The sequence below is a fragment of the Haemaphysalis longicornis genome, unplaced genomic scaffold (genome assembly GCF_048455015.1).
Source record: "Haemaphysalis longicornis isolate Haplotype H1 unplaced genomic scaffold, Haemaphysalis longicornis Haplotype H1 scaffold_197, whole genome shotgun sequence".
In the NCBI taxonomy this organism is placed as follows: Eukaryota; Metazoa; Arthropoda; class Arachnida; order Ixodida; family Ixodidae; genus Haemaphysalis; species Haemaphysalis longicornis.
The window spans coordinates 1-70,729 of NW_027526292.1; the positions used below are offsets into that span (position 1 = coordinate 1).

Genomic DNA, 70,729 nt, shown 5'->3' on the forward strand with positions numbered 1-70,729 from the left:
GGGACCTATCAGGATGTTGCATGAATGAAAGGCTTGAGGGGCACAGCAATCTAATGGCCTCCTCGATTTGCCAGTCCTGGACGGTGTTCGGACCAGAAGTCCCATAGGAATACATGGGGAAATCGAGCGCCAGATTGCGTCCCAGGCAGTTCGCAAACGATCAGGGACCGACAATCAAGGAGGCCCTATGCTAGCATGTATTGGCACCTGGCCACTTGGCTGCTCACAGCGCTACGTGTGGTTGCTGGGAAGAATTTCAAAATTTTCAAACTCCGCGGGTTTAAAGTGGTGAAACTACACCGCAGTGGACGGCTCCGGATTACTCTCGACCACCCGGGGTCCTTCAACATGTGCTGAAATCTTGACAAAGCATTTTCGACTTTCACTTCTCTCTCAAAAGCAGCCATCGCAGCCGGGATCGAACCCACGTCCTTGGGCTCAGCCGGACACCTTAGCCACTGAGCTGGGCAGAATTTCAGCACACTACGCTTCTGTTTAGGTCTCCTGGTACGTTCAGTCGTGAAATGTGGGAACAAAAAAGACTGTATTAGTGTGCCATCAATTACACAGTCGACAGCTGAGATGATGCAACTAGATAGCTCATAGGTCATTGTACACGCAATATTGTTGAGCTGGAATGTTTTTTTACCCTTTCCTGTCACGCGCACCTGAATGTTTTCATACGAGCTCTGTCATTGTTATTGAAGTTTTAGGACACCTAGGCACTCGTTATAATGTGGTGAATGTGGAAGCGTTGGTTTTGCATTGTGGGACAGACACGTCGGTATTGCGTGCGTCACCGTGTTTTCATACCGGCTGTTGATGTAAACAGTGAGAACCCAACTGCACTGATAAAAATTGCACAACCCTTGTTGCGCGGAAGGCAGTGCATTCACTCTATTCACAGTAATGACGACGAGGTGCCTATATTCCGGTGGCAAGTGTCTCGTAACACGCATGCGTTCTGTCACTATCATCGTCATCACATTTTTCCTTTTGTTCTCTTTCCTTTCAGTTGCTATGAATGAGAGGCTCGGCCCATCCCTGTTGTGCGTCCTACGTATTCGTTGTGTTAGCAAAAACATGCCGCAGACCTTTCTCAAGGTTCGCCTCTACTCAGCTAGAATCATCAAGCTCTGGTGGTTCAGGGGCTCCCTGTTTCTCTCGCATTCGAAAGGACCTTGCTTCGAATCCCACTCAGCATAAAATTAACACAATTTTCCTTTCTACTCAGTCGCTTACTCCATTCATAACGAGCTTCCCTGCAAAATGTGGGGTCATTTTGAGCATTCTTGGAACCGTTTTTTCGTCCTTTGAGCGGTCGGCCGTTACGTGCGCAACGAACGCCGGATTTTCAACCGACACGTTTCGACCAACACACGCACAACCAGCATTAAAAACCAGTTCGCAGCATGCACTACAGTCGTCCTGTGGCTAACATTCCTGTCCGTGTTAGCATAGCGCCATCGATGCTTCAAGTTTGGAGCCAACTAGCCCACTTCCAAGACCTGGTTGCCTAATGGGGCACTGTCTGGTTATCGTGTGGCTGCAATGAAGAACCAAGCAATCCTTCAAGTCCTCATTTCACAAATTAGATGTCCTTTCCAGTAAATACCAAAGCCATCCGGTTATTAATGCAGGCAAGATGGAGCTTACAGACTAACTGGAATTCCTTGAAGTGCGAGTGCACTGCGTACGCACACTCTGTGGCTGCTTATACTTGGGAACAAGTTAAGAACGGCAATCGCTCATGTATCGTATCGCTCTGCCTAAGCGACGGACTCCGATGTCAATGGGTGTGCGCATTTTGAAAAGACATTGCTATGAATGAGTGATAATGTTTGCCTTTTCTTAGGTAGCTTGTTTGTCGATGCTGCAGTAGTTTGTAAGCATACAGTCTCAAAAAAAAAAAAAACTGCCCTGTATTTTTTTAACACGCGTACCATGCGCTGACCCCCATGTTATCACACTGGATGCACAGGTCACAGGAACATTTTGTAAACACATTGAACGCACACCCCACGACAAGACTTTACTCCTCAGCATGATGCAAGGGGTGAAATGCCTCATCAGTAGACACAGCAATTAGTGCCAGCAATGCTGTTCTGTGTTTCTTCTCACGAGTTTGGAAGTGATAACGGCCAGCTCATCTCTGGAGGTTTTGCATAACGACACATGCAGTCAGCAGCTAGAAAAAAACAACAAAACAAAAACCCACGGAAATAATACCATAGCTCACATAACTCCAGCTAACATCTACTGCTAAAACCAATGCAACCGTCACTGCTTCATTAGGCTTAGGCACAAAGTGTTTAGCATAATGCCCTCATGTGAGATCTTTCCCAATATGTGTGCTACTTCTGGTAATACTAATAAAAAAGCATATGCACTATGTGGTTCCGATTGTTCGCATGTTATGAATCGCACGCACACCTCACATAGACACAAGTAGCATTCTTTCTGCTTAAAGGAGCCATGAAGACAAAATACAAGTTGGGTTTATTAAAAAGACGGCTTAGTCCCGATAACAATGATACCAGTATCATCGCAATATTCGAACAAATAACGGAGATATTAAATAAAACGTGTGAAGCAGTCGCGACCCCCTAGCCAATTTCCCGCAACTTTTCTATGACGTCACGGAACCTTGTTTGTGCGATTGGCAGCCGCCTAACTGATCTGTCGCAATGACACATGACTGGGCGTCTGTAATGGGGCCTCTAGTTCCATTTGACTGCATCACTTGAGTGCTAACGTGCAGTTAACGCACTGAAAATTGTGTTTTATTGTTGGCCTGTATGACGTCATTCTTGCTCATAACACGTCACTGTGGCGCGAAATTTGAAAGTTCTTAAGTATTTCTTGCGTTTTTATCGGTTAAAAAACGTCTTTCGTGGCCGGAATGGAGCTGAGTGAGGTACTGAAGCCTAACTCTTTCAAGTTAAACAAAGTTGTATTTTCTCTTCATGGACCCTTTAAGTAGGACATTGGGGAAAGCACCCTATGGGAACATCCCTGATTATGTGGCACACTTGTCTTGTGGGCACAGCCAAGCTCAGTACCCAGCTCTCGTAGAGAAACAAATTTGCAGCATGCCCCTTGTATAGCCACGCCGCATCTAGGGGTCAGCCAAACCTGTTCTGCCCACCTGGAAGTGCCCTGTTCCCAGTTTCCTCCTTCAGACCCTTCTGCCCCCGTCCCTCAATGTGCACTTTGTGAGATGTGTAGCGCACCTGGTGCCCATTCCGAGCATCACGAAAGCTGTGGAACCTCCCGGGCCCCATTCACCACCCTCACCCACGTCTCCGCCTTCCCATTTGGTCGGGTTGACCTGAGCTTCCTCAGGGTTCGTACAGGCTTGAAAAGCAAAAATTCAAGGGTTTTCAAGGACCAGAAAACACATTTTCAAGGTCCCCATCTAACGTTTTATATGGGATTATTTATTACTTTTCCAACACAATGCAAAAGTTTTTTATTGCACAATACCTAAGCACATTAGTGCACAATTAGTGCAGCATTAGTGCACCTGCTAACGGGTTCGTAAACGCTTCCCCAGCTTTATTTTTTAAGTGCGAATGCACTTTATAAGCGACCCTGAATTCCGTTGACTGCCGTCCGTCCACATAGCAACAGCTGCGGGTGCGCGCGCTCCTCGTCTTCCTTGGCAACGGGGGGGAGATGGCACATACCCACGTGGGGGATTGGCCAGGAATCTCCTCGTCTTCCTTGGCAACGGGGGGAGATGGGCGCGCGCTGCCTGGCCGCTGATATGGCACATACCCACGTGGGGGATTGGCCAGGAATCGGGCGTGAGAAGGGCTAATGCACCCGCTTAAAGGAGTACTGACACGAAATTTCAAAGCTGAGATCCGCTCTAGCAATCAAGTACGACGACAACACAAATAGGTGTCTGTGCATGGCACATACCCACGTGGGGGATTGGCCAGGAATCGGGCGTGAGAAGGGCTAATGCACCCGCTTAAAGGAGTACTGACACGAAATTTCAAAGCTGAGATCCGCTCTAGCAATCAAGTACAACGACAACACAAATAGGTGTCTGTGAATAAATGCATCTTTCTTTCTTTGTAGTTGTGTGTGTGTGTGTGATCTCTCTTTCGCGAACATTACCGAACCTCGCAAATTCAACTCGTGCATTCGCACTTTCACATTCTTCCCCTCGGGGAAATGCGGGGAAATTTTTTATTTCATGGCTGGTATTTAGAGGTTTTTCTTTTTCCTTTGTGTTTGCTGAGGCTGTTTGATTTTAAAACTTAGTTAATGTTGCCTGCATCTCCTCCTTTGTGAGCAAGAGTATCAGCTAAAATTAAATCCGCAAGTGTTGCTGCAAGGCAGGATGAACAATGTACACGTCCACCATTTGCAAGAAAAAGCAAACGCAGATGGAGCGTATGAGGCACAGGAAACATTTCAGGAGTATGCGTAGACAGACTATATGGAAGATGCAAGATAGAGAACAGAAGCTGGCTTTCACTGGATTGTATCGTGACATGGATTGGATTGACAAGTGTCTGCTCCCACCAAACTTGTAATTTCACGCAATACACTGAAACTTGATTGTTACGATGTTTCTTTACATTTGTTAGCACCTAAAATCCACGACAAACACTTTGAATTCTTGTGAAAAGACAGGTCCATTGATTCTCTCCGAAAAAATCAAGGGTTTTCAAGGACCATTTAAAAATTCCAGGACTTTCCAGGCCTTAAAATTGACACTTCTAAATTCAAGGGTTTTCAAGGTTTTCAAGGACCTGTGCGAACCCTGTTCCTTCGCAGTAAGAGCCGCAGGTAGACGCCCCCCCAGGACTCACCGCTCCCAGGGGCGTCCACGGCCGGATCGTCCTTGTGTGCCTCGCCATTGGCGGCCACCACGGGCATCACGGGGAGCAGGTGCGCCGGGCTGGGGTGCTGCTGCTGCTGGGGGGGTGTCTGCAGCACCACGGCCACCTGGCCATTGATGCCGGGCAGCTCCTTGGGAGGGGCCACCTGGATGGCGCTGTAGGCGGGCATCGAGTCTCCCAGCGACCCGCGCCCTTGCTGCAAGGCCTGCTGGAGCAGCACCATCTGCGCGGACGCTGCCGGCGACTCCCCGAGGAGCAGCTGCTTGTCCGGCGGCAGCGAGTGCTGGATCACCGAGACGGGCTCCGAGGTCTTGACCACGCGCGGCCGGTGCACGACGACGGTGGTCGGCCGGAAAGCGCCTTCCGGAGAGTGGCCGTCCGGGGCCCCCCAGGCGGTGGCGTGCCGGATGGGCGCAAACAGCTCGGGGCGCTCCGACGGGCTCAACGAGGACGGCGTGGCCGACCGAGAGTTGCCCAGCGAGACCAGCATGTTGGCCGCCTCCGTCTCTTCCAGGTCGAAACGCCCCTGCACGCGGCTCGCGCGGTCCCCGGGGCTGCCACTGATGCTCTCGCGCGACGACTCCTCCCACTCCCGCCCGCCGCCCACCACCCGCAGTGCCCCGGCCGAGAACGGCGGTTGCTGGCCAGACGACGTTGCGGCGGGCGCACTGCCCTTGCGCACGGCCGCCCCTCCGCCCCCGGACTTGCCCTTGAGGGAGAGGTGGCGCGAGCAGTAGCCCCTCCGCTGAGACTCCTTGGTGCAGCCTTCCTTGGAGCACAGGCGCCGCCACTGCTTGCCATTGAACTTCTTGCGGATGCCGTTGGGCGTGGACACGATGTCGCCTTTCTTGTACTTCTGCTGCGTAGGGGGGGTGCGTGGTGTCAGACCGCGCAGCTCGGCTGAGGAGGCCAGCCGCGAGCGCGGGGTCAGGTTGTCGCGGCAGAAGCCGAGGTGGGACGGGCTCGGGGTCGGGTCAAACTCGATGCGGCCGGTCTTGAGGTCGTCGTCCGAGGAGTCCTCGTCGCCCACGGCGCTCGGGGAGCTGCCCACAGTCAGCTTGCGGGCCCTGCCATCGGCGGACCGGTCCACTTCGCCCGCCAGGTTGACGGGCAGGAGGCGGTGGATGCCATCGGTGATGACAGAGACGCCGTGCGGCTGCAGCAGGTGCTGCTGGGGAGGCAGCGGCGGCAGGCCCTGCTCGACGAGGGGCGGCGCCAGCAGCGGCATGGGGTCGCGCTGGAACATGGGGGACACGGCCAGTTCCATGTCCTCCCACCAGGGGGGCTGCCGCAGCCGCAGCCCTGCCCGCGTCACCCACACCCCGTCGGCCACCACACCTGCGGGCCTGCGGAGGAAGCGCACGTAGTACTGCACGGGCGGGCGCGACCGAACCTCCGCGACCAGCCCCTCCGCATACACGTTGTCCTCGAGCCGCGCACACAGCTGCATGCCCACCGTCACCTGGCCCTGCGAGGGGCTGTGGTCCCCGATGACGTCGAGCCGCGCCGCGTCAAAGACGTCCCGCACACGGAACAGCTCGTTCTGGTTGCTGTCGAGCTGGACAATCACGTCGCGGTCACTGGCCACGTCCCTGATCACAGCGGGCACGTACAGGTCGTTGAGCCGCACCAGGACACGGTGGCCCTTCCAGTCGCGCAGGTCCACGCCCGGCATGGGCTCGGCCGTGGTGCTGCTGTTGCGGCTGCCAAAGGAGGCAACCACGTCGCCAAAGTCAAAGTCAAACTTGCGCTTCTTTGGCAACTTGCTGGCCGCCTTCTTCAGCTCATCGTCGAGTCGCGACTCTTCTTCGTCGAAGCCGGACTCGGCCGACTTCTTGCGGTAGTAGGAAGGGTCAATGTTCTGCACGACCGTGGGGCCTTCCAGGAGCAGCTTTTCCTCAGCCTTCCGCTTCAGGTCCAGCGTTCCCTGGTACGCGCTCAGGTCTCTCTCCATGGCTGCGCTCTTCGTCCTAAAACGAGGTGGCACTGCTGCTGATTCTTTGCTGGAGATTCATGGCACGGGCCATCACCTTTCTCCTAAAAGACTTGAAGGAGCACAGTCGAGTGGCCTTGAGGGATCCGGGGCTACAAACTTTGCACCCAAGCAGGTGGCCTTTCATGGTGGCTGCTCAGTTCCTGACGCTGCCATCAACTGCTAGGCGCCGAGCAGCTTTCATCTGCGTAGAAATGGAGCAGGCAATGGCTTTAAAAGTACGCCGCCTGGGGCACCTCTATGCGTTCTTGAATTAGAGTTACAGACACTGCAGCATTCCACCCATACTGAAATTACCACTGTGTACATTACCTGCTTCGGCGAGTTCGTCAGACGCACACAACCAGGGCACAAGTGAAGAAGGCACATGCAAGGCCCCACGTATGTGCCTTGTTGCACTTGTACCCTGATCGTTTGCAGCCCGCACACTACTGACAGTCTGGGCATACAATTTGCACAGAAATAAATGGTAAACGAATTCACTGGGTCCCGGAAATTTAGAAGCCCGAGAATGCGACTGCACTCATGCTCATTACGTCAATACACACTTGAAATCAAAACTACCGAAGAAGTGGGCTCACAAGAAATCCGAGGGAGATTCCTAAAGTAAGAGCGGCCAAAATGAGATGTGGCAAACCCACCAATCCCAAGAAAAGATGCATAAACGCTGCAATAACGGCGCAGGCAAATGGCAAGTTTGCAAACAGCTGCAAGCATTGTAGGCACTGCGCAGAACTTGCATGAGCCGTACCTGATGGGTGGCTGCAACAAAGCTTTGCAAAACTAAACCCAGTGCATGCACTCATTCCGAGATTAATCCGCACAGCACCGTGCACGCAACGGGCATTCCGCGGTGCACTTGTGCGAGTGTGCAAATTGCGCACACAGTGCATGCATAACGTGCAGCACGCCTGAAACTCCGTTACGTAACCGGCGTTCGATCTCTGACGCATACGCATCGCGGAAGGGTTTTCAAAAGCAATGCAACGGCGTAAGATACCTGCCTACGGGATGAATGCTAGCTGACCTCCACGAGAGCGCCCGCGAGTCGAAAAAGACACCCGGCGACGGCGACGCACCAGCAGCCGCACGACGTCTGCAAGTGCACAAGACCGATGCGCTAACGCAGTGCACAATCGAATGCGTTGCACCGAGTTGGCCCCTGCGGCACGCAGCGAACTAGCGGATGCAACACTTCTCGCCTTTCGCGGGCCGCACGCAAGAGCCCATCCGAGTTTCGTGGTCCGGAGGGGGGAACCAGCTCCACAGGTTAACCGTATCTCCGAGGTGTGCGCGAGGCGTTCAAAAACTACTGCTGCGCCGCTGTTTTGCCGCAACCAGCTTTTTTCACGCGCACAAAAGCGGCAAAAAATCCTCGCCGGCCGTCCACGGGGCTGGTACGGAGAAAAAACGGCCGCCGCCGCGACATTCCCCGAAGCGGCATTGTGTCTACGCTACAAGGTGTTATACAACGGGCCCATATCCGCACACAGGCAACAAATAAAACAAGAGGCTCCAGCAGCGATAGGCAGTGCCAGCTGAGCCGACAAAACGGGCCAGCACGTCGTGCGATGACATTCGGACATTGTTTACGCTCTCCGCGTACGCATTAATGCGGCACTCGACGAGTGCAAGCGGCGAGAAAAGGCCGCAGCGACACAAAAGTTGTCGCGATGCGATATGGGCTTGTACGCTACGGGAGCGCAGGACGGGGGCACGCTCTAACAAGTCGCGAATGCACGCTTTGCGCGATGCAGCTGCAAATGCCGCCAATGCACGGTCGAGATGGATGAAGCAGTTATCGATATGCGAGCTGAAAGGGGCGCAATACGAATGCAATTAGCGCGAAATATTATGCCGTAAACAGAGCCCAAATGTCATCACGAGCAGCAACCACGCACAATGACACACGGACCGCCGCTGCATGACAATACTCGGCGCTTGCAAAACTTGCGGGGGCTTACCTTAAAGAGCGCGATTGCAGGTCAGTATCCGAGGGGGTAAGGTGCGTGTAAAACGGGGCGAAACATAATTTCTTCATTTGTGCCCAACATAACCAAGCCCTGTAAAAATGGTGAATGAGTGGTTACCTAGTACTGTGCTCGCACGCCATTGGCCCGTCCGAGTCACGTGCCACCCATAGAGCGAATTTCTGTCATCCGATTGGCGAGCCGTGCACCCACGGGTCTTTCACATTGTTTATTCTCGGAGGTCGAAAAATAACCTTAATAGGTGCAGTCGCCGCCAATGCCCCGACGGTTCATGCCAGTGCAACAAATTTCGGTGCCGACTCGCGCCGCATTGCAACGACGCGCGACCACGAACGGGGCGAGAAAAGCCCGCACGGGACTCACCTTGCAGCCTGCGGAGCGCTCGTGCCCAGGGCCTGTGCGTTTACAGCATGTGCACGCAGGAAGCGCTGACGTCACCTACTACGGCCAATGGGCGAGGAGCAATGCCATATGGGCGATATTTGGCTGCGGCAGCGGAGTAGTCTGCGTTGATGATATCATGAACTTCCTTCCAAGGGTAAAAGCAATTGCCCCTTTTCTGCTGCTGCTGTTTACTTTACTACGACGCTACGGTCGCGGTGACGTAGACGACGCCCCGCTCGCCTTCCTGTGCCGCCGTCGGCCTCCCTTGCGTCCACATGCGAAAGCTAAATTTAAACTTCACCGGACAGCACGGCAACAAAGTGGTAGGCTTGTCTAGTCGAGTGGCCCGATGCGAAAAACACCGGCCGTCGTCACAAGGTGATCCCCACTCGAAGGCGGCGGCGACATTGTTTCGCCAGCGGATTTAATTTCACCCAGTGGTTCGTCTCTTTTAGAAGCGGCCGAAACTTGAGAAATGGAACGGGATCGGACGTGTGTTTTTTTCAGCCTGGTGTAAAAGAAATTTGGGACCGAAGTTATGTGGGCGACAGCATCGGCTTTCGTAGTTGGTTTTAAAAGCGTGCATTTTGTCAGGCCTGCCGACCGCACTCGAACAATGCCGAGAAGCCTGTACACGCGTCCCCTTCGCAACAACCTTCGTCTCGGCGAGAGAACTAGCGTCGCCGTATTTTTTTTTTTTTTTTTTTAAGGCCAAAGTCTTTCTTGGGCTACTGAACGCACAAATTTTGCTCTGGCTGCCTGTCCCGCGATTCAGCTGCTCGGCCTAAGTGAAAGAGATACTGCACAACAGGTTTATATACCCACAGCCAAATCTGAACGTCTAGGTCCGGTGGTAATGTTCATGCTTGTCAATATTGTTGAGCTTAAAGCAAATTATTACTGTTATCTGGGGCAAGACATCAATACATAAGCGATATTCGCAGTTATTTCTTTATTAAAAAATACGCGGATGGTGAATTTAATGAAAAATATGTCCAGAAAAATACAAAAGTGGTCGCCTGTAGCGCTCAATTTCTTTTTTCGGCGGGGTATTTTAGGCGCAGTAGGGCATTTTTGTGTGATCGAGTGTAGCATCTGTTTCTCAGCCCGTGTTTGGTGGGGTTCTAAATTGATAAGCAGCAACGTCTTCCCAGCAGCTGAGTTTGTAAGCACATACATCTGTCCAACACCACAGCAGCCTGTTTTGCAGGAACCCTGGGTCATTCCGTAAAGGTGTCAGGTTAGCTCGTAAATGAACATAGCATTGTCGACGAGACCATTGGACCAAAAGCTGTGAGCTTGCCGACTGCCATGCAAATAGGGAAAGCCTCGGTTGACTTCGCATTCGCTTTTTCTCTGCAGACTAGTGCACACGTGCCAATGGCATTAAAATTAAGCGAGTGCAAGGCATGCTAGCAACTAACTGCGCAGCAAGCTGAAAATCTTCCTCAGAATGACATCTCCTGAAGGGAGTGTTGAGACACCAGTTTTGTCTAGTTTAGGTACAGTGTCACAGACAAGGCTGTGTATCATGGCCGCTTAGGTCAATTGGGTACCGAATGTCAGTGCTGGAAGTGACAAAATTTGACCTAAATGTGCACAGATGTAACGAGATCACATTGTTGGAACCCTTGTGAAGATTACACCAAATGCACGAGGGTGAACAACCGAGTTACATGGCTGCCTCTTATTTGAAAAGCATGTGAGATTCGTGATAGCGGCCGCTTTTCTGATGGAGGCGAAAAGCAAAAACGCCCATGTGTACGAGACTTCGGCGCACGTTAAAGGTCCCCAGGTGGTCAAAATTAATCCGGAGCCCTCCACTACGCCGCGCCTCATCGCCAACGTTGTGTCAGCGCGTTAAACCCTTCAATCAATCAGATTTGTGATGAGTTGTGGTTCCCAAAATTTGTGTGGCTAAATTGCACAGCTAGTAATATTTCGCTTCCCTGTGCAGTGAGAGTCCAGACATTTCCAAAGATTGAGCAAGGAAGATGCACGAGATATTTTTTTCGATGCTGCCTCACAAGCTGTCATAGTTAGATAATTTAGTCTTGCAGCGTGGTTTGGTGCTATTGCAGTCACAGCTACCACAGTGGCTGAGGCGTTGTTCTGCTGAGCCCAACAACGTGGGTTTGTTGATCCTGGCCACGACAGCTGTTTTGCAAATGCAGGCGAAGAGCAAAAACGCCGTGTGTCAGAATTTTGGGGCACATTAAAGGAGCCACGAAGACAAAATATAAGTTTGTGTTATTCGAAAGATTTTGTGTTTTATAGTGCCCCCAGCGCTTGTCCGAATGCAAGCGATGCTTTATTCAGTGAGAAATTAATTAAAGTTAAAATTTAAATTTTCCGGCTAAATCGTGCATTTTTGTGGTCTGCAATGATATCACAGGAACCGATCGCTCTGCAGCCGATTGGGAAGCCTTGTTTACCGTTAGTGAACCTAGATGGCGCCGCGACACCCAGGGCAAGCTGTTTTCTGCCTTTGGTTTGTTTTTGACCGTATTTAAACCTGACTTGTTTTTGTTCAGGGAGAAAATAATCGTTTTGTGAAGCATAGTGCTCGCTCGACAAATATGGTCATGTAAGACACCGTTGCTTGCGTAAAAAGCTTCGCAGTCCTGTGCAGCTAAACCAAGCATAGTGCGCGCAGTACCAACAGCAGTATACGCATCGGTACTTCTATGTTTACGTGTGCTTTGGTAACTTCCACTGTTTGTCCCACCATTCCTACGTCTTTAAAAAGAATGTACCCTAAATATAAACACAAAAGCTCGTTCAGCAAGCCTACAAGCTCTGCCTAATTTGTGTTTGCTTTTGCCGCCCTCCGCCAATCGCAGAGCTGGCTGGTATGACATCATAGATTCTGTTGTGGGAAATGAGCTAGTGGGTCGCATGGCCATTCCCGTTTTTCCTAATTATGTAGCTTATTTGAGCGAAGTTTACGTTAAAAGTGGTGTCGGTATGATCCTAACGAGGCAATCTTTTGAATGGACCAAACTTGTGTTTTCTCTTCATGGCTCCTTAGTTAGTATGTTGGACAGATATGGCCTGCACAAAGCTAGCAAATTCTGCCTAACGAGGATGTCACCTTGCCCAATGTCACAAATTGTGCGAACAGAATGTTGAAAGAACAGTGCCAATTTCAAATGCTTACTTTCAGGTGAAAACGTGCATGTATAATTTGGCTGAGAAAACGCATGGGTGTGAAGTGTGGTCAAAACTTCAGGAGACTGCTAAATGTTTGCAATTATCCTGAGTGTTCTTTTTACATTTGCAGTGGTGAGCACAAATCCCTGCAACTCTAGAACCACCTCTCCTGCTTATGGTTATGAGTGAACCTCATTTTTATCACATTACACACTTAGCCTGAAGCATATGTGATAGCAGGAACAAAATTAAGCAAGTGATTTATTGATTCGTGTACAAATCTGCATTGTTTTGTTTATATATTCCGACTGCTCATTTTTTATTTTATCTTGTGCACTTTTCAACAAGCGGTCCCTCCACAGCGACAGACTATGGGACCTCTTTCTGTATTTCCTAGAAATTGATGCACTGTAATATTTGAAAAACTACTAAATAAACTGAAACTAAATGACAAATCATCGAATGCGGTAATTTGGAATGACGAGCCTGATTCAGTTGGTGAACTTCACCGTGGCAGTGTTCCTCCGTAAATTTTGCGGTTCTGATTTTCGACGTCGACATTACGATGGTGCAGTGTTCAAAACTTGTTGCATTTCGGCCTACAGAAACACTTAATTGTTGCATTCAGCAATTTTACAATGTCCCAAATAGTATAGGACTTCTTCGTGTCAAAGTGAACTAAACAACGAAACAATTTAAAGATGGAAAGTGGTTATGAAATGAACCACTATACGGCGTGAAGCTCAGAATTGTGGGAAAGATAATTCTTAAAAAAATCTCTGTATTCGTGCATAGGCTAAGCCGTCGGCTGCTCAGCATGTAATGAGGTATTGGTTCAATACCTTGTTTTCTTCATGTTTGTTTAGCACCTTTATATTTGATTTCATGGCACTAGCTGGAACCACGTAGCTATTGAGGGTTAAGACTCCCATTTCTATACATGTAGGAAAAAGTTCAGATATGCGAGTAGCCTTAGTTTTACCTGTGAATTTTTTCTCCTGCCTTGGAATTTGAATAATTCATTGCTTGCTTCTGTAATGAAATGCGCGTTACTTTTAGCTTCAGTGAAAACCTGCTTGTACGTCACAATAGTTCCAGTGTGCACAAGTCAATTATCATCAGCGTGACTCTGGCTCCACTGCCTAAAGGTCCATGAGGACAAAATAGAATTTCGTTTTATTTGAAAGAGCTCGACCTTGGTAACTTGCTCTGCTGTGTTCCAGCCAGAGAAGATGTTTAACCAAAAAAATGCCAGAAATGTAGAAAAACAAATGTTGCGCTAGTAATGTAATATAGGCGAGCATTTAAAGCATAGTTCTCAATATGTTAACAGCACATTACCATCCAAGTGACGTGATCTAAGAGAACTAAAGGATCTGCTGCAATCATCCGGTCGTGCGTCTTAGCGAGGGTTAGTTACTGCGAGCACCTTTGTGTCATAAAAGAAGTTGCCAGCAAGTGGCTCAGGAGTCGATACTGCTGCATCAGTTTTCTTTAATAATATCTCTATTATTTGTTTGAAGTTTGTGATATAACATTGGTATCATTGTTATTGACACAAAGAAGTCTTTTTAATGAATCAAGGTTGTGTTTTGTTTTCGTGGCCCCTTTAATTCGAGTAAAATAAAGCAAAGAACTTAATTAATGGACTTCAATATGTACATAGTCCTAGGCTCTGATGAAGCTGCAAACTTTATTTGTATTAAGTGATAAAAGGCCTGAGCATTTTTTATGATGTAGCAAATGCAAAAGCATCAGGGTCCAATTGTTGAGCATTTCTTCATTATCATCATATTTTCCTGCCTCTGTGACCTTTTTTTCTCCCTAGAGTGAACCAGATTTAGAACAGCCAAAATGAGGTGCAAAAGTGAGGCAAAAAGGAAAACGGCAACGGAAGGGGAATCCCCTGAAGCCTGCCAATTGTTCTGCCGCCATGCCGAGCTGAGTGGTGATGGCGAAATTGCGTGGTTGTTTCGCCTGAGGCCCCGAGGGGGATTCCCCGAATTCTGTCACTGGTGGCGGCAGCTTGCAGCGTAGGCCGGCAACTGTCGCTTTTTCTGCTACAGTGAACTTATGCTGCGCGCAGCACTTGAAGAGCAAAGCAGAATTCACGGTGTGCAGGAAGCACTCGGCTGTGGCCAGTTTCTGTTCTTGAGGCGGGTAGTCCCGCAGGCTAATAAAACATAAACCAATATAAACCAAACATAAACCAATCAGGCCCCTGAGTGTTCCGGAATGAGGGTGCTGGCACAATCATCGACTTTGGGACCCTTGTGTGCAATGTTCCAGCCTTTGTAATATACTTGTCTCGTGCACATCAAGAAACTTCTTTGACTTTGTTTGGCAGAAAGAAACTGCAGGCTTCCAACTAGTGCGTATGTTAAGGTGATGATCAAGCGGCATGCCATGCCACGCAGACGAGGATCAGGTTTTTGCGAGTACAGTGTGTTCGTTGTAAAGGGCACTACATTGTTGTAGTTTGAAGTGTGCGAAAACAGTGTTGTTGTCCAGTACAGAGAATGACTCCCATTATAAAGAAAAAAAACATGCATTTGAGTTTAGGTGGAAGTTGAACCCTGCTGTCCAGAGTATAAGCCGTGTTAACAGCACATTGCCAGCAGCAGAACTATTACATGCAATGCTGACATCATATCGCGTGGTAGGCAAACGTGATGGCGGCACTTTGCGGCGTATGGCAGTCTGCCCGTGGAAGTAATTTGCACCGCAAGACAGAAAAAACAAAGGCGAAGAAAGATACTGAAGCAGTAAGGAAGTCTTTGATTAGTATCGCCAGTGGAAGTCGTAATGTTTTTTTGCCTTCAAAGCGTGTAGGCAGACCTAAGCGCACCGGGTCAGGTCTTTTCCCAAGGGAAAAAGACCTGCCCACTATTTGTGCTCACTGGACAATGCATACATTGTTGTGACCGCAACTGTGAAATGCCATGTTTGACAATCGCATGTCCTGCAGAGCAGGAAATAAATATCAATATGGTTAAAGCCCTGAAGCAACATTTCTCTCAATGTTTTTGTCAAAATCACAAAAAATAGTGGACTTGTAGTAGAACCTTTATTAGTGCAGATGGTCAAAGAATAATGTCTACGATACAGAAATTATGAACTTGGCGCTGACCCCCTGTTCTGTTGTGTACAAGTGAAAGTGGGTATTCTACCACTGCGCTACATTAAAGTCTTGTGATTGCAACGCCGTCAAATCGTGGCGCCCAATTCTTGCCTCACATTTGATGCAATGGCAGTACTGGCCTACGGACTGCCGTGTTGTAGTTCGCTCTACTACAACCAACAACCTTGGCCAATAGGTAATAACCCTCGTTAAGCCGATATCTAGGCTTAACATTACGATGCCATAAACTTGAGCATTACGACATGCAGCGGGGGCAGACTCGTTGCATGTCAAGTTGTGAATACCGGTTGACAGCATTAGGGCTCAAAGCGTGCTGTTAGGCCTAACACCAGGCTGGCACATACTGCCGTTCCACTGCTCACACATTGCTTTTATTCACTGGCAAGGTGCGGATGCAGGCAACCGTGTGAGTGCGCCGTCACTCGTTACGTCGGGCTCCGCGGGGTGGCGGTACTTGTCCGTGCTAAGCACATGACGTGTTGCACGTTACAAACTCAACCTCACCGAACGCAAAGTATTGCCTCAAGTCCAATGTGAGTGCGATTAATAACATCTCTGTTGATGCCACCGTTGAGAGTTGGGTTGAAACAGAGCAGACGAAGCACGCCGGTGTTTTTTTCCATCGGCGTGCGGGCCCAGTGGCCCTAGCCGCGCCATGTGCGTGGCGCATCGGCCATGTCTGTGGCCGTTTCCAGTGTTGCCAAGCGAAGAAATTGACCGTTAGACTTTTCAATGAGTGCCACCTATATAATCACAGGCTTCAGTGCCCCATGATGGCACTGGTACCCACAATGCAAACTGGGACGAGACTGGTAGCCCCGTGAAATGCCTTGTTCGTCACTTGGAAGAATTTCAAGTAGGTCCGTCGCAGACGACACTCAACCTGCCGGCAGATTGCGCAAATGGGCATCTAGTGGAAGTGGCATTCTGGGCACACCTCTCCCAGGGCTGCTGCGCGTGTTGACAGTGTGCAATGTCACATCAGCTTAGTCATAACAGCTGCACTCTTTTCCTGCTTTTGCTTACCCTGAACCTCAAGTGTCACGATTGTTGGTGTGGAGGTTGGGAGAATTTGGTTTATTTCCAAATTTACTATACCCTCAGAGCCAAACGGCATTACAGAGGGGAGTGGATTACATTGAACAACACAGGGTACGCGGTTTGGGAAAAAACAAACACAAAAAAAAAAACAACAGAATACATATAGCGTTAGCACGATTACAAGCAAAATGTCGGTGTACACAGACAAAAATACATTAAATTGATCGTCCACATACAATATTAGCTAATGTTTTAAGTGCGAATGCACTTTATAAGCGACCCTGAATTCCGGTGACCGCCGTCCGTCCACATAGCAACAGCTGCGGGTGCGCGCGCTCCTCGTCTTCTTTGGCAACGGGGGGAGATGGGCGCGCGCTGCCTGGCCGCTGACATGGCACATACCCACGTGGGGGATTGGCCAGGAATCTCCTCGTCTTCCTTGGCAACGGGGGGAGATGGGCGCGCGCTGCCTAGCCGCTGACATGGCACATACCCACGTGGGGGATTGGCCAGGAATCGGGCGTGAGAAGGGCTAATGCACCCGCTTGAAGGAGTACTGACACGAAATTTCAAAGCTGAGATCCGCTCTAGCAATCAAGTACAACGACAACACAAATAGGTGTCTGTGAATAAATGCATCTTTCTTTCTTTGTAGTTGTGTGTGTGTGTGTGATCTCTCTTTCGCGAACATTACCGAACCTCGCAAATTCAACTCCTGCATTTGCACTTTCACATTCTTCCCCTCGGGGAAATGCGGGGAAATTTTTATGAAAAAGATGGTAGTCATTAATAGCGACAGTTTCAGGGGCAAGCCTATTCAGTTCATTGATAGATATATAACGTAAGTAAAGATACAGACACGAAAAAAACAAAAAATAAAGGTTTACTGACGCTTTAGGAAGAGGGCTTCCTTTCTTCAGAGAAGTCCTCTTCCTGCAATGTCAGTAAACCTCTATTTTTTGTTTTTCTCATGTCTCTGTCTCTACTTGCGTTATTTTCTCGTGCACTGTGTGAGTTTTTTTATGCTTTCAGACTATATTATAAGCAGTAGACAAAAGTTCTTCAGGAGCCAGAAGAAATATTTGAGAACTCCGATGAAGACTGGTCCTCCAGTCGAATGGCAACAAAACAGTTTTTGTTTTTAATCGTGAGTTTTTAATCGTAAAAATTATTTTACTCTGACAAAGACCGGACCCCAGTCGAAACGTTAGTTCCACCATCGTTTTCATACGTGCGTCCACCCTCACTTATATATATATATATATATATATATATATATATATATATATATATATATATATATACACGCACACACACACACTGGCTACCACCCCCAAGTGCAGGAAACAAATACCTTAACATAAATACCCGAGAAAGTGGAGGGGAAAACAGCCCCACCGGTAGCGTAGTGGTCATCGCATCAGACGCGTATTCTGGAGGTCGTGGGTTCGGATCCCACCTGGCGGGCATTTTTTCTGCTCGTTCTTTCTTTCTGAAAATTGTTTCTATAATAATAAAATGACCTGCTGCATTCTCCCCTTTGCTTCCCTTGGCATTCTTGACTGCCAACCCTTTTTTCTGTCTCAATTCAACGAGCCCCTCATTTCCCATTCTGATTGGCTATAAGGGTTTGTTGGCAGGGAGTCAAGTGAGGTCACTGATACGAGTGGTCTCACCTTCTACCTCTTCTTCCTCAAGGCCAATGCTGTCGATGGTTCGTGAAGGCGGGTGACGGTACTGGTTGACTCAGACTGGGCGTATGAGCTTGTAAATCTGTTGTGGCGCCAATTCCTCGTTAGAACATATCTATATATATGTCCTGGTTCTGATAGTATAGCCGATACTGGCTACGTGCAAACTTCATGGCTGGTCCACCACATGGTGTCCACTTTGCACACCTCCCAGACAGTTTCTCAAGGGTTGGGGCTAGGTGGCTGCCTTTGCCTGGACACCACCATACCAAGATGGCTTCAAAAAAAAAAAAAAAAAAAAAAAACACACACTTTCTGATTGGCTTTCGGTCTTTGAGAGAAAAGGGAAATTCCACATGGACAGGCTCCCAGGAAGGCCATGACGATCGAGTTAAGCCCACTCGGAGCACTGTGCGACACACTCTCAAACGTGGCAGAAAAGTATAAGGTAAATGGCAGAGATAAATGCCAGCTTTAATTATCTATTTCTCGGCAAACATGGCATCATCAACCATCAAACAGAGCTCGAGAGAGCTACAAAAGGTGTGACCTTTCATTAGCGCACGAAGTTGCTCAGCATTTGGTGTCTCCTTTTTAAGACTGACTACAGGGACGTGAGCTTCTCATGTTCCATGATACCATTGTGCACGAGCTGTTCAAACTGTTCCCAAAAAGGGGATCAGTTGCACGGGTGACCATTGGACTTCATTAGGTCAGCACTGGGGAGCCGGATGACGTAGGCCGATGGGCGCAATTTCAAAGCAGCGAAAGATGGCATTCTCGGTGGTTATGTTCACTGGGCAACCGCTGTAGTGTGAATGTGTCACAGCCGGTACATTCACTCTATCGTTGTCTTCCGTAATACTTTGACAGCAACATTCGGCCAGCTTTGTCATCTGCTTCAGCGACGGTTGTTTTGGGCCTGTTCTGGCACAGCTTTGGGTCCGTTGCGGGATCATGCTGGCTTTTACGGGGAAAATTCAAGCGTTTTCAGTTTTCAAGGACCTTCAGGGCTCTGTACGACGACTTCTAAGGACCACATTGTCAGACAGAAATATAACAAAGACCAAAGTTAAGGGGAAGATGAAGGCTTGAAATGATGAGAAGTTGAAAAACAAACATCAGCACCGTTCTGCATGTGCAAAACGGTGTTTATGTTTAGTGTACAGTAATGATGTCACACTGGATTGGAGCATGTTTTCATGCTAGCTCAGACTTCAAAATTCTCATTTTAACCCATTTCATGGTTCATATTACGCAGTAAGATAAACAGGAGCCCCGACTTCACTCTCTGATGGGCCCTGAATGTCCCTCACTCGCAGAGCAGTGTAGATGGTGCAGCGGCGAATGGGAACTGTAAACCAGTGTTCCTGGCATGCCGGTGCCTGCTCAGCCCGGCAGGCATGGATTCCGCAGGCTTTGTTGTCTGCTTCAGTGACGGTTGTTTTGGGCCTGTTTTGGCGCAGCTTTGCATCTGTTGCGGGCCTACTATGCACGGGTTGATGAGCATGTCTGACAGCACTCCTGGGTAACCGTTACCTCATGAAATGAAGTTGTCGTACAGCAAAGATACCGCAAGGATTGATTTGCAGGGCGGGAAAACAAAATATAGAGGCCACACACAGACACCTGGCCACTGGAGAAGCGCTGCCTTTTCCGCACTGCATGCCACGAATGGGAGTACGTCTTGTAAGTTGGTGAATACAAATTCAATTGTGTTCTACGTTTATCACAAAAGCCCACCGACGCCAACTAGATCTGACAAACAGTGAGCTTAAAAGTGCCCTCTACTTTTTCCCCATTTGTAAACTAAACTTGCTGGCTCAAACTTGGTATGAATGCTAACCGGTCAGCTGACATGCTGAATTGCTTCAGTATCCCTGCTCGTGTCGTGCGAAGAGATGTAGCCCCGAGCTTCTTTTTTTCTCTTTTGGAAGTGAATACGACAACAGGCATTGCCTTATGTGTACTGCATACCATGCCACTGCATAGTGCACTGCGCTCCTGAGAACTACATCCAAACAGTCGAAAGCAGCTTGCTCCTTGCTGTAGAACGCATGTAAAATGCGGAGTGCTGCTTGAAAAATGATGATTGAGGCTAGGTTCTCCAGAAGGCAACACAAGTTTCAAATCGCTTTAACTATTTGATTTGCATGAACAGCTCCTCCTTTCATCGGTTAGTTCAGATTGTTTGAGAGTACCAAAACAACCACGGCTCCACTTCACTTGCCCGCCCTCCACCTCCCTCTCCAACATGTGAGCACTTAAATTCAATTTATTAAAAAAAAAAAAAAAAACACGAAAGCACTTCTCATGATGGAATATAGGTCAGTATCCGCCTCGGCTCTTTATTCTAGAACAACGTTATTTTCACAACGTTATTTTCACATCAGAACACATTGCTCAGCGATGTGTACGGTGTTATCTGCTGGCGACACCGACAAGATTACATGACTGCACAGTGATAGTGAACATCGGAACCTAAGTTACGACATGGGTTAAAATAAAGATAGCGTTTGGAATTGTTGGGTTGCATAATCGCGCCGACAGCGCCCTTCCACGTGCATTTCGAAACGGCAGCAGTAAACTTCTTGTGTGGAAATGTATCCACCATTGCCGCACGCCTATAGATTGCGGACGACTGTCATTAACGTTCTTTGTGTGCAGAAGCATAAATTGTTAAGCACGTGACAGGATAGCAGGCGTGCAAAAGAAGACCGGTTTTCGCGCTTCATTGTTTTACCGTAAGCTGAATAAGGCTACAGTGCACATTGTATTGCGCAATGTTAGTCTGGCTCATTTCTTGTTTGGTTTTTTTCAGAAATCGTCCTCGTACGATTCCATCTCAGATCTGCTGGGTTTGATTGATATCTTTCAGCTCGTCATAATTATTTTTGACTAAACGTTCGCTGATAAAAAATAAGCGATTGTTACATATGTGGTGGTGTGCGAGCACCCCACCACTCATTGCCGCAGCACACCATGATTTAGATTCCGCGCGTGTCTCGTGATAGTGCGTACAGTTTGACATGTTAGAAGATAGATGTCGTGAGGAAAGGAAACAAGCCACTGGGGACAGCGAGCAAGGGGAGGGCAATGTACAAGGACAAGGACAATGTACAAAGGCACAAGGATAAGAGGGGTGCGAAAAAGGGAGAGCAAAGTGAAAGCAGGGCGTCCAGCAGTGTGGACATTACCACCCCACACACATGATTTTTTCTGGGCCACAGTTGGCGCTCCTCTTTATACAGTTGAACCTCGATGTAACAAAATTCGTGATATAACGAATTTTTTCAAGTTTTCTATCAAAATTTCGCTAAATGCATGTATTTTTATCTCGATTTTAAGAAGTAATTTCGTGCGGTGCTTCCGATTTAACGAAGTTACAGCAAGAAAAGAAGAACGAAATTCCAGTCAAAGAACGTTTTATTTTGCCTCTCAGAGCCTACATTGAAAACATTCAGTACTCGCATTAACTCTTAAAAGCTAGAATGAAAGAAAAGCGGTGAAATCTGCGGTTGACAACAATTAAAAGCGATGAAAGAAGCTGCTCAAACCACTAGCGGTCACGGACGGTTTATCAGTGCGGCCACCATTTTGATGTCTCCGTCGTTGCCTACGCCAGCGCCCTCTATGCTTAGGCTGCCGAAACCTACTTCAAGCTTTTTTTCTACGCGTCCTTGCTGACGGTGCTACTGCTCTAGGTTGTGCTCGCTGATAACCACATTAATATTTTGTTCATGCATCAATAGGTGAGTCTTGTAAGCAGCATGAGCACTCTAAGGGAAAGAAAAGTGTTCCGAACAAGAGCCTGAGGAAGTGTCGGTGAAACCGACGGCCACCGGAGGCACTCAGGCGCACGTGAAGGTTTAAGAGCAAGCCTTGTTAGCGCTGTCAGCATACGAGGTCAAGAAACGCCAAGCACTGCTTACGGACTTCTTCACTACGGCTTAAACATCGAGTGCTGGTGGCAATAAATTGCTCTCTTTGAATGTGGTCATCTCCGTTTCACCCTTGTTCATTAGACAGCTGCGATGCGGAGAAATTAGTTTCTTTAGGGCTCAGTGGGAATAAAAGAAATCGAATTTGGCCGAAAGATATTTAATGTAAGCTTTCCGCTTTAGCGGGAGCACGTAAGCGCTGCTCCACACAGTGAAGTGGTCTGCGTTTACTCCGCTCAACTCACAATCATGGCTTTATCTCGAGCATTGTGGTTGCATCACCTGCCCATACTGCAGAGCCTTTGTACATTAAAAAAGTCTTTCGAAAGTTTCATAGCAACCTTCCGCTGTTGGCCTGTCACGCCTAAGCCTACCACTGAGCAAACAAAAAGAGGCGGAACTTCGAACCAGCACCTCGCCGGGGTAAAGTTCATGGCGCATGGACACGGGTTCAATTGACTAACAGCGGCGTTTAGTAGTGACCGAAATGAAAAAAAGAAAAAGTGTAAACCTAGTCTGCTATCATATTTAAGGAGGTGTTGCGGAAAAAGCACCGGTTTTACGATGACACATGAACTACCGTCGGCTATCCGAATTCCACTGCCCAAGTGTTGAAATTCTTAATTCACACAATTTTGGCGGCCAGTTTTAGAACAAATTTCGCTTTAAGTGGAGAGGTAACTACATAGCAGTTGTTTCTGAGCGATGGGCAAGGTTTTGAAATATCAATAATTGGTTAAATGAACTAAAATCAAAACCTCGATTTTACGAAATTCTCAGTTTAACGAAATTTGCACCCCCAAGTACAACTTCGTTATATCGAGGTTTAACTGTATTACTCCAATATCACCTTTTTGATTGTAGAGTTTGCACACATAGGCCCAACTGCACTCAAATTTCACCTCGACCAAATTTATTTTTAATGCGTAGTAGTAAGTACCCCCAAATCAGCTGGGGCACAAGTGGTAGCTCCGTGAAATGCCTCGTTAATCAATCGGAAGCATTTAAAAAAATCTCCGCAGACCACGCTGCACCTGCCGGCGGATCGTGTAAACAGCCATGGTGCGCCTGCGACATTCCAGCCGACGGGGGTTTCTTCCTCTGGCCAGCCACGCAGCTGGAGAACCGGTCGAGCTCTGCTGCGCATGCTTCACCCATTTGCCGACCCGTACGCGTAGAGCTTGCGCGCAGACTTGCTCCCGAGCTGCTGACCGTCCGGCCGCTCGCTGGACGGCTGCAACGTCACTGCAATGGTCGCGCTCTCCTCGGTTTCGGTTTCAAAATCGCCGATTCTTGCTGACCGCTTGCGTCGTCCACGTGCGTATTTCGGCTGCTGTATTTTGCATGTTGCTTTCTTTTTCAGCAGAATACATAAATATAAGGTTTTCTAGAGGTTGAAATTTTGAGTGCGGTTGGCCTATAAGATGCGCGAGCATTGTGCTAAGTCAGGTCCGGTGGACTTGCCAGTGTGCCGTCATAGTCGACGTCAGCAAATCAATAAGGGAAGCTGCGTTTATGAATGCTTTTTTTCTTGCTGCAAAATGCATCAAATCAGTGCGAAAAACTTGAGATGTGGGCACCACATTGCAGACTTTAATGTCTGGTCAGCTAATTAAGCAATGCTGATGACTACTCCAGTGTCTCCTTAATTAAAAGTGATGGTACAAGCAGGGCCAGCATCTAGACATAGCGTGTTCATCCAGTGTCACACATGTGTCGTACAGTGTCAGAATGTGGCTGCAAGAGGGGCTTTCCCATTCACACCCACCAGTTGATCGGCCGCCAAATAAAAGCGGCCGGGGGGTAATGTGCTTTACGAATGAAAATGTACACACCCGTGCTGGGGAATTGGATCTGCTGCCAGCTTGTAGAACCCTGGGATATTCCATTCGGAGCTCATCTGGCTGTTAAAGGGAGATGTGGAAGTTTTTTCACGCAACAACATTTGTGGGCCAGTGTCAAGCGAGCCTCGCTAAAAATGTCAAGAGTTCATTGCACTCGCTGCCTCGACATACGAACACGATCAGAACATCCCAGTGGTCCCTGTCGACGTGTTGTTTTTCTCCCCGAAAGCACGGGGGTAGAACAGGCAAGAGACGAGAAGGCAACTGCTGGGCCATTTCGGACAGTGGGGGTGTGCGAGCAGACCACGTGTGTCGTCTTTCCCTGGCCACCTCAGACTGCCCCACCAAAAGGCACGTTTCCAAACGCTTTGCTCCACAGTGCCTCCCACACGAAACGTGTGATGCCACTTTGCACGATGCGGAATGTTAATTAAACCTGGTAGTCGGCTCTGCCCCGAAGATAAACCAACCGAAAGGACGCCAAATCCCTATTGCTAACGCAAACAATGCGTAGCATTGATCTTAAAATATTTCTGAAAAAAAAAAAAAGGAAAATTAAAAACACTGCAGAAATTCAGAGAATTATCTACTAATACATAGCATTCTTATGCCGCTCGTGTCTTGAGTGCGAGTTTTTTCCAGACAATTTTTTTATTTTTCTAAATCCTGTCCAACCAATTATCTCCATTTACGCTATTATAATGACTAGAAGTGATACTTTCGCGAAATCTGCATTATTGCAGAAATGAAGTGTGTTACACGGCTCACCATTTTCAGTCCACCATTTGCCGTAATTTTAATATTTTTTATTTTTTTGTTTTTCAAAATTTCCTCCTACCAATTATCTCCATTTACATTGCTACAGTAAAAGCTCGTTAATTCGAACTCGAAGGGGACCATAATATTGTTCGAATTGAGCGGAGTTCGAATTAGTGGGCGGGCGCTAGAATGAATGGACATTGAGCCACACTGCGCAGGCAGAACACAAAGAAGCCACCTCTGAACTCGTTATCGCGATTTCGGCGCTACTACACGCTTGTGGTAGGTTATTTCGTAAACAATGCTTCGTAAATAATAACGGCATGCGCCGGAGGACTGGCGCCGGTGGCGCGGCGCCCTCTGTAGACGCGAAATAAACTGTTACAAGAGCGTAATGCGCACGCCGCGCGTTTTTTTTTTCTGTTTCGTTGTTTTGCATCTCTAGTAAATTTGGCTTGGTTTGGATTTGCAACACATTGTAATTGTAACTTAGAACACATTGTAACTTGGAACACAATTGCAACACATTGTAACTTGGATTTGCCGACTTCTGCCAGGAGCAATGGAAACAAGGGGATCATAGTTCGAATTAACCGTTCTGGTTACCGACACGTTCAGATTATCGGGAGTTTTCCCCCATTGAAATATACAGAGCTGGGCCGGGACCGGGGTGTGAGTTCGAATTAACCGGAAGTTCCAATGAACCAAGTTGGAATTTATGAGCTTTTACTGTAGTATAAGGACTAAATTTGGAACTTTCACGAAATCTGCATTATTGTGGGAATGAAGGGCATTACACAGTCCTGGCTGTGGGGGTACTCGGCAAAGAATGCTACGCATCAAAAGAATGGTTACACTTGCCCAGGCTAGAACCCAGGTTGTTAGCACCAGTACCCAGTACTCTAGCATGAACCTACAGAGGCCGAACGATGGGCTCCTTTAGCTCAATAGAATAGTGCCATCGACATCATCACGCATGTCATGTCGGGGGGGCGCTGAGCAGCGGTGCCTTTGGAAACCCACCACCAAAAGTGGTAAAAGTGCAGCCCCGAATACATTAATAAAGTGCTTTTGGCACAGCCTGTCCGAAGACAGCTCACAGCACCAACACAAGTTGGCAATGGCAACCGCACAGCAAAAAAAGAAGCGTCCACTGGAATTTTTGCTTTAATTACGTCGAACTGGCCTAATCATTCGCGGGGCATTGGTCTGTGCACCTGGTATAATGGAAATACACACGACGCTTCAAGACAGGCAACGGGGAGGACACAGAGCTGCCCGCAGTGTGTTCACTCTGTCCGTTCACGCAGCCTTCGGGTGCAGCCAGGGACCAGGCTGGTGGAGGAGGAGGGGCTAGGCCGCCTTGCTCCTCCGGAAGAGAAGTACGTGGGGCTCTGCACAGCGGAGGAGAAGATGCACCAGTCAAATCAGGCTGGCAACAAGCATGCTTCACAAGTGGGAGATCTTCACCGTAAAGGAAAAGAATCGTTGCGCAGAAAACAGGGACTACTGTGTGTGCAATCAGACAAGGTCAAGTTGAAAAAAGAAAGACGTCGCCTCAGAGCTACACTGAGGGGATATTCATTTGCAAAGAGCAGCCATGTGTATGTGCTGCGGGATTGGTGTACAGCAAGCACAGCTTCAGCTGAGACTGAAGCCACAGCCACATGAGGAGCTCAACCCCTTAACAGAGTCACTTTTGCTTAGAGAAGGGAAGAGGCTGCCTAAGAAAGCCTGCTTGGGTCGCCGCAACACTAGAACAGCTCGCAAAGTAGGCGTTCTCCTACCTACCCCCTCCCATTTCTTCTACACGCATGGCACCCTCCCTCGTGCCATTTACCAAGCCACCTGCAGTGAGGCCCACCCTCGGCCCCTCCCCCCTCTTATGGCCTGCCTGAAAGGACCAGACACAGGAAACCAGTCCCCACTGGTGAAGGAGGCACGACTAAGGCCAGGGCATCCCAGGGAGGGAAGAATTACATGAACACTTATTTTTGCTCCTTCTGTGACAAACAGCACGCTTTCATGGGCGTTGCCCATTGGTGGCAGTTTAGCTCATAGGCTCCCCCACACGTTATTGTGCCAGCCCCCCACAGAAAGGAAATGAACACGAGAAACACCTCGAAAGCCACGCCAAAGTTTAAAAGGATCAACGTTCTGTGACAAACGCTCTCGCGTTTTCACACCCATATATGAAAACCGTCAGTCTTGAAGAGAAATGAGCAATGACTCCGCTGAGCATCATTGCTGACACTTAGCGGGACGTTGTGTTCAACTAAAAACGCCGCGAAGAGGTGTTTAGCGTGAGTCACCATCACTGCACACAAAACCTGTGAGGCTTGGCTGGTTGTCTGCGGCTCGCAAGTATCCCTGATGCTTTTTCCAAGCAATGCGGACCTTGATGTCAGACCTGCCACCATGCGGAGGGTTTGCATCCCAGGCACACGTGGCGCAAAATCCACATTTCTCTCCTTTCTTCGACAGCACAAGGCATGGGAATTCTGACATGCACGGTTTCAAAAGCACTAGGTCGCACTGTCGCAGCTTTGAGCCTGCCATTGCACTGCGAAGCAACTACCGCGGTCATACCACAGGCTGTACTGCAACGGATGCGGCAGTCACACAAAAAGCGACGCGAACACAGAAGTCCGAACTGGCCTGCCAACAACGTACTATAAACAGGCTTGCTGAGGTGGTAGCGAGTTCTGGATATGGATGTGTAGCCCACACCGAGAAGACAAAAGAAGTCACAACGTTTCTATAGTTCATTTCAGAAGCTGTGTGCAGCACTGTGGAGGCTGCACTGCTGTCAGAAGTCTGCCCACTGAGGGCACCTCACTCATGGTGAAGGAAAGGCACCGAAGCATTGCGGTTTCACCTGCCTAGGGGGACACAGAAATGTCCGCTCAACTTCACAAAAGAGACTTCAATGTCTCCTTCATGGTGAGTTAGGCATGCTCAGTGGGCAACGGGTTGCTGACAACAATGTAGCCTCTACAGTGCTGCACGCAGCTTCTGAAATGAACGACAGGTTGGATGACAAGAGTACGTATTGCTCTCTCGTGGCGGTGCAAGGTGTCGTTTTAGCAGTTCCCATTTTTTTCGAAAATCAAGATATTTTCCGTAAAATTTAAGGCGAGATTCGTAAAATTGTAAGACGGGTCGAAATTCCTACATTTTACGGAAAATTCGGAAGTGTTGGCAGGTATGCGCTACAGGCACCGAGTTCGCAAAGCCAGTTGCCACGGGTTCTAGCACGCGCTGACGCAGTCCACTTTGGGAGAGATGTGGAACCCTAGGGACAAAATGATCCAGGCATGCCAGTCATGGGGAACTTTCAGCGGCAAGTTCAGAAATACATGTGAGCTGCAATAGCCAGGTCTTCGACAAGGGGCCACCAGCTCTGCTGTTTCTCCAGCCTTGCACCAATAGTGCAAGCTGCGCCAGTTTTTTAATGCCACGTGCCCCCACCGCCACGATTGTCTAATGCCCTGCATATCCACAATCATGCAGGTTTCGCAAAAGTTCCACCTATAATTGTTATAATAGCGTAACTGGAGATAGCGGGTCAGATAGAATTTAGAAAAACCAAAAGATTTGGCTGTAAAAAGCTTACAATCTAGACAAGCGGCATAAGGATGCTACGCAGTAGTAGACAAATCTCTGAATTTCTGCAGATTTTTTGCAACCAAGTCACCGCTGCCTTTGCTCTACACTCAACGCTGCCTCGCGCGATGCCTGCGTCTATGGCATCATGACGGCTAGCCCAAACGGTTGCTGTTTCCCTGAACGCCTTACTTCTGTTGGTGACAGGACGACAGACCAAAGTTCCAGCACTTCACCGAAAACCCGCATGCCTAGAGCTCTGTTGCTGACATTCGAGGAATCGGTAATAACAAACGCTCTTAAACATCCAAGACAACATTGCTAAAAAATTTGTCGCTTCCCCAATTTCTGCTGCAAATACAGATTACCGTGTCACAACTGTGGCATGCCTCTATGTGAGCACACCAACAAGCCCGAGGAGAAGAAAAAAAATTCTATTTGCATCAGCTATGTGCAGGAGCCCAAGCTGCATGCTAACACAGCAAAGGCAGCAAGAAGCAGGCGTAAAGAACTACTGGGACAGAAGGAGGATCAACACAACACACAAGAACCTCTCACTGAGAATGAAACACCTACAGCTGTTTCCACGTGAATTCGATTGTTTCCAAGAACAGGAAGTGGAGTGGCAGCCAGTCATAGAAGTGGTTTCACGGGAGCAACTACTACAAATATGCGAGGCAAAAAAATTCCGCCCGGAGGCAGGAGACTGCGAAATAGTGTAACGATCAACGACAGCTGCACTTTTTTTTTTTAGAGAGATAGATAGATAGATAGTTACAAGTTATAGATAGATAACAGCAGTACAAGTGCTTCATTGCCTTCGTAAGCACACAGTGCTTGTGGGAAGGCAATGAGAAGGCAACTTAGGACTGACACATCTGGCGTCTCCCTCTTCAAGCCCTTTGGAGATCTCGAATGGTCAAGTGCATTTTTGCTTTCTTTTTTTCTTCTGATTTTGGAAATTGGCAAAAGGGCAGAACTCTCACCCTTGTTACGAGTATTTCTTCCACACATACACACACACGTGCAAAAATAGAAGAAAATTCATCTGTCGTCAACGCCACATGCTGTTGCGCTCCAAAGAACCGAGAAAACATCAACGTGCCTCGTGACGTCTTTATCTCCCGTCGTACCAGAACAAGCGCCACGCAAAGGTAAAAAACTGTCCGTTGAAAGGGAGCACCTTGAAGATGAGGAGGAACAAAGAATCAATGCCTTCAGTGCAGGTTGAAATAGGCCCTTTGTTTGCACCTGAGTTGAACGCAATGCCTTCATCAATCACCTTACAAAAGGCAGACGCCTCACGCGGTTAACAATGCAAGTAAACTGTAGGAAACTACAGTGGGTAAGTGAATAATGGGCTAACCCAACAGCAAGTCCTGATGCAGTGCAGCATACAAAGCGTAGGAATCAAAGGCCACTCTTGGGCACGTGGGAACAAAGATTGCAGCAAGCATGACTAATGAAGGAAAACAAGATGTCAATGCCCAAAAATATAATCGTCGCACTCCCCTTTCTCTTTCAACACAGAACGCGTCAATCATGTGCTGTCCTAGCGCTTTCGCTGAACCAGCACGCATGCAGTTCAACCATGGTGGGGTTAAACACTAGCAAGACAAATACTACTTTTATGCTGCGTAGCAGCTACATTTTTGTTATGTGCCGACGGTCTATTAATAAGAAATGAGAGAAATAATACGCTAGACTCGCAACAATCCAAACTCGAAGGCACCCCAGGATTTTGTTTGATTTAACGGAAGTTTGAATCATCAGAAGTTCTCATAAGCATACCAGCTTGTGTTGTAATGAAAAAAAATCCCATATATTTTGTAATACTACAACATTCACACACAATGCTTATTAAGTGCTTCTCACACTTTGAAAAAAAAAAAAAAATGAGTGCTTTGTTCTTTCATGAGAGTTCGAAACAAAATTTCTGATGTGAGCTAGGGCAACCAGGTCCTTGCGTCAATCCACTCGCAGTTTTGCTTTGACACATGTATGCAGGTAGTCAGCTTTTTACCAATAATAAAGGAAGGAATGTTTCCCCTTAGGTTGGCTTTCCTGCACGGCAACAAAGCCATGCAGAAAAAGTGCAACACCCATAAACCTCGTCCTTTTCGGTAAGATGACATGTCATCACCCCGCTACAAAGGGGAAACCAATAGCAATCATCATCATCATCATCGAACTGAGCCCAAGCATGCACAAACACATGCTGGCCAAAATGGAAACGAAATGCAAATTATCATACAAATTCAGATTTCCCTCGCTGCCTTTTTGCTATCTGTAGGGTTTAATGTATTCTCGAAATCGACCTTACAAGCTGAATTGATAATCAATACTTTGATTTCACTGTAAGTTCTTGAGAAGAAATTGCACCAAAAATAGGAACACAACCTCGTCGTGAGGCCATTTCCCATCAGTGAGACAGGCAAGACCCAAGGAAAAAGGGTGACGGTTACCATCAACTAAGGAAACAGTGGGTTTACTACTTTGATGGTGCAACCAAGGAGTATCACATACTACTAGAGGTGCAGAACAGACATGGCAGTAATAAAATTACAGTAATTAAATTACTTTCTGCTGTAATGAGTAATGTAATGAATTACTTTTCAGTGTTGGTAATTTAGTAACCTAATAAATGACTTCAGGCCAGTAATTTCACGGAAATTGCTCATTACTTTCCCAATTACTTTTGACTACGATATACCCTGTCCGCTTCTCTTACAGCATAAAAAGTTGACCAAGAAAAGTTGACCGGGTAGCGTTCCAATTCCCAAAGAGTCTCTGGGCATCGGAACTCTACGAACGCGAAGAAAACAACGCTTCGATGAGAGCTCTGCCTGCTTTATCGTGCCTCTTCGTTCCTTTTTCCTGCATTTCAAAGTAATTTCGAAGTAATTTCAGTACTTTTGAAAAGTAATACAGTCTAATCCCGCTACAACGAAGTCCGCTTCAACGAAATATTTCCAATTCCCCGTCAGCTAGCCATAGAAGTCAATGCAACAAAGTCCCCGCCACAACGAACCATTTGTCTGGCTTGCTTTCGCTTCAGCGAAATTTTTGATGATTTTCTCGGGGTTTGAACAATTATTTTACAATAAAATAAGCATAGCGCCAGCTATCTGTAACTTTTTATACATTCATGACGTTAGTTTCACCGAAAACATGCGCGGTGCGCCCACACTGCCACCCAAAACGAAAACAAACTCATATGTGGACGCCATTGTTTGATGGTGATGACGATGCGGCGGGCCGTCTTTACATGAGGGGCAAGCTAGGTTCGCCAAGCCTGAGCTATAGCCAATCCGTATCCAGTTGAAATCGCGCGAATGTGCCCTGCTGCTGGCGCAGCGCCGTCATGTACGTGTTGTGAACCGCTGTCCTTGCTGTTTTCCATCTACAATTCTTCAAAGTCAAAAGCAAAAATAATGTTTTCGTGTTTAGTCTTGAACCCGTGTCATCCTGCCTTAGTCGCCAGCGCGCGGTCGCGATAAATGCGAGCGCGCGGCTTGCCTGCCAAGGTCAGTTGCTGCCGCAAGCGAGAGGGGGGGGGGGGGGGGGGGGGGGGGGGGGGGGGGGCTTCCAACCGCCTAGCAACTAGGTATCTGCAAGTAGTCAGCTCGGTGCAAACGCCTTGTTGTAAAGCAATACGCTTTGAAAGCCTGCATTTCTTCATTTCTTCACCTCTTCCCTCCTCCTCAGTATCGCGCTCTTAGCGTGCTGGCAAAAAAAAGCAGATAACCATTGGTATGTTTGTTATCTGAATAAACACAACGTTACTGCGCGCCACTCCTTTTTGTAAACATTGTATTATGCTGCCAATGATGCGGAAATATCCGGGGCTATTTTTCTTGCCCCTCCACGGTGTGTTGGGGCAGATTTCGCCTCAACAAATTTTCGCTTCAACGAAATTTTTTGAACGTCCCGTCAATTTCGTTGTAGCGGGATTCGACTGTAGTAATGTAATGTTATTACTTTTGGCCACCTGTAATTTCTATAGTAAATTAATTACATGTTAGAAAATTCTAGGAAAGTAATTAGTAATGTAATTTAATTACTTTTTACAAGTAATTTTGCCACCTCTGTTGCAGAATCACATGTCTATGAACTGCAAGGGCGAAACAAGGAAAAGCCTTTTCACAAGGAAAGAAATTTGTCCTTTAAATGTATTTTTCCCACTGCCCGATCGCCCAAAACTCCTGCCTTTACAAAGACTCTGGCAATCTTCATTGACCTTGTAAAAGCGGGTTTTAACTGTATCTGCAAGGACTGCAACTGGTCGAAAAGCCTGTTCCTAAAGCAGAAAAAGAAAGAAACTGAAAGAAAAGTGGCGAACTCTCATTTGTTTATGAAAATGCGTGCCAAGTTTTTTCATCTGATCATGTTATTTTGCACATTTTTTTTTACTGTTTCCCCTGCTCTCCCTGTTAAGCCAACATTGCTTCCTTTCCAAATAAAACATTTTACAAAAACTATTTTTGAAATCTAGCACTTGTATGTGAACAGAAAACACCCCAGATCATCGTCTTTTTTTTTCATATCTATGTTTGCATACTCTGTGCACATTAAACTTTGGTGGCACCCGTGACAAGGAACCATTTTGAGTGCCCATTTCAAACACTGAAGTTTAATGAGCTGTAAAATCAGTTCCAAGCGATGCATCAAAAAACTGTTGTTGAAAAGTGTTGAAAATGCAAAGACTGATAGGGTTCACAGTGTTGGAAAATGTAAAGATTACAGTTTTATGACCCACACAGTTTTGCCTTATTCCTGCAGAAATGGATAATTACCTCTAATTATCTCGGGAACTAATTGACCAACCAAAAAAATATAGCCATATTTGAAATCAGTGGGGGAAAAGCAGCAAGACTGACAAGTTTCACAGAGTTTACTTAAAAATTAAAAGAAACAGTTTCAAGAGCCATGTCCCCCCTTAAACCTATTCATTTCATTTTACTCATGACAACACGTTCTCTCTGAACCATGAAAAGTGCTCGCTGCCTGTGAGGGGCATGGCCCAGTGGTGACTGACCGGGCGAGTGGACCATGTAGTGCTCCCAGCCGAGGGACTGCTGCACGCCCAGGTTGCGCCACTCGCTCTCCGACATCAGGTGGTTCTTGGGCACCGACTGCGCCATCTCCGGCGGAAGGATCACGTGCCTGCACGCGGAGCTCACGTGACACCACGGCCCCTCCAAACAGTGCCAGTACTGGCCATGCGTGCAGCGAACAGGGAGAAGAAGCTACTACGTCAAGATTCAGGCCACTCGGGATTCCTCGAAGCACAGAAAAGTGCATCAAAAGTGCACTCTCAAATTTCAAAATTCAAATTTTGGGGGCTTAATGTGCTGAAGCTATGCTTGGGCATGAGGCACGCCATAGTGGAAGGCTCCGGAAATAACTTCGAACACCTGGGGATCTTTCAAGGGGCCATGCAGATAAAACGCAAGCTTTTTTTTTGTTGGATTCAAAAGATTGCCTCGTTAGAATAGCACAGACAACAATTTTTATTGCAAGCTTCACTCAAATAAGCTGTGTGATTAAGAGGAACGAGAATGGCCATGGAACCCACTAGCTCCTTTCCTGCAATAGAACCTATGACAAATATTGGGCAGCTGTGAGATTGGCTGCGGCCAGCAAAATCTAGTGCAAATGAAACGGGGGTTTTAAGCTTGCCAACAAGCTATTTGCACTTAAATGTACTGCATATTCACTTTATAGCAGTAAGAATGGTGGGGTAGACAACAGAAGTTACAAAAGTACACACAAACATGGAAGCACCAGTGCGTACTGCTGTTGGTACTGTGCGCACTATTTATTACAGCTGCACAGCAGTCCGGCACTTTGGGGTTGTCTCACACAACACTGGCCGATTGGTGTGACACGGCCTTACGTGACCCTGCTTATCGACCATACCCAATGTTTCACAAAACGGTTACTTTCAACTGTAACAAAAACAAGCCAGGTGAACTACAGCCAGAAAAAAAGAGTGGGCAGACACCGGTCCTACGCAGTATGGTGGCGCCATCTAGGAGAACTGGTAGTAAACAAGGCGCTCCGCAGTCCACTGTGGACTAGATAATGCACTAACATTCACTTGAAGACCTGTCCTGTTTACATTACTGCAGACGTCACGAAATACACGATTTGGTGGGAGAATCAAAATTTTAACTTAAATTGATCAATTTCTCAGTGAATAAAGCATCGTCCGCTGCTGGACTAGTGGTGGGGGCATTATAAAATACCAAATCTTTCGTATGAAACAAAATTTTACTTTGTCGGCGCTGAAATGTCGACACGGGAGCTTTCGTTTTCCGTCTCCATCTGTAAAGCTGCCACCGCAGCTGGGATCGAACCCACATCCTTGGCAGCTCAACACCTTAGCCCGTGAGCCACCGTGGCAGGTCAGAAGTGCATTCGTTTTGGCTAGGACTCAAACACACACTGGTGCCTTAGGTCACTACGCCACTGCGTGAACGGCGGGTGTCGGAGAAACAAAGTGTTAGAGTGCAGCAACGTCTCAATACTGATTGATAGTCTGCTGTAAAAACCAAAAAAAAATTCCTGCACTAGTAGTGTTATTCTTTTCTTTTTATTATTCAAGATTCAGTGCTTCAGCTTCATCATTAGGATTACTTATCTGTGGCAACAGGAACTTCCTAGGCAGACTTTGCAGCATTAACGCAGGTAGGTACATGTGGGTAGCTTCTTTCATAAGTGCGGACATTGAGGTTTCTAGAAAAACAGTGCGCTGCGACATGGCGTGCCGGCACTGCATTCGCCTGCAGGGCACCGAAGGTTGTGAAAAGTATTTGAGGAGATAACGCACGCATGGACGCGTGCACAAGCACACCCAGAGAAGCAAAAGGTAATACCTTACTGCTGAAAGGGAGTGTCTAGCATTGCGTCCAGGCATAACTCTAATCACTGCTATAGTTATGTAGAGGAGTAGCCACCACTAGAGCTACGCCTGGCACAGAGTTTCATACTGATAAAGGAAAATCTGACTAGAGGAAAATCTGGCGCTGCAATCACGGGCTGTCGACGGCAGTGCCATTGCAGCTAGCGACGTTCCTTGCCTACTTGTCTTGATTAGCCACATGGCTTCTTTCTTGTCTCAAAGCCAAAATCAACAAAAAAGGGCAACATTTTTTTCTCTTTAATCCTGCACGAAGCTTCTAAACAGTCACGGGCAAATAAATCTTTTGCGGCTTCATTTTTATAGAAACAAAACAAAGTTGAATAATCTTTTACTGTAATATTGCTACTTTTTTGCAGCCGCAGACAACTTCTCAGCCTGTTCATGAGCCATGCCAAGGACAAGTGGAACGTGCCTGTCAGGTACACCCAAGAGCAGAAGCTTACGGACAACGAAAGCAGCAATTTCGAGTTATTTCTCTGCTGCATGGCAGCCCGGAGTACTATGTGCAGTAGTTTTCATTAGTTCAGTAGTTATACGACATCTTGCTTGCATTCGACAGTTTGTCAGGCTGCTATACGAAGAAAAATAACATAAAATTGCCATTTCCCTGGTCCGTAAACTTTTGATTGTGGCTGTACATGACGGAACGTTAGCTGAAGTGCAGCTCCCCTAGACAGTGGCACCAAATTTCCCTCTAGTATATATTAGTATGAAACTCTATGACGCCTGGTAGTTATCCATAGTAATTCGTCGTTACTGCGACTGGTCAGGCAGTGATCAAAGGAGGTTTGGATAGTTGGGTAAAAATCAAAACAGACTGCTCTCGCTGTGAGTTTTCAAGCGGACAAGAAGTCTGGACGTAACTGTAATCATTAACAAAGTTATGTCCAGATGCGGCCATTACTAGAGTTATGTCCTATCATCTCTAATTATAATTAGCAATTAACATAGGCGTGCCCAGAGTTCTCGATTAGGGGGGGCAAAGTCTTACCGCTGCGCCCCCCCCTTACAGCGACTCCCGACCTCTTCCCACTGAAGGCCTAGCGGTCCGAACGCAGTGCAAAGAGGGATGGTTATAAAATTTTTATTTCAATGCGATGGAATTTCAACACATACAAAATATTTCTGAGCAGAAATTTTTACTTTAACGTGTTACATTGGCAAAATATGGGCCAATTTGGCGCCCCCCTTCAGATGATTAGGGGGGGCGGCCGTCCCCCCTGTGCGCACGCCTATGGCAATTAATACTTAACAGAAAGTTGGGCTACTTGGTTACTTGAACACATTTCACTGGTGCAAACAAGACCGGCATGAAGAAAGATGCACACACGATGTTCACCGGATGTAATGCCAGCCACAGCCTTGTGGAAAAGCATTGTTACCATCGCCGAAATAGTTCTAGATGTGTAAATCTCAAAAACTTCACAAAACTTCCCCATAAAGTTTTCGCGAGTTCACTTTTTTTGGTACCCCCAAAATTTTGACGGAAGTAGGCGTCTGTCATCCTAAAAGCTGTTTATGGGAGACTACTTCAGTCTCGTGATGCCAGCAACGAACTATCCCCAAGTGTCAACAAAATAAAACGGACGGCAGAAACCGCAGCCGCGATTACCAATGGGCTTTGCCAGCATCCTTATTTATTATCCTTACTTATTTATTATTAGCCCGAGGACGATGCTAATGCCAACAACAAAGGGATCTCATTTATCGCACAGCGCCTGCGCAACTTGCACAAGCCAAGCTGATGTGCTACACAGCGATGGGCGACAGGGGCGTCGGCATGATCGCCAGGCACCACAAGATCCTGCGCTTTCTCAACTTGAAGGCGAACCTGCAAGTCTCCAGCGCCGCGAAGAACAACTTGTCTGCCACCCTCCCCCATCTGCGATTTCTCTAGGCAGACCACGAGGCAGGCCGGAAAAATTCAAGGCAATCACACCCTGGTCATGTGAAAGATGGCTTCACATGCGACGAAGGCCTTCCCGAGCTTCCTTCGCAGTTCAGGCCTAGTTCACATTCCTTAATGTAGAGACGCGCCGGGTAGCGCGGACGCTGCTAGACGGGCCGAATGTGGGCGCGAAGTCGGCGAAGAGTGACCCACCAACGCGCAGTTCACGAACAGCAAAAAGCCCCGTTTAATCCACACCAATGCCTTTATACAGAGTGGAGGCGCCACCTCCCAGTTACTCCAATCCACAGGTGGCGTCCTCTACACTTAACACTGCCGATCACTGATGCGACATGTGCTACAGGACCGTGTTCATCACCTTTCCATTCTCAAACTCTACGTGGCATCCTAGTGGACATTTCGGGGTTGTGTTCAGCATGACTGCTATGCCAGCGCTGAACGTACCATGATCGCGTGTGGTCGCTCCGCAGCTTTCTGAACAGTGCTCAAATTAAAAGCAAACATTTCTCCAGTGCGTTTTACCACCTCTTTTATTTTTACCCAGAACTACAGAACACTGTCCCCAGACCTCGTGTCGGTGTCATTTTTTATTATTATTGTCCATCTGACATAGCATGTTAGGCTATCTACTGGACAAACCTCGTCAGCATCATTAAACTGCAATCTCTATCTCTCTCTTATCACAATACCAGCAGCACCAATGTTGGCATTACAGTGGCCTTTATGTCGGTAGCATTGGTTGCGCCGGAGCGCTCTAGCAAATGAACTTGGCCGATTACACCTCTCTAACGCGGGAAAGCGCTTAGAAATTGCACTGACAGTCTAGGCGTGCGAGAACCCACGAAGTTCGGGAAAGCGAGCACAAAGACTGCTTCGTCGGCGTTCAGTACTCAAGTTCAAGGGTTCATGCGATCAGAAGTACGGAGCCAACGCAGCGAGCATCCACAATCATCTAAACCTTGTGCTACTCGGCCAGCTTCAAGATCCCAACGTCACGTGCGGGTGCGGTCAAGATATCATTCCTCACCTGTATTCGTACTTGTCGTCATAGTACTTGTCCGTGTAATGGATGGCAGTTTCCGGCATCCCTGAAGGGCGAAACAGGTGGTCGCTCGTTCGGTGAAGGTCGATACAGCGGAGCGCAGGTTGTCGATCTGCCGTTGGGACCGGTACACACGTTCAGATTACCCAGCCAGAAACAAGAAAATGTTGCGCTATTAATAGCAGCGTTATAATTTCGGATGGCAAAATAGAAGTTTACGCTTCGAAAAAATATTAATGCACAATCGCAAGCACCGTTTATTTTACGCGACCATATGTTTCACATGCACTTCTTTACGACTCCTTTCAGGTTTCTCCAAAGCCGCAGGCGATCGCTTTCGATCACCGCGAGCATATGTTAAAACATGATTGTTCAATTACCTTCGTATTTTTTGTGGGAACGCCGGAAAAATGCAGCCCGAAGGATAACAGCTTTTTGAATTGCCCTGTATGATTACGATGCCTTGACTTTGACCAGCTTTGGCTGCTTTGTCTCTCCTTAAGTACTTCGTGTATCCAGTAACTCTGCTTCGTATTTATTTATAGTTAAGTAAAACAAAATAAACACACAATAACATTTTTTTTAAGTTAGAAATATATTTTACACTAAACAGCCTTGGATAAAAAAATACGTTTTTATGTTTAGCACGCAACATAACGACAAACCAAGCCAAGTCAAAGCACAGCCGAAATCGTATGAAGGGAAAAGCAGGAAGAAGCGCTGCCGTATCGTTACTTCAACAACACTGCTGGCGTGTCGTTTTCCGTTGGTTGTAAAAGTTGTGTGCGAGGTTCGACCTGTGGTGCGTTCAAACCATTAACTGCATGCGTGGGATGGTAGGCGCAGTTTAAAAGTTCATTCTTGCAATGCTTGTGCGAATGAATGGCCGTAGTCTAAGGTTCTTCAAACCACTGTCCGTGCGGATCCTTGTCTGTATGTACCGGCCGCACCGCTGCTGCTCACTAAAGCCAAGGCCGACGTAGCCATCAAAACGTCAACGTACGACCATCTGCAATAAATAATAGCGATTAACAATTTACGACTCTGGCTAGCCAGTGAGCGAAGCGGTTTGCCCGGTTGGGTAAAAATCACGGCAGACTGCTCTCGCTGCGTATTGTGAAGCGGGCGTGGTGTAGCGACTTGTACTTCCGGCCGGACGAAGTTACAGCTAGTTAGTCCGATCACGTGTAATTATTAATAGTGATTGATATTTAACAGTGACTCCGGCTGGTCAATGAGCGGACGCATCAAGAAAGACCCCCCTCACCGCGAGTTACGTTTCCGTCTGGATGGAACTCGACACTTTCCTTCGGGTTCCGCCTGGACGGAACTTTAGCATTCCTTATCGTTCCGTGTGGACGGAACGCTAGACGTAGCCTTTATTCTGACGTGTAAGCAGTTCAAGGCTAAATTTTCGAGGATTTCTGGACAAGTGGAAGCTAAAACACAAAGCCGGTAGAATGAGGGTTGTCCAAGCGCCATTTAAGAATCCTCTATAAACCACAGCTCCTTAGCGATGCTAGGAAAAAATTGCTATCAAGGCTCGCTCTCTTGTAACGAAAGCAGCATGACCATGAAGCAATGTTCGCAGTGCAACAAGTGATACGTGGACATGTTCGTTATCAGTATGCTTGGCTGCAAATCTGTTAAGCCATTTTAGAAGAGCTCCTCGGCACTTGTTTCACACCTCGTCTTTTTTTTGGTGCAGGCGCAGAAGCACACCACTGTACATGCATCATCTGCCGTGAGACTCCGGGATTCACGGGACGTATCCATGCGTGGGAAAATATCGTGGGGACAAGTATGAAACCAGGTGAGATGTCGCACACTTGTTCGTAGAAGTACACATGTGCATGGCGAATTTCTCCGGGAGGACTGTTGCACGTATCGTTGTTTTATACCTAATCGATAAGAGAAGCAAAAAACTCGACGTACCGTGAGTCACTGCCTGTAATAGGTGACCGGTAAAAAGCGCAAAGGCTCATGGGTGCATTGTCTGCTCCCTCGGAGTTCCGCCACTTCCGGTTCGAAGCTCTCCTGGCCTCCCGTAGGCCGGCGGCTGTCACGCGAGCTTGTGCTGGTTATTTATCTTTTTCCAGCGAAAATAAAAAAGCGGTCATGCATCGCACATTCAATGAATAACAACTATGAATCCTACTGAAAGGTAAGCACTTTGTGACGAATAAACAACACGCACACGCGCGCGTAAAAGCCGTCGGCGTACGGGAGGCCAGGCGAGATCTCGAACCGGAAGTGGCAAGAGCAGACGACACACCCATGAGCCTTTGCGCTTTTTACCGGTCACTTATTAAGATGGGTGACTAAGAAGTACCATATCGTAGATGTTCATCTATGCATGTCAAATTGGAACGTACAGTAACCGTTGTGATGTAGTAAGTAGCGAAAAATATATATATATATATATATATATATATATATATATATATATATATATATATATATATATTTATATGTTGTATTCAAAACCAGCAAAAAACAAAGACAAGCTGAACTACATGCGCAAGATGTGGGCTGTCACAGCACCAAGCCAAGCCACGCACCACCCACCCAGCTTTGTCCTCTTTGTTTTCTTCTTGTCGTGAGAATATAAGGAAACATAAGGGCTGTGTTTGATGAAGTTTATTTTTTTTGTATTTTGTATCAATGTATTTTTTTGATGTGGCTCGTGCATACATTGAGGAGGGCAATTACCAGTGACAAGAAAATGCCTCTTGGCAGTAGCTGAAGTGATCATTTATGTTTTTTTGTTGTTGTGAGCTCGGAATAATGGGTAAATGCGAGTGTATATTTTTGCCCACATTCTTACGCCAGCAGCTATGTCCGTGCCAAAGCTCTATTTTGGAGGGAAGTTGGGGTGGGGGCCAAAGCTTTCTGCTGCCTTTCGTTTTTCTCACAGCTAGTGAAGCAGTGGTGCGGACGTCGATGAAACCATAGGCGGGTGCGTGAGTAGGGTTAACTCTGCCGCTTAGCACCACAGCCGGATCTTCATGCTTTCAAACTGCACACTCCCTGCTGCTGCTTCCATTTGCATCTCTCAGAGCATGGCTTTACCTCACAGCGAATGCCCTAGTGCTTCCACGAAAGCCATTGTCGTAGAAACGTTTGTCCCGCCCTTGTTTTTTTTTTTTTCTGCTGCAAAGCTACGGCAATGGCACCATCTCCGAAAGTGAGCCAAACTATCTCCAGCCTCAAAAATGTCCCGCTCTTTCTTGTTTTAAGGTGATAACCCTTAAGTGCCCCATTTTGCGAATTGTGTCATTTTCAAAGTCGCCATTGTCCGGTCAAGAAAATGGCCGCCGCCGTGAAAAGCGGATAAAAAACACATTTGAGTTCATTTGGGAATTGAACCGATCATCCCCAGTAGAAGCCCATTGTGCTGTCTCTACATGTTAGAAGAAAGGAAAACACGTGCATGCCGCGCAACAAGCTAGCGTGATGACACACAAGTAGAGCCAGCCACGGAGAACTCTGATTGTCGTGGGGGGGGGATGTGGTGTAAGGTGTTGTCAGTCAAAGTAATTCACACGAAAAGGCAAAGAAACGGAAGCTAAGAAGGAAGTGCCAACACAGTGTAGCAGGGAAGAAGTCATGGATGAGTATCGTCAGAAGTAGCCCATTGAGCTTCCCCTAATTAAATTTGCATGATAAGCCTCAGCCTTGCTTTCAAGTATGAGTTTTCAAACAGTGTATGCATGTTTTCCTTTGATTTTGCCTACTGGGTTGGGCCTTTTCTTTTTTGCCGTTATCTTCAGTCAAGTATGGGGCAGCATTTGACTGCTGCCTTGTATAGTGGCTTTGCAGCTTTATTGCAGCTCTTTGATGAAGCAGGCATCCAGGGCCACACTGTCTGTATTTCCAGAAAAATAAAATTGAATTTGAAGGAGGAGGAGTAATTTTCGATCGGTGTTGCTCTGGCCAATCGCTGGCGCTTGCACTGGGCTCTCTTTCTCGCAGGCTTGACTCGGTAAGCTGAACGTTTGGGCTGCAATGCACTACACTCCTAGCTGCATCAGTATTGGAGCATGTGCTTACCACACTTCCTACGCGTAAGAAAAAGCCATGGCTGCCATCTTGGGCTTTGTAGGACGTAATCATGGGTACTTAAAGGGACCCTGCAACACTGTTTGAGCAGTGCAAGTAAACCTGCGCAACGTTTAGCTTACACTGCCAGGAATACCCGAGCCAAATATTACACGTGCACGTGAAGCGATTAGCGTGCAAATCGGTGCGAAAGACGTGGAAAAACCAACCGCGCTTTCTTCAGTTCTCCTCATTATGCACCCCTGGCATGGTCTAAACGACGTCATTGAGGCTGTCCGATTTTCTGTCATTGGTCAACTTCGCGGCTAATTTCTCGCATTTCCTGTGACGATCCGCCGTTGCCGGCGCAGTGTACGAACCTCTTCTATGCCGGACCCAGTACGCACAGTTTTGCCTTTTTGTGTGTGTGTGTGTTTTAAGTGTGCGCCATGTTTGAGTGATGAGCTGAATACTTCCCCTTCAACCAGACCACTCGACAGCAAACGTTTATTGCTTCAAAAACGCCCCACCAGCCCGAGCGCGCGCTTGCGAGCAGGCAGCTATGCCTGCTTTTTTGTGGCACCAGACCGGAAATAGTAGGGTTGCCACCTTTCCCCGAAAAAAAAACCGGCCCTTCGGAGGGGGGAGGGGCGTGGTATATAGAATGTTTAATTTGTGTTGAAAAAAAGACGCCATGTTTTTGACATTTGTAGCGTTTTCTTGGGGAGAAATCAACATATCGTTAGTACTGAAAGTGATTGAGAGCTTGGTTATTGCTCTGTATGTGCTTCACTGCAAAGTAATCGCAATTGCTGACCGCGGTGGCATCATTTCGTAGTTTTGTTCCTCCCTTAGGTCCCCCTCCATCTCGGGCAGCGCGCTCGCCCGCGTATTTTCTCTGCTCGAGTGTCTTTGCGCATCTTGTCGACACATGTCTGTCGTCTTAGTTGTTGAATTGATGCTTATAAAACGCCAAAACAGACATAATCACGGCACGAGAGCCAGAAAACCGGCCAATGACGGTCGGTTTCAAGTATGGACCGGCAACCAGCCCGCTGATTAAAAAACCGGGTAGGTGGCAACCCTAGAAAATAGACCCCTTCACGTTGCGAAGAAAAGGAGGAAACTTCCCGGCCTGTGATATATCGAAGGCTGCGGAAGAGAACGCTGCGAGCCGCTCCCCTCTCCGGGAGAGAGCACGGTCAAGTTGAGAGGGAAGGATTATGCGTTAATCCTCATCACGCGTAGTTTCGGTGATAGCGAACGGATTTTCGTAATTATTGCGGGAGGAGATTTCAGGGACAATAGACTTTACATCAAAATACATTCCTAGTAGTCAATGGTAAGTGCTGCAGGGCCGCTTTAAATGGACACTGAATGCAAAATACAAGTTTGTCATCTCCGAAACATTTAGTGTTTTGTTGTACCCGCAGCACATGTCCGGCAGCAAACGATGTTCTCTCACTGAAAAATTAAACAATGTAAGCCATAACTTCAATTCTCCTACTTCATCATATGTTTCGTGACATCAGTAGTGACATGTTGTGGGCAGGTACCTAAAGCAACAGTTGGCATGTTGGCTGAGGCTGCCGCTTCCGGAAATAATGTGTCTTTTGTTACTTTGGTCACTGATTGATTGATTGATTGATTGTAGGGTTTAACGCGCCGACGCAACGCAGGCGATGAGGCGCGCCGTAGTGGAGGGCTCCGGATTAATTTTGACCACCTGGGGATCTTTAACGTGCGCCGAAATCTCGTGCACACGGGCGTTTTTGCTTTTCGCCTCCATCAGAAAAGCGGCCGCCGCGGCCGGGAATCGAACCCGCGACCTCGTGCTCAGCAGCGCAACGCCTTAGCCACTGAGCCACCGCGGCGGGTACTTTGGTCACTGTCTGCCTTCCTAGATGGCGCAGCCATACCACTCAGGACTGCACACCGTACTTGGTTTGCTAGCAAGTTTGGCGGTGCAGGAAAAGCTAGAAAGAAAATGCCGAGCACTCGTGAGTGCGTGCCCCGCGGCGACCGCCGAGTGTGGCTTTATCAAAAACAAAAGAACTGGCAAAAGCCCTGAGGAGCGGTCGGGATGGCATGCCTTGTTGCCGGCTCGGGCAGTGCTTTTAGCAAAAGGAAAGAAAAAAAACACCTGTAGCGTTGTCGTCAAGCGCTACTGCGCATGTAAACGAAAATCTCCAGCACTAATGCCCAAGATGAAATCACACCCTGCTTGGGAGAGGTCACAGCGGGCGCCACATTCTCTGGAAGCCATTATGGATAATTGGAGACAGGGCCACGGGTGTGGCAATCCTTCCTGAGACGACTTGCAGATCCCGCCACCGCTGCCTCGAGTCAGTGATGGAGAGCTGGTGGAAGTCTAGAATGCTGAGGATGACTTTGCATCCAGCACTCGCCGCAAAGAGGACGACGACCTCTTGGATCCGTATAATCACAATTATTAGCACGCAGGAGCAGTTCCAGGTTTTTTCTGGTAGAGGTGTCAGCTTCTGTCGGTGATGATGATGAGGAAGAGGAGGAGGAGTATCCTTGTTTATTCACCTACATTTTGGAAAAGCAAAAATTAAAAAAAAAAAATAGAAAAGAATCATCAACTAGACCTTTTGTACGACCTGAGGGGTCATCTTCCTGGGGGTAGAAATAAAAAAGAATGAAGGGAGGGGTCAGGACATCCGGACCCCCCCTCTGGATCCGCCAATGTTAGCACTGCAACTATGCAAACAATGATACTGAAACTCAACTATGTGAGCGGCAATGGTTACGTACAACAGCTTTGCCATGCAAGTCTTGCACATGAGTGCAAGCTTCCACAAATTTTTTTATTGAAGTTTGCATTGAAAGTGTTGCGAGTGTAGTTCTGACAAGGCAGTCTTTCGAATGAACCAAACTTTCATTGTGTCTTCATGGCCCTTTTAAAAACACTGCAGACCTCAGTCATTCAGTGGGGTTGCGGTACCCACGTCTTGCTCATGTTCTTGATTCAGTGTGCACAATCTTTTTGCGTGCGTCACGTTCCCCGAGGGAAGTTTTTCTCGTTTCAATATCGGCGTCGCTTAGCGCCACCTCTAGAAACGATCAGTCTCCAACTGCAGGCCTTGCTCACTCTGTTTTAAGTGAAGAATCGGTGGAACTCGTATGCCACGTCGAAACATGGTGCCCTGGCTCGCCCTGCTGCTTCTGGGAACTGTGCTGCCCGCACTGGCTGGTGCGGAAGAGACAGCGGCGTGCGGTCCGGTCACCGGTGATGAACGGCAGCTGGTGCACGTGGCGGTGCTGTTCCGACATGGCGACCGCGCGGCCCTGTCGTCGTTCCCAGGAGACCCGAACCGAGACTACCAGTGGCCCCTGGGCCGCGGACGGCTGACCAAGCGTGGCCGCCAGACCATGTGGGCCTTGGGCACTTGGCTGCGGGCCCGCTACGGCCACTTCCTCAGCTACGATGTGCGGGAGGTGGGTGGTGCGTCTTGGGTGGCCGGGGTGCACGTAGGGGCGCGTCAATTATTCGGAATTTTGTAATGTCAAAGCAAATAGCGCGATGCTCGAGTCAGCTTCGAATCAAGTAGCGCTAGTCGAAAAGTTTGAATAATTTTCGACATAAGTTTTCTGTGTCGAGTGTGCGCTGTCGGCAACCTTGCGATTCGTGTGTTGGGTCTCGATCGTGATGTCATACGATTTCCCAGTGTATCCCTCCGTGATGTTCTGTGATTTTCCGTGATGACGTGATGTCTCCGTTTTATTGCAACATGTCTCCAGACCAGACGGGCTCTCGTCAAACTCTCAACTTCAGGATAGAAAAATGTCTCGATGGTCACACCCTCCTGATACGCCTGACACTGCTTCTTAGTTTCTGCGTTGCTTGCTTCAGTGTCCCTTACACAAAGCAACAATGTTCGCAAATAAATTTTCAAACTATTACAATTAAGGGACCATGGAAGTGGAAGTGCTGACAGGGAAGCAGGTGGCCAGTGTGTAGCCAGCGAATAAGGGCATAGCAAACACAGCAGAGAAGTCAAACAAAAAGCAAATGTGTTTCAGCATTGGCATTTAAGGGGGGACACTGGCCTTGAGGATATTTTTATTTTTTAACCTATGTGCTTGATATTTAACCATCAAGCGTATTTTAACATCCTGAGCACAAATATGCAGGCAGTTTTCGTCCATGTGGTGTAAAATTAAAGTTGTGGAAAATGTCATGCCGTTTCATTTCGGACAATTTTTTCATTATCTACCTATGAAATAGTCAAATACTTTTTATCCCTCTGTTCTCTGAAAGGGCCAGGGAGGGCAACTATCCCACAGAAGTAATTGTAGCATTGTTTCTGGAAACACTGTAAACTTATTAACAGTGGAGCTGTTGCTGGCTGTAATGTGTGTGGCATCATCAGGAAACCCTTGGTCATAGTTACTTATACCGTTTACCACACACGTGAGCGCACATTTTACGAGGAGCGCCCAGTTCCGTCCTGCCTTACGCGAGGTGCTCACAAAAAATTGGCCGCGTATCTGCTCCTTTCGTTGCAAATGTCGACAAAAGACGATAGTCTTTATCGACTTTTGCCAAGTAAATGCCTGCCTTCACTTTCCCGCTCACCTCTCATGTTGTTCCTCTTGCGTCGCGCTCCTCCCAAGATAAAGACGCCAAAGGTTTGCTTAAATCATTTAAATTTCCTGCGTTCCACTGCTCCAGGCCGGTTGTCTCGATGCCAACGCTGCCATACAGCAAAGATGCGGGTTAATCGAGGCGCCCTACTTCAGCGTTTATAGAATTGCGTTTCCCTACTCCACATGCGTTGCAAGCAGAGCGTGGAAACTATCTAGTGGAACCTTTCGTAACTGTTGCCGGTTGATTTGTTTAAATGGCGCCAGAAGCTATAGTGGCGCGGGCAACAGCAGGTGACGGCGGAGTGAATTTTTTTTCTGCAGTTTTTAATTTTAAGTATTTAATTTCGCAAAAATCAAGCACGTATGACTTTTTATAAAAGAACACTGCAAATGTCATTTCTTTATTAATTTATTGCCTTATATTTGCGTAATGTCATGTTGTTCTTCAACAATGTTGACAAGCATGAACATTACACCGGACCTAGACGGGTAGATTTAGCTGTGACTTTATAAGACTATTGCGCAGGCATTGTTTTACTTTGGCCGGGTGGCTGAATCGAGTCACAGACAGACAGACAGACATACAGACAGACCAAAATTTCTGGGTTTAAGTAGCCCAAGAAAGAATATAGTCTTTAAAAAATACCGAGCAAACAGTTCACGTGCATCCACACCTCAAAGGGGGAGCACAAGACAGCTCGCGCTACAGACACCCAGTTCACGAAGCCTGTTGCATGTTCTAGCACGCACTGATGCATTCCACATTGGGAGAATTGCGAAAGCCTGCAGACAAAACGATCCACGCCCGCCAGTCATGCACGAGGAAGAAGACGACATGGATGGATATGACGATGACTGCTACCACCACAGTGAAACGCGACGATGGAACGTGTACATAACAATTTCAAACCTACTGCAATGCGGGGGGGGGTCTTGCAGTGCTTACAGAGAAAGAAATCCTCCAGCTTCACTGGGGTTCAAGCCTTGCGCGACTTCGTGCAAGCTTCGCCAACTTTTTTAAATGTCAGGTCGTAAATTGGGAATTTTTCCGTAAAATGGACGGCATAAAAATCTTGTGCTAGTGAAAAGGGATTCTATATTTCTGTGGTTTCGTTGCACTGCTCAGTTGAAGCTTTCGAATGGAGCAAGAGTGATGCAAATCTAATCAGTACATCCCGAGATATTGTACCCGATGGTTTACCTTGTCGGAAAAAAAAATGCTTCTGAGAAAACAAGGCATGATGTTTGGAAACATAGGCAGAAATGTTCATTTAGGCAACTTCAAAGGGGGACAGCTTCGTAAACACTTATGTTACAGCTACCTATAATATTTTGCGTATACATTTTTTGGGACTTGTAGACCACAAATGAAATTGATAGGAAAAACTGTTTTTTTGGCAAATTTTTGGTCCACAAGACCGGTGTCCCCCCCTTAAACCAATCGCACACTAGTCATAGCGTTGCACCATGCTAGCTTCGCTTAGTTTTGTTTCGACTCTGACTACAGTAGAACCCCACTCATACGTTTCTCACATGACAATGGAAAAAATATCTAGTGGCCGTGAAATATAAAAACCTGAACACTGCAAAAGTACCACACAGACATAAAAATTATAAAAAATACATAAACCATGGTTAAAACGCAAAATAAATTTACTTGGCATTTTCAAGACTTAAAAACATCTCTGATTCACACTTAGCGGCCTCATCACCAACTGGCTCACATACCATTGTAGAACAGCCAGTTCAATTGGCTTCTGCAATTGACTTCGGAGTTGACAGTGGCAGGCCAAACTCTTTTGAGATACGCATTTCTTCTCGTGTTGATTCCTTGCTGACTACCCGTAGAACGTAAAGCTTTTTAAGAGGGCTTTCCATTAACTTGATGCCACCAATGACCGTGGCAAAGGCAAACGAGGTCTGAAACGTACGAAGCTCCCTAGCAGAAAGCACATGCAACAGTGTGTACGGGCGCAGTCACAAGCGCGTGTTCCCATACGAATAGGGTAGTGACAACTGTGACGGTGACAGTGATAATGATGCTTACAGGCGTTGTGTTGGGGGTGCACCAACAGCGCTAGTTGGGGACTACACAGTCCAGTGCTTCTTAATTTTTTTCAGGTACTTTTAGCACATTAGGTATATTTTCGCATTATGTCTGCCTTATAATCGCAACATATAAAGCAGGACTGTTGCGGTATGACGACACGTAAAGTGGTATTGTAATACATGGTTTTCTATGTACATCCTAGTGGGACCGCGCTACGAGAACATTATAGCCAGGAAAATATAATTGTGAAGAGCGTATAAGTGGTGTTCTGCAGTATCATAAAACTAACTGTGAGCGTCCTTTTGTGCATACTTCTAAGAGTGCGGCTAAGCTAGAAGCCACACTCGGTGTTAGCGCTAGCTAGTGTTCCAGCAATTTTATTTTATGTGACTCTCACTTGTTGGGGCAGCCAAGCGTGCCTCTTTGGCTGCTGCTTCTACTGGTGCGACTTGTGCTTTAGAAAGCACAAGGGCACAAACTGGGATGCAAGAAGAGAAGCAGAAGATCGGGGCAGGCTGTGCTTTCACAAGCAGAAGGACCGACATTTATTTATTTATTTATTTTATTTTACTTATTTGGGCACGTTGGTATCGGCAGAGTCCTTCAATGCTTCTGTGGTCATGAAACTCCCGGCCAAGTTCTGTACGGGGACAAAGGCTACCGCGAGGGGTGCAACCGCAGATCGGAGGGCATCGGGCGGCCGCCGCTGCTCTGTAGCCAGACCGGCAGGCAGGAACGCAGTAGCAGCATGCCTGTTCGCACCAAATTTTTTCGCCACTCACAAAATGATAAGTCCATTTTAGCGGCCCACGACACGTAAAGCGAGAGCGCACTGCTGATAAGGCAGCGAGCGTCTGTTTTATGTTACTCCGTGGTCCGTTCCCTGCCAAACGCACTCTTACCACGCCCTTGGCTGCCCTCCGATCAACACCAGCGCCGCAACGCGGCCTCCCTGGGCAGCATACGAAGCTCTTCCATAGCGTGACGGTGAAGTTTCATGACCACAAAGGCATTGAAGGACTGTGGTATCGGTTAAGCATCTTGAACGGCAGTATAGCAGACACAGAAATGAGGGCAACAAGACCGCAGGACAAAGCTGTACTGACAACTAATTTCATTGAAACCACAACACAGACGTTAGTGCTGCAGCCCAACGCCGCCTGTATTAACATTGCCTGACGCGTCGCACGCTTTTCAATGGGAAGGGTAGGGACGCTTAGTTCAGGCACTGATCCGCTATGTGGCGCCTGCCGGCGGACATCTCGCCTTACGTCACTGCCCGCGAGTCGCGAACGCTGCACCCACTTCTACGACGTGTGTCTGTCAGCTTGCCTGTTGGGCTTCAAGGGCCGTTCTGCTTACATCTTAGCCACGACGGGGCGCTAGTTCTGTGGCGCACTGGGGATCTCGTTCAACGTGTCGCTCGCTTCATACTTGCTGCATTTTTCCAAAGATAAAGACGGAGGCGGACTGAAATAGTGTAAGAACATACTGATTGTCGGGTAGACATATAGCTAACAGAAAAACGATATTTTCGGATGGGGCAGCCATTATTTTACTGATATTTTTCTTTCTGGAGTATTTAGAGAAGAAAAAATTGCATGCACGTTTTTTTGTTCAGGCGCTCACTTCTACGATTACTTTCCAATAATATCACGTGCCTGTAAACTTCAGAAAATTATAGGAAACAAAAGGCTAAGCAGCTGGGATCCCGCCACGCTGTCCGGGCGCTTCTACAGTACAGAGTTCAATTTTAGGAGTGCGCACCGATGCGGAGTGTGAACAGCGGGGCCAAAACAATACCTAAATGCGGAGGGGATAGAGGTGGGATGCCCCACTCAGAAAATTTCAGGGCCTGTGATCCGAGTAGATAAGCACGGAAAGCCGGCATCAGCCTGCGGCAGCGCAAGAGATTTTGCTTCGTGACAAAGGAAGTTTTATCAGTGACAGACCAAGACAGACAGGCATGGTGAAAAACAAGAAGGCGTAGGAGTGCTGCCTCGCGAACGCTAAACAAACTTTCCACTATTTTGCATAGTTTCGGAGAAGTGGCGCTGGCTGGCGGACACAAAAGCACGCTGGAAGGCTACGGAGCGGGGAAGGGTAAGAGAGAGCAACAGGAGAGTGGCTGTGTGGCCATTTTTCGCTCACGCGTTAGGCAATGTTTATACAGGCGGCGTTGTGCAGCCAAACCTAGTTGTGAGTGCAGTGTCTTTCTTCTTTCCCTCGTGTCCGAGTCTCCCACGCTGCTGTTCAAGATGCTCTCACAAGTAATCTCCCCTCGCTGCCAGCCCATCTGAGCGCCCACTGTAATCCTGTAAAGTGCGACGCTACCTTGGTCAGTTCACTTTATTTTCTCCCAAAAGTAACTGAATGGCTCTCGAGCTAAAAGCTGCTGGAGCAGCCTCACGTAGGCAGAAAAAGCCGCTACTTGACAGAGTAGATAAGACGTGTGTAACGGAGGTAGAATAGCACCATTTAAACTTTACAATAGCACATAGTCTGTTTACAGAAGCACTTACAAAAAACACTGGAGCAGTTCCATAGCTAAACTGGGTTCCATTGGAATCCAGCCCTTGTCACATGGTTTTCCCACTCTTCGCCCTTATTGCTTTCTGCTGCCAATATACTTCGGTGTCCTGGTATTTTAACACGAAAGTGTTTTATTCTCGGATACACGAAGATTTTGCTGACGTCAAATCCGTCACGGAAGTGACGCCAGTACAACGAAGCAAGCGGCCTGTAAAGGCTGCACCCTTGCACACAGGGTCTTCTTGCAGGGAAGCAACCTTTAGTTCTAAAGAGTACGTTATATTTAGGGTTGTTCGTTTTCGGGCTTTGTATTTTAACACGAAAGTGGTTTAGGCCGCAATACCCCAAGATTTTACTGACGCCATGTCCGTCACGGAAATGGCGCCAGTACACCTTTGCCAAAGCAACCATCAGCAGGACGTTGCTTGCCAAGCACGCCCAAAGACAGCCGCCGACACAAAAATCATGCTCAGCTGCAGATTTCGCTGCACATTTCACTTTCGTGTTTCACTATATAGTTGAATCAACCACTGTTTTTTTGTATCTTTTACTTGCCTGCCCAGAGCAGTTATGAGGAGTGCAAAACTGCTCTTACAGTACAAATTTAACGGGATGATAAAATATGAAGCTGTTTTGGACCAGTTTTAAGCATACCAGAATGACAAATAAAGGAGGCCTTTTTTTTATTGCATTAAAGCTGTGGTAACCATAGCTTTAAACTTGCTGATTTTGTGGAGCATTGAAGAGTAATTTTTTTAAGCTTGTGACATATTGTTACTTTGGGCTTTTTCCCTGGCGCACACGCGGAGCGCTGTCTTTTGCTGCCCTTGACTTTGCTGTCTTGTTTTCCCCCCCCCCCCCCCGCCGCAGGTGACTGCCCGCAGCAGCCCCATGCCCCGCTGCTTTGACAGCGCCGCTCTGGTTCTCTACGGCCTGTACCCGGCCCACTCCGAAGAGGCCCAGTGGAAGCCCAACCAGGACTGGCAGCCGGTGGACATCACCCGCATGCCAACCGGCGTGGACAAGTACGCCGCGCTCTGCATGCCGCGCTACCGGAAGGCACTCCAGGAGCTCTCCAGCGTCGACGCACCCTGCCCCGACGATGCCTCCCAGCAGACTCCCCCGGCAACGGCGGGAGGCTTGAACACCGTGGCTGACGTCTTTGCCTACGTCGCCAAAAAGGTCGGCCTGGAAGAGCAAGCCAGCTTCTCTCGTACTATTGAGGTGTCGCGCATTTTGGACGCCATCTCCGTGGCAATTGAGTACAACTTGCCGGTGCCAGACTGGGCGTCGCCGCACCTCCCGCAGCTTCTCTGGGCGCACGAACAGCTGCTGCTGCAGATCGGGCGCTCCCAGATGGACAACATGGCCGGCGCTTTGTTGAAAGACGTTGTGGCGGGGGTTAACGCCGAGGAGAGTGCCGGCCCGTCTCTGTTTCAAGGCAAAGACGACAGGAGAGTGGGCACCAAGGTGGCGCTGTTTTCGTACCATGACGTCACGGTTGCCGGTGCCCTCTTTGGCCTGAATGCCACAGTTTCAAAGAAGCCGCCGTACGGGGCTGCGGTGATCCTCGAGATCTTCACGCTGCGCTCTACGGCATCGGCATTGACAGTTCCGGGGCGGTTGTATGTCAGCGTGTTCTACAAGGTGGGCGACAACCTGTCGAGTGTTGCAGTCGAGGGCTGCGATGTGCCCTGTCCCCTGGAGCAGTTTGACGAGTTCCTACGTGACAGGTTTAAGCCGGTGCCAAGGGAAGAGTGTGAGTGGGGGGAAAATCAGCCCCTCTTGTAGGTTTTGAGTACGTGGCTTTTGCATTATCTGCATTTGTAATTGTGTCTGAACTTTGTCACGCTATGATGGTGTTGAGCCCTGTAGTACCTACCGGGCAATTGCATTTTTTGCAAGCAGTACTGTATAGTACCAGTATTTTTATTTTATCTTTGAATTCGTGGCACGGTGGAAACGTTTCGCGCACTTTAGGGACAATTTGTTGGCACTTTTCTTTGCGACTTTTAATTGCAAAGCCAATGTGAAACACGTGCTGCAGAGTTGAGCAATAAGGATACGGTAGTTCCGTGTAGTGCTTCCGCTTTTCCATTATGAATGTTTTTCCTCCATGGCTGACTTATGGCCTTGTTTCCAGCCAGAGTAGTAGTAGTAGTACCGTACTTTTGCGCGTATAATCCGCACCAAAAATGCGAAAATTTCCCCGGCAAAACAGGGGTGCGGATAAGACGCGGTGTTTTTTCTTTAGCACAGCTTCACGGCAATGCACGTTGTGCCGTGAAGCTCCTCCACAGTAACACTGACTAAGCCTTCCATGGCAGTGATTGGGCAAAACATACAAGGACAAGGAAGGAAAAACAAGGACGAGCGCACTCTAACTTAAACTTCGTTTTATTAGTGAATTGTGACTTTCGCACTGCAGTCAGTGTATTCTACTTGCTAAATACACGCTTATTTTGCCTACACAGTATGTGATGTGTTGCTTGAGCTTTGGTGCAGCCTTTCCTGTATCAAATGTGCGGGCAATACGTGAGGATTTCATTTTTCTACCCCGGTGGGCTGAAAGGGGGGGTGCGGATTATATGCAGGGGCGGGTTATATCTGTGAAAATACGATATGTTTTTTTTATGGTGCAAGGGCAATGATGGCCGAAGAGCGCCAATGCTATGGTTGATCACTTTGACCAGAGTAAAGCTGGCATGCCAACACACCATGCACTACTCCAGTCACTGCTACCTGGGGTTCTATAGGTCTTCACACAGCTGTGAGTAGACTGTGTCATGTTGATGCCGTTAAAGGCGGCAGAAAATGTTTGCACAGCGCCCACTCTATCCAAGGCAAGCCCAAGCGTCACTTGTCGCATTTTGTGAAACCGAGAATGGCTACTTTCATCATTTTAATGTTGCCACTTTCCAAACTCACTGACTGTTTGCAAAAAGCCCGTAGCATTTGTCTCACGTACCACAGCTTTCTTCTCCAGAGGAAGCATGTGGCCAACTTGGATGGTGACTGTGGGGTTGACCTCAGCCTTAAGTGCCACCCAATGAGGGGATGAAGAGACACCAGCCTGCTTAGGGAACGAGGCTGTACATTTGGCTCTGAAACTGAATGAGGTCAAGGTGAGCTCAAAGATCACTGCTTTCTTTTAAGCTGTGACTGTCTGTTACGGCAATTATAGCTATGCATCACAGGATGGGGCACATGTTTTTAACAATGTCTGCGAGTCTGCTTGGTGGGGTTCCAGGGCTTACCAATTACGTTTAATAGTACCCACGGCAAAGTAATTGGGTGCCTGTTTCACATGCATAAAAGCTCTCAGTTGATGTGCAATTTAATAAAATTTGTTGGGAAATTTTGAAGTTTGGCAAGTTTGTTTAACATCATTTGAAACCAGGCGCGAAAGCAAGCTCAACAAACGAAACGACAAAAACACCTGGATGAAGCATTTGCTCTGTTGCATATGCAGTGCTTTGCTCTTTTCACCCTCTTTTCCTTGCTTGTTTCTGCACGTTGCTTCAAATACAAGTGGTTCACTCTTTTGCGTAGGGGGAGGTGAGGTTGAGGTGAGCAAGCCTAAACAGTAGACCTCACCTTCACTGGGTTGGGGAAACTGGCTTGCGTTGTTGAGGAAAGGAATGTGTGTTACAAATAAAGTCCAAGATAGTGGAAGCGACCCGCCGCGGTGGCTCTGTGGCTAAGGCGTTGCGCTGCTGAGCACGAGGTCGCGGGTTCGATTCCCGGCCGCGGCGGCCGCTTTTCTGATGGAGGCGAAAAGCAAAAACGCCCGTGTGTACGAGATTTCGGCGCACGTTAAAGATCCCCGGGTGGCCAAAATTAATCCGGAGCCCTCCACTACGGCGCGCCTCATCGCCTGCGTTGCGTCGGCGCGTTAAACCACACAATCAATCAATCAAAAGATAGTGGAAGCACTTCCAAACCAGTCTGGAAGGCTTTAGTTTGCAGGTGAGATTATATTCCAGTAAACACGCCTGGGTGGCTTACGTCACAGCCGCTTACTTACACTGACCCGTACATTGAAACCGGAAGTTTCAATCTTGGAGGCAGAGGGAGAAGAGGTCAGCAGCAGAGATTGTGAGACATGTAGAAAAAGTGAGCCAGCTCTTGTGTGGAGGGTTCGGCTCAACATGAGGGCGTTGCTAAGCACACGAGTGATTTCCCATTGCACGAGCCGTCCCTGGCTGCCGTGGCATGGCTGTCACTTATGCTCAGGAAGGGGCCACAGACACGCATCGTCAGGGGTACTGATTGCAGTGCTGGAAAACAGCCGTGGGATCAGCCATGGGACCAGAGCTGGAAAACAGCCATCTTTTCCAGCTGACTGGAAAACATGGCTGAAATTTAAGGCTGAGATCTCAAAATTGAAGGGAATACTTGCATCAGCAACAGAAATGGAGTAGTAGGACATGTCACACTTGGAAGGGAAACTCATTGAATAGCACGTAATTACACAAATTTGCTATTTGCTTTTTGTATTTATATGGGCTTAAATGGTGCCACACGGTCAAGTGCCTCATTTGAAACTAACTGTTGCGATCTCACTCACTCAGCAACAGCCCGGTGCTGCATGCTTGCACACCTACATCTGAATTTAGTGACGTGAATGCAGATGTTAGTTTTTATGACGACAATGGCCGTAAATGTGAGACCATTTTTTTCACTGGTCTGCCCTCTTAAAACACGATCCCACATGCCAGAGTGTTGAGGCTTGGGACAGTTGTCTAGGATTCGCAACAGTCGGCATAAACTCGAAAAAAATTTGTGGTGGAGCACTTTGGGTTCCTCACGGGAACCCAAAGTGTTCCTCATGTACCTCAAGCTGTTCCTCACAGGATACCCAAAGGTAATGCACGGTGTCCATGGGTCAGTGCAATAAACATCCCTGCAGTGTTGAGATCGTTTGAATAGATTGCTAAGGGGGCGTGACATCTGCTGCTATGCCTGAATTGTGACAACAGTTTTGTGTGATTCTGTGCAGATTTTGAAGCTTTCCAAACGGGCTGGTTACAGCTGAACACCAATTTTAGGAAAACCAGTTTACGAATTTTTCAGGTGGACAAACAAATTTGGATTTTCCTGCAGTTGCCTGGACTTTATGGGGGTCCCAAGTAAGCGGTAAGATTCGTGGGTCCCGGTGATATTGTTAAATCAAAGTTCAAGTGCATAGCATCAGTCACTGTTATGTATATGTGCCTTGTAATAAATGTGCGCCAATGCAAAAGGCCGCAATAATGTACATGCTAGGAGAACAAAGCCTTCTGCTTCCACGGGCCTAACGTGAGCAGGTGGCCTGAGTTGTCAAAAGTTCGGCTAACAGAGTTCGACGAGCTGAACTTGACATACCGCATGTGGTGGCAGCGTGCAGTTTGGGATAAACTGGCTGTTTAGAATGCAGCGACATATCTCGTGAGCAATATTTGAAGATATGGTCCACTAGGTGCAACTACTGGTTATTTTTTGAACTGAAATGTTCTCTGCACTGTCTTGTAACCAGTGATTGCAAGGTGCAATTTATGTCATCGAAATAACATATGAAACTTTATCGCCGTTCTCGTAATTATCCTAAGCATTGTGAGCCTTATCACGTGCCTTATCACGTGAGTTCGAAATTTTTAAACTGCTTTGGGGAGCACTCTTATTGCAATATACGTCGCAATATGTGTGTGCCTTGCTACTGTGATGGTTTTGAAATGTAAGGGATACTAGTTGTGTTTGTGAGTGAAAGTGTGTTACCTGCTAATAAAAGTTGGTATCACTCCACGGTGTTCTCGATCTTTAATCACCTGAAAACTTCACTCATCAGATGCATCTACAAAGTGCACGCATCTGCTGGTTTTCTTTACTGGCATTATTTGTGGTGCATCTCCCACAGTTAAAAAAGGACACAAAGCTACACCTTTGTGTGATGAAGTCATTAAAATTGACACGTCACTCTGCTCTATTGAAATTGTTGAATTACAAATGTATATGTACCATGCACAAACAGTATCAGCTTACTTGCCAGTTGTAAGCACTCATTCACGACAGGATTTTAAATAATCTGTGATTTTTCTTTTGTTTTTTTTTCTGAGCCCAATTCGCAGCTAAAGTCAGTGTCACACTACACTTGTAAGAACAGCTTGCATGGTTTTTTTAATCGTTGAGAAATCAGAGACCATGCACAGATGTGAGCGAAAGCAACGACATTGGTTAATATTGTTAAGACTTGTCATAACTTGGAGACTCGGGAATAGGCATTGTGCAGGAGGCGTTCACTTTTCGTGTCAGGACGAGGTAGCTGCTGCACTGTGGTAATTGGTGCAAAAGTCGCGGGCCTGTGCAATACCATGCGTACAGTCTTTGTACCAACGAGATTGGTAAAGCTGTGGCAAAGAGCTTCGGTACTCTGCTTGACGCAGAATAACCGCAGTTAATGTATACGGTGCAGTGCACCCTTTTCTGCCACTGAAAGCTTCATTGTCGCTGCGGGCAGTACCTCATCCCCCCCCCCCCCCCCCCCCCAACCGAAAAAAACCATTGGCCAACCAATTGGACCAATTTGCAACCCAATGGGTCCAAATGCAAACCCAATGAGCCAAATTGGAAGCACAATGGGTCTAATTGAACCTATTGGAGCGATCCAAATTGGGCCCATTGGCTCGCATAGGATGGCCACTTGACTCAATTTGACCCATTGGCTCCAACCAGGAGTGACCGGTAAAAAGCGCAAAGGCTCACGGGTACGTCGTCTGCTCCCGCGACTTCCGGTTCGAGACCTCTCCTGCCCTCGCGTAGGCCGGCGGCTTTCAGGCGCATGTATGCGTGTTGTTTATTTGTCACAGGGTACTTACCTGTCAGATAAACCCCTAGTAGGGTCATACGTTGTTATCATAGGCGTGCGCACAGGAGAAGGGGGGCCACCCCTCCTAATCATCTGAAGGGGGGCGCCAAATTGGCCCATATTTTGCCAATGTAACACATAAAGTAAAAATTTCTGCTCAGAAATATTTTGTATGTGTTGCAATTACATCGCATTGAAATAAAAATTTTATAACCATCCCTCTTTGCACTGCGTTCGGACCGCTAGGCCTTCAGTGGGAAGAGGTCGGGAATGCCTATGGTTGTTATTTATAGAATTCCAGATGCATGAACTAGTACTGTTTTTTTTTTTTTTCCCCCGGTGGAAACAGATAAACAACAGGCACACGCGCGCCTGAAAGCAGACGGCGAACTGGAGGCCAGGGGAGACCAGGAGAGCTCCCGAACCGGAAGTGGCGGCACTCCGTGGGAGAAAACAATTTACCCATGAGCCCTTGAACTTTTTACCGTCACAACTATTTGCTAAAAGTTAATTCTCTGTTTGAACCTTCATTTGAAACCTTCAGAAATGTTCGAAACTTCAACCTTTACATATTGATATTGCCGCGAAGCATGCATTGGGTTTATTTGTTTATTTTTTGCTTTTACCGCCCGGCTGCGCCGCTCTGTGTTATTTGTGTGCCAAGGGAAGCGCGTGTTCCATGAATTCTTTCTTTCTATGGCATATATGTGTTATCTCTTCTGATAGGGAGAGCGCTCCGAAGTAACGTAAACAGCCCAGAATAATCTTCTTTGTTCTGGATGTAATTCGACGGTTCCAGAAACACTGGCGCCCAAAGATAAATTCCTGCGGAGCCGACGCCGCGGCATTCGATTCGCCGGCACCAGTCTGCGCACGTCACTTTGTTGACTGCTGTTTCGCCGCCTAGGTGTATTCTATAGGGGAGCACAAGTTCGCTCCAATAAACTTAATCCTAGAGAAAAGGGTAGCTGGTCCCAGCTGGTTTATTGCCAAATTCCCAGCTGAGCGCTGCTGGTCCCAGCTGGTCCCAACTGGGACCAGCAGCGCCCAGCTGGGAATTTGGCCATAAACCAGCAGGGACCAGCTACATTTTCTCTAGGGAAAGTTTTGCCATCAAGACACCTGCGTTGTCTTTGGTACGCACCCTTAATGCACCCAACGACCTCTGGAAGCCGCCAAGCCAGTCCAGCTAGAGCCAGCCGCTGACTGCAAGGTCTCCCACCGGAGTTTGGTCTCCTGCCAGACGGACCCAAAAGAACGACCGCTGCAACCACCACCATCCCAAGCAGCAGAAATTGCCAAGCCCAAGCATGGCAAAACATCAGTGGCCAATGTGTCCGAGCTTGGCAATACCTCGGCCGCCATCATTGGCTGGTGTTTGGGAAAGGTGACAAGCCAACAATTGGCCAAGCCCTGGAAGGCCAATATTGGACAACGCTTGGCAAAGTACCTTGCCATGATAATGCCAATTGGTGGACCCCACGCTATTTTCATGCACATTTTTGGCTTTGTGGCCAGTCCTTATGACCAATGCTTATTTTACGAGTTGCCTCGCGGCCCGATTTCTGCTTTATACATGCCAGTATACAGGAAATTATTAAACGGGTGCGCATTATTTATTTAATGCGCACTCGTTAAATAATTTCCTGTACAATGGCATGTATAAAACAGAAATGGGACCGTGAGGCACAATAAGCAAACTGCATCAACTTTGCGAACCAATTATACATACGTGACTTGCCAAAAACAATGGAGCAACACAACACACCGGGTCTCTCTGTGTAGCTTTTTTATTATTCTCATCAAATATACGAGAAACCTCGCTTAACAGTGGCAAGAATACGAACACAAACCTGAAAGCAAACACAAATAACAGTCGAGAAAAAATTTTAAAAAGCGCTGCTCATGAAGCGCGAACCGATTATCATTCGTTTAACTGCTTGAGATGCCTACAAAACAGAAGCATTCAGGTAAATGAAAACAGGACCCTCATTCCAGGTAATTCGCCGACCTGCCAAGACCACAATATGTTTTTGAACAGCACTATTGTAGAATAGCCCAGCTTGGAAAGCTTGTCACTGCTGCATCCGCCACTTGTCCACGGGAAACACCTGTGCGTCGTAGCGGCTGTAATAAGTAAAAAAAAATAGTTCACTATAATGCTAAATTCACGCTGCTTACTAAATACAGCACCTATACAAGCCTTACCACATATCCGTGTGAAAATATTCAGCCTAAAGTTCTAGCCTGTTAACACTCGCTATGAAACCTAAAACGTACTGCACTATTCATTTTTCAATACTGCGTTTTACGGTGGCAGTTACTTGGCTCGTTCTTGAGAAAACAGTCCGGAATTTCACCGAAAATGGGCTTCACTTTTATTGCAGTAGCGCAAAGTAATATAAAAAGTCCAATAGACAAAGCGACACGCCAGCGGTTCCGTGAAATTTTGTTGTGCCTTCGCTCACTTCTGCCCCGTCAGACGCGGAATTCAGACGCGAACGGAACCGACGGAGAAGCCCAGAGGTAGTGTAATAACTTTGTCGCTCGACAATACCTTTACGTTGCTCAAGAAAATAATGAAACGAAAGCTTCATTAATAGGTAGAGTTTAATTAAGCCAGCGTAATACATCCGCAACTCTTATACTGCACACGAGTCTTGCTTCAACGCATGCTGAACGTCGTGAACCTGCAGTGGGAGCACGGCTGCTTATTCGGAAAACAAAGCCGGAAAAAGGATAGCTAGAACTGGCGTCACACAATTGGAAGCACATGTATGTGACCACTTTTTTCTTCGCAAGAACCAACAACACTAAGCAGCACTCGCGAGCGCCAGTTATAAACGACAGCTGAAGTTTTGGCGGGAACGAGCGCGAGCACTCCCGCACCGCGAAAAAATGAAACGGTGACTTACGTTTTCAGCGGCGGCCGTAGCAGGCAAACGATGTTATTACACCAGTCAGATATACTTCACACAGCCACCGACACCAAAACGCACCTCACAGACACGTACAGGAGTACTACCGCAGTTTCAATGCCACAAAAGAGACGGAGCCGTCGGTGCAACGCGCCCGTGCACCGGCCCCGCCGCGGGTTCAAAGAACGCGCAAAGGCACAACGCTGAAGTAGTTCGACGTTCACCGTTGCGTTAGGACGCACAAATGACCAATTCCTACTGAACGTTTAACACTCTCTCTCACGCTGTTTTGAATAAGCTGCACTTTAGTTTAAGTACGCTTTGTTTCGTGGCACGGTGCTGTGGCTCTTTAGGTAACTACCTTTTGCTGCGTTTTGGCCTGTGCACCGCGCTCTAACCGTTTGGGGAACCGCCGCGGGCAACGACCGCAGTGCTGCCCTCGAGTGGTGCTGCTTGCGCGCCGGGTGCGCATGTACACACGCAAAATAACGCACACGAGTGCTCTACAGTGAGACTTCATGTAACAATATGCAAAAACAGGCAAGGCTGTCGGCATTTACACCTACCAATACTTTTTATTTAAATGTGCTACTTGACACAAGCTTGAAAATGATTTGGAACTACTTTTTTTGTTGTGCGTTGCGCGTGAAAACAAATTCAAAAACACGCAAACTTCAGTAATATTTTGAGTGAACTTGAGTGGTCATTCAACTAACAAGAACATGCCAAGACGTGCGTAAAGGCACTCATAAATACCTGCGTCACATATAGGCTACTACTCTTCATAAAATTTAATGATCAAAAATTACGTCTGAATGAGCGCGCTGTCCAGTGTGATTTTTTTCGCACCGGCCTTCTTTTGCGCACCATATGGTGCTTCTAGCACCATATGGTGCTAGAAGCAACGTCACCCATCGTCCTGCAGCAGCCCCGGGAACCGCCATCATTCCGAGGAGCCCCCGCAGAAGCCCCAGAAGAATGGTTAGAGAAACTGGGGCTATAGGTGGGATGACGAAGAAACGTTCCGGTATGTTTTCTTTTGCTTGGAAGATTCAGCTCGCACTTGGTTCGAGAACCACGAGAGCTCTTTAAACAGCTGGACTCAATTCAAAAGCTAGTTCCTGAAAACATTCACCACCGTCGTGCGGAAAGAACGAGCCACACTTTTGCTGGAAACGCGCACTCAACACCCCAACGAAGGGGTCGTGATTTTTGTTGAGGAGATGAAGAGATTGTTTCGCTTCGCGGACCCCGAAATTACGGAAGAAAAGAAGTTACGCTTCTTAATGCGCGGTGTGAAGGAGCTGTTTGCTGGACTTGTCCGCAACCTGCCCAAAACCATCGCCGAATTCGTGACCAAAGCCAGCACAATTGAGAAGGCCCTCCAAATGCGTGCTAAGCAGTATGACCGCAACTTTGGCGCGGCCGATGCGAACTACGTCTACAACATGCGGATTCCGGCTGATAGCCTACGCGAGACCATCTGTGCAGTATATAGTGAGAGAGGAGTGCGGAAACTTTTCCCCACGCCGCCGCAGCCCCACGTCGCTTCCCTTAGCGACGTGATTAGGGAAGAAGTGCAACAAGCGTTGGGAACTTCTACGCCATCCGAAATATTTCGCGAGCCACGTACTCCGTACCTGTTCGTCGACCCCGCCCTGCTCCAACACGTCGTCAAGAGGCCCCGCCGTACCGCCGCCCATTGTCGCCCGCCCGACCCCCAGCCCGAAACCATGCAGACGCCGAGGAAGACGGACGTATGGCGAACTCCCGATAATCGTCCTCTGTGCTACCACTGCGTAGAGGCCGACCACATCTATAGCGTCGCTGCCCATACGAGACTCGGACTGCGTGGTTTCTCCGTCGACGCACCTCGCCCTCTCCCTGTCCAACGACCACGTGAGATCGACGAGTATCTGTCTGTCAAGTCTCGATGCCGTTTATTGCAGGAACCAGAAAGAGTCCAGCCGCCGGCTGCGGCTGAAACATGGCGTCGGGTCGGCTGCACGCTCTGGCGCGCCGGGACTTCGTCTTCGTCTTCTCCCATTCGTGGGCACGTGCACACTAGCCCGGTACATAGTGTACCGATATGTAGCACTCCTCCCCCGTATACTAGTTGGAGACTTGGAGTCTCTGTATCTTGCAGGACGACGTCTATTCCTCGGTGGATTTGTGCACTGTTGCAATGCTGGCTGAGGACATGCTGCTTCGCCGGGCGATAGCTGTTCTCCAGAAGTGCTCCCAGCGGTTGTGCTATCTTCAGCATCAAGCCTCTCGTTCCAGGTTATCTCTGGATTCGATGTGTCCAGGGCTAACGGCATCGGTAAAGAAGACGGCTGACATGGGTACTCCATTCGCCTTAGCCCTCATTCACACAGCCGTCACCTTCTCCGTCACGGCACCGTTACGTCAAGAAAAAGCGACGCTGACGGAACGGAGAAGTGTTCAGACTGGATCTACACGGGAGCTTTCCGTCAGATTACAGGGTCGTCTGCCTAGTGATCAGTTCAGCCCAGAATTGAGCGTTTTAAATGCAGAGCATTTCAGTAACTCTCGATGTCACCCGCGTTGACGTCCGTAGTCGTAGTCCGCACCCCTCCCCCTACACTATATAAAAAATACTATCCGGCGCCTGGTTTCGATCCCTCGACCCTGCGGGCGGAACACAATGTATATGGTGATCTACCCACTGCGCCACAAAGCCGACACAGAATGGGAGGCTACGAACGCGCCTTCTATCCTTGATTCATTCAAACTACGTCAAGAAGCTGCTGATACAACGCATTCACTACCACCAACTCCCCAAACACTAAACGTTAACGCAATACACCCACCCCCTATGCGATGCATTTACTCGAGTCCCCCTCGCGGGGAGATGGGCCCAATTTTTTTGTTAATCTGAAAAGTAAATGGTTTGTGCTCACTTTTCGCGAAATTTAGCCGTAAAAATTTGTTTTCTGATTAGCTGGTTTAGCGCGGGGCATGGTCCCGTCACGTTGACCTGACGGAAACGTAGAGCTCGGCCTCCCGTCACCGTCGCCCCGTTTTCGGCGAAAAATCGGTCGAAAAACGGCGCCCATGACGGAAGACGGTGACGGGGTGAAAAACGGCTGTGGGAATGAGGGCTTACGCGTAAATGGTTCACGTGTCTGCGAACCGGTCCAGTATACGTCTGGACTAACCACGAGCGAAGGCCTTTCCTCTCGAGGAGAACGCCAGGAATCCACCCAGGCCCATTGCCGAAGTTCCTTGTGAACACTTGCTGCTGGGGCGGCCAATCCTTTTTCAAAGTTTCGGGGTTTTCTGGATGGGGGTTGGGCCTAGTAGCAGCTGTAGATTTGTCCGAAACTCCCGACCAAGCATCAGTTGTGCTGGGCTTTTCCCTGTTGACGAACTAACAGTGGAGTGTTGTTTAAAAAGGAACCTGGCCAAGCGAAAGTTGATGTCCGTACTCTTCTCTCGCGCCAGCGCCAGTTTAAGTTCGTACACCATGCGTTCCGCTTGGCCGTGCCGGATGGTATGGAGCACTTGTGATTTTCCGAATCCCGTTACCCTGACAAAAGGTGGTCATCTCGGCTGAAACGAACGCAGTACCGTTGTCAGTGACGAGCTTCTCCGGAATTCCGAAAGTAGCAAACAGTCGACGAAGCTCCAGAATGACCGTTGCCGAAGTAGCGTTTGGGACGCACCGCACTTCCAACCATTTGGTGTACGCGTCTACGATGACCAAGAACATTCGGCCTTCGGGCGGTCCAGCAAAGTCCAAATGTAGCGTCTGCCAAGGGCGCGATGGGTGTTCCCAAGTAGGCAAAGGAGTTCTAGCGTCGTCTCTCCGGGACTGTTGGCACTGAATACATTCAACCGCCGTTCGCTCGATTTCTCGGTCTATAGCAGGCCACCACAGGTAACTGCATGCGACCGCCTTCATCGCTACCACACCTCTGTGACCGACATGGATAAGCTTCAAAACTTCAGGTCTAACCACCGTTCGTATCACAACCCGTGAGCCCCAAAGCAGGCAACCACGCAGTGTCGACAACTCGGCGTCCTTTTACGAAAAGGTTTGAAGGTGTCCGCAGTGACGTCACGGATCCTGCCCTTTTGGACCACATTGTAGACCTGACGAAGCGTCGGGTCTTCCTGCGTCAATGACGCTATCTTTTGAGCAGATAGTGGGGAATTCGGAAGTGCTTCCGTCATGAGCACGTCAGCGGGAGGCCATGGTTCATCATCGGTGGATGACAGAGGCAGCCGACTAAGTACGTCAGAATTTTGATGGGACTTGCCGGGCCGGTACGCCAGCTCATAGTCGTACGCAGCAAGCTTCATGCACCAGCACTTCATGCGCGGGGACACAACCGCCGGTACCGGTTTCTCGGGACTCAGAAGCCCAAATAGAGGCTGATGGTCCGTGTAGATAATCACGTGCCGGCTTGCCAGGTACTGGTGGAAGTGAATGGCCCCAAAAACGACACCAAGACCTTCTCTGTCCAGTTACGAATAGTTCCTCTCGGCTGGCCCTAGAGTTTTGGACGCAAAAGCAATGGGGGCTTCCCGGCCTTGACTGTCCTTTTGGGCAAGGACTGCGCCAATGCCATGGCGTTGATCTTCTCCATTGGCGTTGATCCTCTCCATACGGCGAAGGAGAGGATCAACGGTTTCGATTAATTGTATTGAGCCAACACAGCCTTCTGCAGCACAAGCTTTTTGAGCCGTTTGAACGCTGCGGAATGCTTGGCTTCCCATCTCCAAGGCACATTCTTCGCGAGTAACTGGTAGAGCTCGATCGTTGGCAATGGTGGCGCGATGCTCCAGGAACCGGTCATAAAAGGAAATGCCAAGAAACGGTTGCAGTGTGTAGCCTTTGATGTAGGTTCCGGTAACTCCTTAATAGTCTTAATCTTCTCGTCCGTCGCTGAAATCCCCTTGGCGTCAATCCTATGTCCAAGGTAAACAACCTCCGGCAGCCCGAAACGGCACTTCGACATTTTGGCTCGTAGACCCTGAGCCTGTAGTCTTGAAAGTACTAAACCCAGGCGCTCATTGTGCTCCTCCAGCGTCGAACCGGTAACTATGTCATCCAGGTACGCCTTTGATTCCAACCAGGGTGGTCTCCATACATCGCTGGAAAATGCCAGGAGCAGCCTAGATGCCAAACGGCAACCTCTTGACACGGTACAGGCCCTTGGAAGTATTAATCGTCAAAATTGCGGCCACTTCATCCGTGACCTTGAGCTGCTGGTAGGCTTGGGTCAGGTCCAATGTCGAGAAAATCTTCCCGCCTTCGAGCTTTGCCAGCACCTCACTTACAGTGGGTAGCGGATACGAAGCTTTTGTCGACGCCTCGTTGACACTGCTTCGATAGTCGCCACTAAGACGAATGCTCCCGTCCTTCTTCAGAATGATGACAACGGGAGTGGCCCATTCGGAGTGTTGTATTGGTTCGATGATGCCTTGCCTGGTTAGCCGATCGATTTCTTCCTCGACACGCTCTTTAAAGGAGTACTGACACGAAATATTTATGTTACGTTTTTTTCGCTGCTATGCGTGCCTACCAGCCCACTAATCATAGAATGACAGATTAGACGGTCGAGCGCAGCGTAAACATTCATTTACGGCGTCGTTTATTCGTGCCAGTTTCGGTTTCGACAAAAAAACGCCGAGCGGCCGCCATGACAGCATGTATGACATGGCGTCACCATTCTTGCCGTATCGCTGCCTCTCTGGAAGCGCGCGCGAGCGAGCGCACGCGCGCCCCCAGACCGGCCGAGGTCTTCGCCGTCCCCACAGGCCCGGGCAGCATGACGTCAGTCCCAAAACCATGACGTGTACACACGCCCGAGCAGCGCGCGCCAACCACAGCCAGCGCGTCGGCTTCGTCACGGGAGCCCCGACGTCGGCAGTTTGGGGCACGTAGCAGATGATGTCACGTCGGCCCGCTCTGGGCTTTCTCGTGCGGGCGAAGATTAAAATGGATTTTAAATATGTTTCGCTGAACGGTTGCTGTTGAAACTTGCTGGGAGATATCTCCTGATAAAAAGGAAGCGTTTTACATAGTTATCTCAGCTTTGAAATTTCGTGTCAGTACTACTTTAAGTGCAAACGGCACAGGACGAGCACGGAGGAACGCGTACCCGACATGACCAAGCCTGCCGCTGAGAAGACGACAACAATGACGACGCATAGTTCCCGACCGCCAACACGCACAAAAGACACTTCGTACTTTCTTTCTCTGGTACGTGTAGTATCTGTTTTTACTTCAGTATGTTATAGTTTTTCTCCCCTCAAAATTGCGAACATCACTTCCCTCACACTCCACAGCTCTATTTTACCCTTAGTTTGAATTCTTGACCAGTTTCCCCAATCTGACTTGGCCAATCCCCCAGAGTGGGTACGCGCCACTGATTTTTGGTTCCAACCAACCAACCAATCCAAATACGACGCCCCGACGCACGCCAAACTCGAGGAAAGCGGCGTCCGACGTCCAGTTGTCAATCGACAACTTTGACGTCGTCGCCCTCATTGACACGGGAGCCCTCATCGACTCGGTAATGAGCGGGTCATTCGCGTCTAAGCTAAGGAAAGTTACGACAAGATGGGACTGTCCGCACATACGCACAGCAGGAGTTCATCTCGTAACGCCAAGTGGAACGTACACATCGCGCGTCGCCATAGACGGCACCACGTACCCTGGTGGCCGACCTGTGCGGACTCGGGTTCGCTACGCTCCTGCTTCGGAAGCTCTATGAGCCTACCGCAGCGTGCCAGCCGCCCAAATCCTGCCCCACGACCTTCTTCTAGACGCCCGCTTTCACCTCATACCATTCAAGGTGAGCCCCTATCACCCAAGCCCAAGATTCGACCCGATTCTTGTGGGACCACGTTTTCGCCGGACGCTAAGCCTAACGCTACCTGGAAAGACCCCGACTCGCCAGCAGCGGCGGCGTCTGCCACGTCAGCTGCGCTCGCCTAACACCGCATCGCCCCGCGTTGCCTGGCGCGCTCGCTCGCCTCTCCGACAAGCGCAGCGATGGCGTCCGCTATGGAATGCGTCGTAGAAGGCCAGCCCATCGACCCGGCCGTCCTCGACGAGCCGGGCTGGGTACGCATCCGCCGAAACAGCTCGCGCACCAAGGCCACCCCACCCCTAACTCCCCCACCACGCAAAGCCCCAACGTCACCAGCGGCGGTGCACCGCCGCCACATCGCCGCAAACGCCGACCCACCCCAAAGCCCCCGCAGCCAGCTGAGCCCCTTCCTGCAGACGACATCAAGATCATACTCCGCCCTCAAGGAGGCCTGGCGCTCCACACCATATCTACACCATACCTCGCTGATATAATCCAAGAACAGGCGCAGGTACCCCGTACGCCGGAAGACCAACTGCGAATACACCACCGTTCCAACTTCATCATACTCAGCACTCCTTCGGAAGAAAGAGCCCATAAATACCTTGCCCTCTCCTCCCTGCGCTATCAAGACGCCACGTATCCCCTGGCCAACTATATACCTCTCCCCGACAACACCACCGTCGGCGTGCTCTTTGACGTACCGCCCTCTGACGACTCGGACACCATCCTACGCAGTCTTGTGGACTACAACCCGGCTCTGCAAATTATCGACGTCAAACGCCTGCACAACACTCACCTTGTTCAAATACTTTTCAACGGCACCCTGGTTCCTTACTGGGTACGCTACAGAGCCGCTCTCCTCCGCTGCTACCCCTTCAAACGCAAGTCTGAAGCATGTTTTAACTGCTGGAACCCCGGACACAGGAGAGACGTTTGCCCAAACCTGCCACCTACCTCACGCTGCACCACTTGCGGCACCACCAACCCGGCCGAACAGCACCCCTGCAAGCCGTCATGCATTCTCTGCGGAGAAGGCCACAGCACAGGAACAGCAGGCTGCGCCAAAAGGTTCCAGCCGCGGTGCACCCAGAAACCATCCCCATACCGGAATTCGCAGTCGGACCGAGCCAAAAACTCCCCAACTGCATCCGGCACGGCACCTCTCGCTTCTTCCTACTCGTCGAAGACCTACAGCCAAGTCCTCACGTCAACAGCAGGACCCACCATCAGCTGCACATCAACTCAGGTGAGCTCCCGGGGTCTGCTCCCTCTCTCAACCCTCCCTCTCGCAAACACAACTACCACACCCACCATCCCCTCACAATATGAATCACTCATCAAGGAAATCCAATCACTTCGAGCAGAGGTCGCCTTCGTCAAGAAAACGCACTACTCCGCCAGCAGCAACACAGCCAACCCCAACCCCCTCCACTCCCCCCCCCCACGAGCCCAACCTCGACCCAACCACCGTCCCCACCCAAACGCCACCTGTCAAACGCAAAGCCCCTTCACCAGAAGAGGGTTACGACAAGTCAGACAAAATCCCCCCCACCTAGCACAAGCTCTTGAGACACAACGACAAGAGTACTTAAACCTCCACCAAACCATCGTAGCAACCCAGACAGAAATGCAAGACTCAATTACTTCCCTCCATACGGAACTCCTTACATGCATGAAGGAACTACTACCTTCCAAATTCGCCCCGTTAATCTCTGACCCCACCCACTTTGCCCCTCTCCCTGACGACGATGACTTGGAAGAAGATATATGAAGCCTGCCACATTTGGCAATGGAATTGCAGGGGCTTCGCCCACAAAAGAGCAGTCCTATAGACCCTCTTATCCACCCTGCCCACGCCTCCGGTAGTCATCGCACTCCAAGAAACAGGCCCTTCTACTAAAGTCAAACTCCCTGGGTTTCAATCATTTCAATCACCCGATTTCCCATCTATCTCCACTCTGGTTCACCGCAACCTCCACGCAGCTATCATCACCCTTCCCACGTCTCCTATTCCACATGTGCTAATCGCCGTTTATCCACCCAAACCCCCACAGCCCATTCTGTACATCCTCAATATTTATAGCGCCCCCAAAGAACACTCGCACAACTTCCATCCCCTATTCAAAGCAGCCCTCCACGTCGCCAACAAAAACCCCCTCCTCATACTAGGCGACTTTAATGCACCGCACCCCGCCTGGGGATATAGCCACACCACCCGCAAAGGGCGCCTACTTTGGGAAGCAATCCAATCCCTCCGCCTCACCCTCGAAACCGACCCCCCACCCCCACCCGCATCGGCAACAGCGCCCAACGAGACACGACCCCAGACCTATCACTCACCAGCCACCTCCCACACACCACCTGGCTACCCACCCCCAACAACTTGGGAAGCGACCACTACATCATCCAAACGACACTTCAGCTTTCTCATCGGCTATCATCTCCGATCACCCCTCACCATGTCACGAACTGGGACGCCTTTCGCGCCGAATGCGCCGAACTGCCACCTCCCGAAACCTTTTCTGAATCGGACTTAAACGGTTGGCTCGCGAAAATAATCCGCGTCAAGACTTCTTATGACACCCCCGTCGACCCC

The 70,729-nt window shown here is 48.4% G+C and overlaps 3 protein-coding genes and 1 non-coding gene across 10 annotated transcripts; 2 read left to right on the plus strand and 2 right to left on the minus strand.

Annotated features, from left to right (window-relative positions):
* Positions 1–49: 49 nt before the first annotated feature.
* LOC144166894 (protein capicua homolog) lies at positions 50–9,339 on the minus strand. 3 transcript variants are annotated; one of them, XM_077696340.1, is made up of 2 exons: positions 9,207–9,339; positions 50–7,036 (listed from the first exon to the last, which is right to left on the minus strand). In XM_077696340.1, the coding sequence occupies exon 2, from the start codon at positions 6,811–6,813 to the stop codon at positions 4,762–4,764; it is 2,052 nt and encodes a 683-aa protein (XP_077552466.1). In that variant the 5' UTR covers positions 6,814–7,036; positions 9,207–9,339; the 3' UTR covers positions 50–4,761. The 3 variants fall into 3 exon arrangements, with proteins under 3 accessions (XP_077552466.1, XP_077552465.1, XP_077552467.1); XM_077696339.1 differs by lacking the exon at positions 9,207–9,339 and adding an exon at positions 8,817–8,956; XM_077696341.1 differs by lacking the exon at positions 9,207–9,339 and adding an exon at positions 7,853–8,804.
* Positions 9,340–17,957: 8,618 nt separating this feature from the next.
* Positions 17,958–18,030, plus strand: Trnat-cgu (transfer RNA threonine (anticodon CGU)). The gene has a single exon. It is a non-coding gene; the product is annotated as a tRNA-Thr (tRNA).
* A 7,922-nt stretch (positions 18,031–25,952) lies between these two features.
* LOC144166895 (putative cyclin-dependent kinases regulatory subunit) lies at positions 25,953–38,772 on the minus strand. The gene is made up of 4 exons (XM_077696342.1): positions 38,664–38,772; positions 38,269–38,395; positions 33,443–33,570; positions 25,953–26,192 (listed from the first exon to the last, which is right to left on the minus strand). Exons 2-4 carry the CDS (start codon positions 38,325–38,327, stop codon positions 26,152–26,154), a joined length of 228 nt encoding a protein of 75 aa, XP_077552468.1. The 5' UTR covers positions 38,328–38,395; positions 38,664–38,772; the 3' UTR covers positions 25,953–26,151.
* Positions 38,773–38,968: 196 nt separating this feature from the next.
* LOC144166896 (testicular acid phosphatase homolog) lies at positions 38,969–57,304 on the plus strand. 5 transcript variants are annotated; one of them, XM_077696346.1, is made up of 5 exons: positions 38,975–39,119; positions 39,992–40,096; positions 41,201–41,242; positions 45,451–45,786; positions 52,391–57,304. In XM_077696346.1, the coding sequence occupies exons 4-5, from the start codon at positions 45,472–45,474 to the stop codon at positions 53,309–53,311; spliced, it is 1,236 nt and encodes a 411-aa protein (XP_077552472.1). In that variant the 5' UTR covers positions 38,975–39,119; positions 39,992–40,096; positions 41,201–41,242; positions 45,451–45,471; the 3' UTR covers positions 53,312–57,304. The 5 variants fall into 5 exon arrangements, with proteins under 5 accessions (XP_077552471.1, XP_077552472.1, XP_077552473.1 ...); XM_077696345.1 differs by lacking the exon at positions 41,201–41,242 and having other exon boundaries at positions 38,969–39,085; XM_077696347.1 differs by lacking the exon at positions 41,201–41,242 and having other exon boundaries at positions 45,429–45,786.
* Positions 57,305–70,729: the final 13,425 nt, after the last annotated feature.

Bases quoted from the DNA above. Each gene is read 5' to 3' on its own strand.
- LOC144166894 (XM_077696340.1), bottom strand. From the start codon at position 6,813: ATGGAGAGAGACCTGAGCGCGTACCAGGGAACGCTGGACCTGAAGCGG.
- LOC144166895 (XM_077696342.1), bottom strand. From the start codon at position 38,327: ATGCCGGAAACTGCCATCCATTACACGGACAAGTACTATGACGACAAG. The intron at 33,571-38,268 runs GTGAGGAATGAT...CTCCGCGTGCAG, and splicing joins GACGACAAGTACGAATACAG to GCACGTGATCCTTCCGCCGG. The intron at 26,193-33,442 runs GTCAGTCACCAC...TCCGCTGTGCAG, and splicing joins CTACATGGTCCACTCGCCCG to AGCCCCACGTACTTCTCTTC.
- LOC144166896 (XM_077696345.1), top strand. From the start codon at position 45,472: ATGCCACGTCGAAACATGGTGCCCTGGCTCGCCCTGCTGCTTCTGGGA. The intron at 45,787-52,390 runs GTGGGTGGTGCG...CCCCCGCCGCAG, and splicing joins TCAGCTACGATGTGCGGGAG to GTGACTGCCCGCAGCAGCCC.